We start from the raw sequence: 70580 nt of genomic DNA on the forward strand, positions 1-70580 counted from the left end.
CCGTATTTGTGCTGTGAGCTGTATATAGGGGCTGCCGGTGCAGCTTAGAGGGAGGGTTTCTCGCTGCTGGTGCCTCCTAACCAGTAATGACGTCTTCAAAATCCCTCACTGATATTAAACTGGACTAAAAGCGGCACTTGTGGCAATGGCAGCCCCATCGGGGATCTGCTCAGGGTGGCTCCCATGGGCTGCCTGGAGGGGTTGGTGGCTCCGGACCAGCCCCGAAGGTGGAGGATGCAGCTCGCTGCAGGCGCGTTGAGTCCCTGAGACCTCTCCGGTCTTGTGTCCGGGCTGCTTTGTCCTGGAGCTGGTGCTGTGCATGGTCCTGGGCAGCCCCAATGACCTTTGCAAACAAAGGGAGGAAGGGAAGGGACCGCAGCATCCCTGCAGCGTTAACCAGGGACCACAGCATCCCTGCAACGTTAACCAGGGACTGCAGCATCCCCACAACGTTAACTAGGGACCACAGCATCCCCGCAGCTCAACTGGGGACCGCAGCATTAACCAGGGACTGCAGCATCCCTGCAGCATTAACCGGGGACCGCAGCATTAACCAAGCTGCCTTTTCTGAGCTGATTTGGAGAGAGGCCCCTTGCTCAGACTCATCTTGGTCACCCCATCCCTGCATGGCTGATATGCTTCGCTGCTCGCATCTGTCCTGGACTGCTCACGGGATGGATGATCCTTGCGCTTGGCGCTGATGGATGATAGCGGATGAGGCTGGATGGTCTTCCCGGCTGCCCACGCACGTGGCGCGGTCTGATCCATCTCCTCTTAGCCTGGCGAGGATGCTTCCAGTGTGACGCTGTCCTTTGGTTAGAGACACCGTAAATTAAGCAGAGATTTAATGAAACAACAAGCTGTGAGGACTCTCAGATCCTGAAGTAGAAGGATGTAAGGTATTGACTTCACCTTGGCTTGAGATGGAGCATTGCGTTGGGTGATCCTTTGGCCACGGAGAAATCAAGCATCCCATACGCCTCTGGTGCCTGCTGTCTCCTTGGGGTCACATCCAGGATGGCTTGTGTCCTGCTGTGCACCAGAAGGGGCTTGGTGGGGCGCCGTGTTCCCCCATGACGGGTTAAGGAGCTTCCAGGGAGTGAGGGGTGCTCTTGCGAGCAGGGTTTAGGCGATGCTTTGCTCCTTGCCCCCCTGATGGGGGGCTGCAAGCTGGGACTGAACTAAATACTAAATTTAAACGTCACTATTTCTGGGGAAGGCAGGCAGACCTGGCACCAGCACAAACCCTGCGCTGCCTCGCCAGGCTGCTTGTTTTGGGGCAAAAAGGCAATTTCTGTCAAAAGCCGAGCCTGGCGTTCGGGAGGTGCGAATTGAACAAATGATGTTGATTCAAAGCAACTTGAGCATCGCCCAAAATCCTCCCGTTCAGAAAACAGTGACGAACTAAAAGGTTATTTGCCCTGATGGGAATCGAGGTATTTTTGGGGCAGTGACCCAGCACGAAGTTCATTGTCCCCAAACCACATGCTCACCCTCTTTACGTGCCCAGGGTGTGTTGTAGGAGAGCGGTGAACCAAATAAACCTGATTTGATTTAGCTGGATGGTAGCTTCTTGAGAGATAGCATCTCCCCAGGCTGCCTCGGGGTGAGGGGTTTCACCCCAGGGTTCGCACCTCTAAGGGACCTGGGGATATTTTCAATAAGGTGCACGAAAGGCAGCTGAGAAGAGCCCAGCCGCTGTTTTTTGCCTTGAAATCACTGCCCAGTGCCTTGTGGTTTTGGTTGAAAAGCAGCTGAAAACCATAAACACCCCTATCACCCTTCTGCAGCTCGAGGAGTCTTCCCTTCTCCCCTCTTTGGCTCTTCTGTAAATAAAAATGAACTTTATTGATTTTATTTCAGTAACGGAGAAATAATTTGCCTTTGGCCCGAGCTCGCAGGATGCTAAACTCCAGCCATGAGTGTGGTTTTGGTTTTTTTTTCCTCCTTTTATAGCGTTTCTGATCTGTGTTTATGATGCCAGCGCTGACACATCCTAAACTACAGCGTGGCTATAACCCCCGGAAAAAACTCCCGGTGGGATTGAAATAGTGGCTGCCAAATGTTCCCTCCTCACTGGAGCTTGTGAATCAAAAAACATCAACGGTTTAAGCAAAGGCTTGTGCCGGGGAGGGAGAACTTATGCCGGAGCCGATGCATATTTTATCACCGCGCTTATTCACTCACAGCCCTTCTCCCTTCGAACGCCGCACGGGTTTTAATTAAATAGTCATTGGCGAGGCTGTTATTCTAGCTTGGAAGGCCTCCAAATGGCCGTGTTTTTTCCCCAAAATGATCACAAGGGGATGTACTCCCATCCCCCCCGTCCTCGCCAAGGTTTGTCTTCTGCAAATACCGCTAATTACGTTTGTCTGGCCGGACGCCGGCTCTGCGATAGCATCTTTCATTAGCACTGATCTCTCTGTGTTCGCAAGGAGCTGGCTGGCGTTCCCGGAGCGGTGGCTTGTGGATGCCGCCAAGAAACGTCCCTTTGGCACCAGGCAAGCAGGTCTGGGTCTTGCAAGCGGTGGGGTCGTGTTGAGTCCTGGTTCGTTAGCATCTGCCTGTAAACGAGGTTCTGCAGCTTGGGTGCAGCTCCCTGTCTACACAACTGGGTTGTTCTTGGTTGCAAACCAGAGCAGAGAAAGGCTGAGGTTGGTGCCTCCAGGATCTGCTCTACCAAGGGGTTGCTGGTGGCCATGCGTGGGTGGTCAGCTTGGATTAGGTGCAGGAGGGGTGAAGAAATGAGTGGGAGAGGACAGGACATCTCTCCTCGGCTTTAAACATCTCACGGAGGCTCTCCTGATGGCAACACAACCCATAGCAGCGTAGATGTTGCCGTAGGCAAGTCTCCAGAGGGTCTAGGAGAAACCACGGCCAGGGGCTGAGAGGTGCCACCTCCCTTACTGGCACGTAGAGATGCTGCGATGAGTCTTTCCCTTCCCCTGGCTTTAAATTCCCACCCGGCTCCTCAACCACCGACACGAGTTTGCTCCCGCTTGTCAGGAACGAGATACTTAATTTGTCAGTTCGCTACGCTTAATATTTCTTTCATGCACAGCGTCGGTTTTAAATGCAAAACATGTCTGGATAAGCTCACTTTTTTGCTTTTTGAGTTTTTTTTTTCCACCCTGCTGTAGCCGACACATTGAAGGTAGCCGTGTTTAACTAATAAAAAAGATTTTAAAATGCTGGTTTTGCACTTCTTTAATTGACTTCCAATTTCCATTCGCATGCAGCTTGGCACGTTGCAAAGGAAAAAAGAGCGCCGAGCAAATAAGAAATGCGTCACTCCCTGGTTTTTTATCATAATCAAAAATGTAAAAATTAAGAATCTGAATCAATGTACATTAAACTACGTAATTGCCTAAATAAACGTGGCGGGGGTAGGTAATGGGTCTTCCTGATTAGAAAAAAATACCGAATTTAGCGCAAAGGTTATATTTGGTTGCAAAGCAGCGTGGTTTAGTGGTTGCACCCTTCTTTTGGGAGATAAAGCGGGGCTCAGAGGGCAGCGATGGGTCCAGGCACTGGTGATGAAGGAGCTCTTGGCTGGAGAGCATCCTTGGTGTCACCCTTGAGGGAATTATAGGGATGGAAGAATTGCTAGTGGATGGTGGAAACTGGTTTTCCCAGATCTCATGAGCCTGGTGGTGGTTGTGTTTTCTCTTCCAGCACCCAGCCCTGGTGGTCTCCGATCCAGCGAGGGTCCTGGTTTACAGCGACGGGTCTTGCAGCAAGGGAAGAGGCTCCCAAGAGCAGGACCTTCCAGGTAAACCCCCAGCCTGGACGGGTTTATTGCGACCTCTAAGTATTTATCGTTGCTTGAACCTGCTCAGGGTGGTTTGTAGCTCCACGGTGCATGCTGCGGAGTTTTATTAGGATGCACTGCCTGCTTCCCAACCCTTTTTCCCTGTAAATTGTGGCAGTTTTACCAACCTGATCAGCAAAAACAGATAACATCCTGATGCCACAAGCTGCACTGAAACTACTCGATGGTCTTAGGGTTATCCCGAGGGCTGCAAACCTGCGGTTTGAAGATGCTGCCCATCAGCAGAAACACAGAGGTGGGTGGCCGGCACTGTTGGAAATCAATGACCGGGATCTGGTGGTGGTGGCAGGAGTCAGCCGGTGACACCGCCATTGCCACTGTGCCTACCAGCCCTCCAAAGGCTCCTCCCTGCGCCGGTATTTGGGAGCAAAAAAAAAAAATCGTTCAGGTCTGAGTATCGGTTTGCATTTGTCCTTTCCCCTTTGTTTTCCCTTAACCGCAGCCAAAAGGCATTTCGCCATCAGCCACAGGATCGCTGCATGCTTTTTGCTCCGAACCTGGTTGTCCTTCCCTGCAGAACAAGCAGTGCTCCGGCACGGGGTGTCCCCAGCACTTTTAATCTCCAAAATGCCTCCCCAGGCGAATCATGTTAATATTGGAGAGTGCAGGAGAGGGGGGAGAGCTGCCCACCCGCGGTCGTTGTTATTCATCGCTCACCGTCAGGCTGGGGAAGGAGGAAAAGCTGCTGGGTTTTGAGGTTGCAACCTGGCAGCAAGGAGTTAAAGGAAAGGTGAAATATTAAACGGAAGCAAAGAGGCACCGTGAGAAGGACAGGATCCCAGGGAAGCTTTTCTGGGGATGAAAAAATAGGTTGTCACCTGGAAGGGCTCCAGCTGCCCAGCTCCCACCCAGGCAGTGCGTCCTCTGCTCCCCAGCGCCCAGCCTGCTGCGGCAGGGGTGCCGAAGGGCATGAAACTGGGATGCTGATGGGGACAAGAGGCTTTTGCAGGTTGCAAAGGGCCTGGGCTGTTCCCGTGAAGCAGCCAGGACCTGGGTTTTGCCAGGGGAGACGTAGAAATGTGTTGCAGCATGCGTGAGCCCATCTTGTTGAGCTTGCTGCTCTGAGCACCAGCTATGGAGGTAGCTAAATAGCAGAGTTAAATAATAATGTTAATAATAAGGAGCTTTTTTGATTGACAAGATTCACCAGCCCAGGCATCCCAGCAGAGAGGGATGCTGGGATGCAGGAGGCTGCAGCCCCCGCACATCGTTGGTGGGGTGGTCCTCCTGGCGTAGGAAGAGGTGGCCCCAAGGGTGGTGAAAGAGGCTGGACCATCGCAGCTTTTAGCACGAGGAGAGGATGCATCACCATCCTCCATCAGCAGAAGCAACGTGCTACAGCTAACGAGCAAACCTCAGAGGCAGGGTTAATTAATGCAGCTCCCCAAGGTCTCCAACATGGATGGATGCCACTGACCTTTGTAGGAAGCCCTTGAAGGCAGAAACGTGAGGCCTCCAGGCGGTGACTGAGAGAAGTAATAAATAGTTTTGGGAGCACCTTGAGAGAACATTAACCTAAGCTCTCCTAAACCACCATGAGCAGCAAGGCGCAAACGGTGATACCATGGGCTGCTCCAGCACCATCTCTTATCTCCAAGCACTTCAGGTGCATCCCTGACTTGGTGCTCATGACCTGCTGCCACCAAGCAGGCAGGTAGAGGAGGGTTTTGTCCATCTGGGAGCTGTTTTTGTCCGTCTGGGGCTGACGGATGACGAGCCGTTTCTCTAATGGCTAGAGGGGAAGAAAACGCAATTACCCAAAGTAGGCTTTTGGCAGGACATGGAGGCAGCGGAGTGAGGTCGGTGAAACCTGGGGAAAAGGGGATGAAAGACTGGCTGCTCACATCCAGGGCCCTGCTTTGCGTTTGGTTTGCTCCTCAGAGATGATGTCTGTGCAGTAATTAGCGATGTAAAACATGCACCGGTCTCTTTGTTCCCATTAGGCTTGGCTACGGCTTGAAATGATGCGCAACAGTAGCCCGTGGTTAATTTTACCAAATGTTCACTTTAATTTCATTTAAGACCAGCTGTCTATAAATCTATAGTGCCTATTTACATCACGTGCATATAAATATATATATATTATTCTGTGCTGAGAATAAGGTGACAGATAACAAGGCACTGGTAGGAGCAGTGCACCCTCTGGCCCCCACCCTCCAGCCCTGGGGTGATGCGTGCGGTCAAGCCTGAAGGCTCAATGTTGGCTTGATGCCAATGGGGCTGACCTTAAAGTGCTCCCTCCTTAGGGCTCAAACCTCCCTGCTGTGTTCCTCCACCCTCAAATCTCCTGTGCTTGCGTGTCCAGATCAATATTAAACACCCGGTGTGTAAAGCAGCTACTTATTGGGCAGTGCACAGCTGGGAGCCTGCAGTGAACCGCGGTTTATTTGCATCCGAGCAAGCACGCCTATGTTTAAATACCTCTAAGCAAACGAGTCCACCCAGCTCCTGCTTTCCTCTTCCTTGTGTCTTCAAGGCTGGGTTTACTGGCAGTATCCAAGGGCAATTTCTCTCCTTCCTTACTTATGGGGACTGGTGTGATGCCTGCTTGATGATAGGTATGGGTAACGTTGTCCTGCGAGTGTTGGTCCCATGCTACATGGTCCAATGTGGGCTGGTGGCTTCTTCTACCAGCTTTCAGCATCATGTCATGTCTGAGCCACCATCACTGTTGCACGAGACCCCAGCATGGATCCCTCAAACCTGCGTTTGCGTCATCCCTCCCTCTGGCAGCACCAGGACAGCTGGGAGGAGGTTGCCACGGGGAGATGGGAAGGGCTGCAGCTCCTTGGTCCCAAAGCGTGGTGAGATGTGGTCGGCCAAGAAGCGTATGTGGAAGTGCCGGCCAACACAGTGTACCAGGCTGCCCACCACGGCGCACTGGAACGTGGACAGATTGGGCATGGCGTAGGTGGCACACTCATACCATAGTTTGGCCTTGGCTCCGCAGCGGTAGACGCTGATGCTCGTGCTGCGGTGGAGGTCGAAGCGGTAGATGAAGCCATTGGCGCTCACCATCTCGGCCGTCTTATCCTTGCCACCGCCGACTGGGCTGACGCTCCAGCTGTTCGAGCGGGCGGCATAACGCAGCAGAACGTAGCGCAAGGTGCCCCCTGTCACGTAGATCTCCCCATCGCACACTGTGGCCATGTGGGCCACGGCAAAGGTGTCGTGGGGCAGGGGTGCGGTGAAGGTCCAGCAGTCCTTCCGGGGGTCATAGCGCTCCACCGTGTAGAGGCACTCGCCACCGATGGCATAGAGGTGGCCGTCCAAGGCCACGAGCTTGCAGTGCGGCCGTGCTTGGTTCAGGGGGCAGATCTCCCTCCAGATGTTGGTCAGGGGATCATAGCAGAAGACACGGTTGGAAGGTCTCTGCGTCCGGCCTGTGCCCTCACAGCCAGCCACCACGAAGAGGTAGTTGAACATGCTGCACATGGCGCACCCCTGGGAGACCACCTCTGGTGGCACGTGGCAGAGGTGATGCCAGCAGTCCCCTCTGTCATCGTAGTAGCAGAGGCGGCTGGTGTGAAGGCCGGGCTCCTGCGCATTGATGTCCGCCACAGCCACGTACATCTTCCCCTTCATCCTCCGCCGCAGGATGAGCTCCCGCTCGCCGGCATTGAGGCAGCCGTAGATGGAAGGTGTCCTCAACACCTGTAGGTAGTTGTCGCTCATCACCTTGTAGGCGGCCTCCTGGAGGTGGCTGAGCTTCTGCGCCTTGGCTGTGCAGAGGACCTCGTAGCAGTTCCCCAGGTCCAGGTGGGTGGGTGGTGGCATTTGGAAGAGGTCAGCACCGGCCACCAGCCCTGGCTGGGGGCTTGCAGGCAGCATGCTGGCTGGCACTGTGACCCCAAAACCCTCCATGGGCAGTTGGAGATGGGGGCTGTCGGCGATCTGGAGGATGCTGTCCTTGCGGCCAGGAGATGGTGGCTCAAGGGAGATTTCCAAGCTCCCTGTAGTTGATGGAGCTATGGAGGAGGTGGTGGGATCCTGTGTTGCTGAAGTTGGGTCCAGTTCCTGGGTTGCAAAGCTCTGCAGCTCTTCATTGACCCGCTCTGAGCTGCAGCGCCGGGATGTTCCCAGATGGATGTAGGAGAGAGACCTCTTCTTTGATACTGACTGGGAGATGGACTGGACATAGTAGTCATAGACTTTGCCTTTGAGGCCAGGGACTGGCTGCCCGGCCCCGTCCTTCGCCTGCCGCTCGGTGATGTAGTTCTCCTCCACCTGGATCTTTGCGACTGAGGAGAAAGAGTAGGAGGTGTCTGACCCTGTGTTGCTCGCCGTCATCGTTAGCCCCAGGTCTGAGGTGACACTGAGGGTCTGGATTGTCCCCCTGCACCCCTTGGACTCCCGGATCGTTCCTCCACTGGTCAAATTCTGCTCTGTGCTTTGGGTGCGTCCGTCCCGTGCCATCTGGGTATTAGCAATCCTGGTGCTTGGGGCAAGTGTGCCCTCCTCCCCGCAGCTTCTCAGTGTTTCGGCTGTGTCCCCAGGGCCATAAGAGCTCGACTCGCTTCCTGGCTTGCTTGCCAGATCACCTCCTAGCTCACTTCCCAGCTCGCTTCCCGGCTCGCTTCCTGGCTCGCTTCCCAACTTGCTTCCTGGCTTGTGTCCTGGCTTGCTTCCTGTCTCGCTTCCCGGATCACTTCCCAGCTCGATTCCTGGTTTGCTTCCCGACTTGCTTCCCAACTTGCTTCCTGGCTCGCTTCCTGGCTCGCCTCCCGAATCACTTCCCGGCTTGATTCCTGGCTTGTTTCCGGACTTACTTCCCAGCTTACTTCCCAGCTCGCTTCCCGGCTCGCTTCCCAGCTCACTTCCCCTCCTGGCCATCCCCGCTCTCCTGCAAGTCAGCCCAAGTTCAGAAACCATCTCCTCTCCTTCCTCCTCCTCCTCCTCACCCCTTGGCAGACTTCGATCCCCCCGGGGAAGCGTGTGCCGTGTCGCAGGAACGCTCGCTTGACCGCTCGCTTGTGCCTCCCCACCATCCTTCCTCGCCTCCTCACCAAACACCCTCCTCCGTCGCAGACCCGCTGCACCATCCCCATCCCCATCCCGGGCAGCGTTTTCCCTCCGCTCTCCTCCCACGTCAGCCAGCGGGATTTTGCCCCCGGCGAGCGAGCGGGACTTATAAAACCTGTACGCCAAAGTCAGGAAGAGCAGAGCGGCGGCGGAGAGGACCAGCTTGCCGGCCAGCTGCATGTCGGACTGCCAGGGCAGGGTTACCTGCTGGGGCATTTTTCCATGCCGGGAATGCGGAGAAGCCGATTAATGATTGTCAAGCAAGCCCGGAGCGTGGAGCTGAAGGTTTGGGGCAAGGTGACTTTGAGCGGGCAAAGCTGGCAGGAGGTTTCCGGACGAGCTTTGCATGTTTGGGCTGGGCTGGGCTCCGGGGAAAAGGTGCAGCCCAGAGCTGGCGGCACAGAGCCAGCTTTATTAGCCTGGTAAACAGAGAGGCTCAGAGAAAAGCAAAAGGAAGCACAAAGGGAGGAAAAGTATCTCCTCTGAGAACCCGATGGTGCTGCCTCCCCGTTTCTTTTGCTATTTAAAAGGGATTGTGCAATGGAAGGGGAAAGTAAGTTGTTTCATCCAGGGAAGGTCCTTCATCCCTGAGCGCAGGCACGGGGAAGGGAGGGAGAAGCAGCCCGGTGCCGGGCGGACCTTCGGTCCGACGCCAAGCAGCTGCTCCGTGGCAGAGGCGGGTGATTAATTCGGTGGCCTTCGTTTGCGGCATGCTGGCTAACGAAGGGTGATGGGAAATAGCCCGAAAGCTGCTGGGGCCTCTTTGAGGCCAGCTTGGAAGTGGCAAGGGAATTAAGAGTCGGCGGAAAAGGAGCTGGGGGCTTTGGGAGGGGGAAAACTGGACACCAAGGAGCAACTAAAGGCAGGAGTGAAACTGCAGCTGGTGGCAGCCACGTTCAGAGACCTGCATCCATATGCACAGCGAGAGGGATGAACTAAGGGAAATGAATAAAAGCATCAGGACCAGGAAGAAATTTGGGATGGGAGAGATGTGAGTCGTCGTTTCGAAGTGATGTGCTGCTGTCTGTGGGATGTCCGCAGGGACTGGAGTCGCTGTGGGGAAACTGAGGCACGGAGGATGCCAGACAGTGTCATGCTTGCTTCTTTCTTCCCCTGGAAAGATGTCGGGGATGTGTCTGATTCTGATCTGAATTTCAAAGATTTAGGGGAACTGTTGTCCCCGTCGTCCCCGAGGCAGCTGGGTCCCCACGCGTGGACCGCAGCAGGGGGGAGAGGAGGGGGCCTGGGGAATGGCAGCCCTCCGCAGCCGTCGCTAAGCGAGCTGAATTCAAAGAGATAAAATTAATTTCCTTTTCCCCGAGGGGAACGTCTCACATGCTGAGAAATGCATAAAGAAACGAGGCCCTACAAGGCAGCAAAGAAACAGCCAAAATGTTGGTGGGGGTGGGTGGCTGCTCCTGTTTGTACGCAGGGACTCGCTCCCCGCTAGCTTGGTCCTGATCCGGTGGGATTTGCTGGAGAAATGAGCCCAGGGAATGCTAAAACAGCTCCTTGTAGGAGGTGTGGGTGCGATGGGACCTGACTGCGTGGGTCAGTGTGGTGGGATGAGGTCTTGCTATGGGTCTTTAATGGGTGGTGGGTGCTCGTGAGCTCACGCCCAGTGTCCACAGCCTCCCAAACCACCTCCCGTGCAGAAGCTGATCTTCACCAGCCGTTGCATGATCTCGGGCACTGCCTTTTTGCGACAGGGAGGACCATCTGAACCTCCTTGGGCCACGTTCCCCACCTTCACCATCATCTGCAAGCACTGAGATGCCCTCCCTGCCAATGCTGAGATGCTGCTTTTTGCTGGATGGCTTCACACGGGGACCGCGGTGGTGCCGAGGGGTGGTTGTATATCTGCCACTAGACTTGCCATGGATGCTCGTTAGGTGGGGGACCGCGTGCTAAATAGTGTAATATTTATATATATGGAAGAAGAGGGGTAAATTCCCTGTGCTGGCTTGGCAGTTGGGGACCCCTGTGCACATCCCTGCTGTGAATGGGGAGAGCCCCCAGCAGTTTTTAGGGGGATGTTTGGAAGTTGTCACCTTGTATGGGTGCAGCATGGGGAAATACAGCAACAAAGAGGCTGGGGGAATAAGGTTATTTAGATTAAGAGCTGGACTGATGCAGCCTGCATGGTTGCGTCTTGGTCCAGGGGCCAAAACACCAGGCAAAACCCACCCAGCCACTCCCCTCCGCCCTGTTTGGCACGGGGACGCAAAATCCATCGTTGGGGCGCTTGGTCTGGCCAGAACCTCGGGGACGGCGTATCCCTCCTGCCTGCAAACCTGGAGGGTCCCAAAGCTGAGCTGGAGTCGGGGTAATGGGGATGTGCATTGAGGCTGGGCACGTGTTTTGGGGCTCGGCTAATTGGCAAAGGGTCTGGCCACCCATGCATGGCCACAACCCTGGGTTTCTTCATCTTTCACTGCCGCGGTTTTTAATGTGCAGGTAGAGCTGCAAAGATCCTTGCGTTCGTGAGCTGGGAAGTATGAATTATGCATGCCCTTGGTGGCCCTGTGGACCCGGCCACGGCAGTAACTGTGCCCAGTAATGAGGTAGGGGAGGCAGGGGCAGCACCAAGCAAAGCCCGCCATCGCTCCCACTGGCATTCCCAGCCCCATCGAGCCGGAGCATCCCTGGTTTTGTGTCCCCCACTCTAATATCCCAAAGGGCTGGGAGCTTGGATGTGCCGCATCCTTGAGAGATGCAGGGCTGGGCTGCCAAAACCCTGACTCTGAGCGTGGTTATCCTTGTCATCGGTGGGTTTTTATGGACCTTGCGATGGCGAAACACGGAGTGCAGGGGGAGGCGAGGGCATTTTCGGCAGGCAGCGTGCTCTGGGTGCTGTTGCCTTCACAAATGGCAGGATGGGGGGGACCAGAGCCTGACAGGCGAGCTCGAGCTACGGGGAATGAAGTCAGGAGGGCGGATCCTCGCGGTAAAAATGCAGGTCCGACATATAAATGTATATTTATCTATGCCTTGCGGGAAGGAGGATGAGCGGCAGTGTAAGGGAGCAGGGGATGCAGCCGTGGTGTCTCCGAGCAGTGGTGACGTCTCGGCACTTGTGACTCTAATTGAATGTAATTGCCACTTCCAAATTTTGCTAAAACCTTTTCAAAGTCCCCTGAAATTAGGGAACATCGATAACGCCGCTCCTTGGGGTTTTCAGCTCGCGTCATCCCTAAGAAGCACGATTAATTTTTTACAAGCTAATCATATCTCTTAGGCAGGTTGTCAGCCGTGGATCTGTCATCTCTCATCAATAATGAAACAACCTGAGCAGCTCTTTCCCCCTCCAGCCTCCTGCATTATTCACCGCCAGGTCCTCCAACAACGGGGTGTGTGGTAGGGGGAGCCAGGGATTTAATTGATGTCCTTTTTAATTACCTGTAGGAAGGTGGATGGGGACGGGGAGGCAGGGCTCGTAGGTGGAGGATGAGAGGGGCAGGAGGTGAAGGCAGGGTCCAGCATGGTATGGGAGGTTTTCTTTGGATCGCTGCTTTGGTGGGGGTGGCATCTCTCCATGTCCCTCGCCTTGGGGTCACTTTGGGAAAGCAGGTAGCACCTCTGCCCAAAACGAGGGGAGATGCCCATATCCCCTCGGTCATCGCTTTGGCTGTGCTGGTGCTGAGAGGGTCCCATCCTATACCCTGATCCGTCACCACGGGAAAGAGCTAAGCATCCCAAATGCACACAGAGGGGTGGATTTGGGATGCAGGACCTCTGAGCCCACTGGTCCTCTCCCAGCTGCTGGATGGGGAGGTCATGTCACTCTTGAGACGGCGCCAAGCAGAGCCGGTTGATGGTGGCACTGCCTCTCTAATGCTCCTCATTTCCATGGTTCCGGGCTAAAATCACCACATTTGCATTTAAATGGAGGTTTGGGCGTCTGTAAATCCCTGGTTTTGAAGTGAGAAGGCCTAATGGTTGTTTAATCACGTTGGGACGAGGCCCCTGGAGCATCTCCAGTCCAGCGAGGAGGGTAAGAAACATCCATGCCGTGGTGGGGGGCTCTCCTGCCTGCTCGGTAGCATGGGGGTAAACTGAGTCACACATTTCCCTAAAAAATGACAGTTCCCCTAAAAAATGAAGGTTCTCTTCGCACCCAGGGAGATGCAATGGGCTGGAGCAGTGAAAGTGGTTGGGGGGAGAGAGCAAGGGGGGATTCAGGCAGCTGGTCCGAAGGGATCCGGGTGCTCGGATGCTGTTGCTTTGGGATGAAAGCGGAGCCGCCGATCCTCCTACATCCCAGCCAGCCCCAGTCTGTCCCTGCATTGCTGCCAGCCCAAATTATTGAGTATGGGAAAAAACTCCTGAGCCGCCGCGTGTTTGTTTGGCTCCTTTGAGGCTGGGAAATCGCTCGCAGCGAGGCTGGCAACGGAGCATGGTAGGGACTGAATCTGCTTAATAATAATTAATCATAATAGCAATAATAATGCTTAGCACTCGTACAGGGCTTTGGAAAGATGAAGCGCTGCATGGCTGCTGGCTAATCCTCTAGGATTAAGAGTTCCTGGAGGAGAAGGCAGGGGAGCGCCCCGTCCTTGGGCTCCTCTTCCCCACCACCGTGTCCGCTCCCCAGGGATCCTGACCTGGGGCTGGATGCTCTTGGGGCGCTTTGGGGAGGGAAAGCAGCCGGGCAAACCACCAGCATCCTCCAGCACTGGGCAGGATTGGGGCAAAAACCACCTGGTTTTTGCAGAGAGCCATCCCGCAGCAGGATTAACGCTGGACTGGGATGTGCCCGGCGGCACGGGGTACCGTAGGAATGACCAGGATCTGGCTGCACTGCACCGTTATCTGTTTCCACGGCGACAATTAGCCAAGAGGGATGGGGAGGATGGGATGGACCAAACGTGGGCACAGCGCTTTAAACTCGGCTGGTGCCTCCGCGCCAGCGCTGCCCGACGGGATGCGTGCTGCCTGCTCATGTGTGAGCGCTGACATTTTGGGTTGGGAGCCGTCTGTCACTAGAGATTGACCGTCCAGCCCGGGACAAGCGTTGTGCACGGCTCCCGTCTTCCAGCAAAGCCGATTTGCCCCAACCAAGGTCCCAGGGTGTAAGGCCAGTGATCCGCGGCTTTCGGGCTCCCAGCGCCACCGTCCGCGTGTAGGACTTGTCCCCAACGTCCCGCATGCTGGGGACACGTGCAGTCCCTACCCCGGGGAGCTGAGACCTGGAGCAGCTCGGTGCAGTGGGAATGGTGTAAATGGATTTTTCCAGGGGAAATCTGACCCTTGCATAATAGACGACCCCCCCCACAAGACCCTGCAAAGCCTTTGGGTACCCCAAAATGGTTCTGGGTACCCTAGCACAAGGCAAAACATTAAGCACAGCCTTCTACCGGGGAGATTTTTCTTTTTCCTTTTAATTAAATTGTCTGAGGAAGCCAAGACACAGACAGAAAGAGACCGAGACTGTAAATAGTATAGAAAAAAAAAAAAGAGAGCGAGAGAACCGATTGACGGAGGTGTAAATGCCAGGTGGAGCCGTATGGAGGAAGAGGAGGAGGAAGAGGCAGGCAAAGCTTCACGTTAGCTCCAGGATCACTGTTAGGGTGAGTGCCAAAACTAGTCTGAAGCCGCAGTGGCTGGTAAGTGAACCTAGGCAGGAGGAGAAAAGGGATGGGGAGTTTAGGGAGCCGTGTCTTGCTCCTTGGCTTCAGAGCAGGATGGGGTCACCACCTTTTTTTGGGGGGGATCCCCCTCTTAAACTTGCTATGGAGCATGTGCGGGGCGGGCAGCAGGTCAGGGATGCTGCGGGGAGCATCCACGGGGCCCCTTTTGGTGCAAGGACATCCCTGCTGCTGAGGGCAAGGGCTTGGGGCGATGCAAGGATGGACGCGCTCTGCACGGTCCTTCCCTCCCTGCGGGGGGGTTCAGGTCGAAATACCAGTCCCACCACTCACCGTTGGAGTCCTCTGTTCCTCTGGGAATATTTGGGTTTTCTAATGGGAAAGAAATCGTAGAGAGACAGTTTTATTAGGGGGAGATGAGTGAGGATTTGTGGAGGGAGGGGTGACCCCCGCAGTGCTGCCATACCGAAAACGATGAGCCGGGTGTGGGTGTCGGTGGAGCCCAGGGGGTTCTGGGCGGTGCAGCGGTACATGGAGCCGTTGAGCTCGGCTGGCACCCTCTCCAGCACCAGCTCCTTTCCGTCATGTTCGGCGCTGCCGTCGAGGAGCCGGCTCCCCACCCGCGTCCAGGTGAAGAGGGGCTCGGGGAAGACTTCATTCTGTGGGGAGATGGGGGGCTGTGAGATGGGTGTAGGGGGGTAAGCCCTGCCTCATGCCTGGAGCAGGGACGGGGTACAGCTGAAACGCCCAGGGGTGCACCAATGTAGGGACCATGATGCAACCCAAGGCCACCAGGCCAAACCCATAAAGTGCTGGTGTGGATGCAAGGTTGTCTGTTGGCATGGCATCGCCCCATGGCGACGGGGATGGATGGGGATGCTGACCTGGAAGCCCTGCACCAAGATCCGCACAGTATCTCCAACACGGGCTCTTGTCGGTGTCATCGTGATCTTCGGGCCCTTGGGAGCAACTGCAAGGGAAGGGGACAAGAAGGGACATCAGCCGAGCGAGGCGTTCCCAGTGCTGGTGGGTGCGCTTGGCTGGGGTTAATAATGGTTTGATGAATGATTATGGTGAGGGGGGCACGGTGTGCGCCAGCCGGAGGGGAGCTGATGGCTGGGTGATTGATGGACAGGCTGATGGACGTCCAAATGATTGATAGACAGGTAGGCAAGGACCCCACAGGCAAATGAACGGGAAGACTGCGAGACTGATAGATGACTGTAATGGGATGCATTGATGGTGAAGGACATATTTCCTCATCAAGCCCCGCTCTGCTCAGAAACAGGGGTCAAGAGGGGTCAGGCTGGTTTGAAGCCATGGAGATGGGCACCTCAGAAAAGCATCCCCAGGACAAGGTGGCCTCAGTGAGTCATGCACAAGTGCTGTTAGCATGGGAGACAGCACAAAGCCTTGCTGGCACAAAAGGCCAAGGAGGCCTGTAAAGAGGAGGGGATCCCTTTTCCCACACCAGTCTTGGGGTGCCTTTGCCTGGTGCATTGAGGGGAGAAGCAGTGATGCAGCCAGCCATGGTGGGGTGACACCACGCTGGGTCTGCTCTTTGCTCCCAACTGGGTCAGGGTTGTGTGGATGTCCTTCGTGGGCCATGGGTGGGATGGGACAGCCCCAGGAGCTGCCTGCGCTTTGCACGGAAGGAGGCTTTTGCAGGCTTGAAGGGGAAAACGGGCAGGAGGGAGGCTGTGCTTTGCCAAAAGTGGGGGCGTCACCCTTCATATATTCAAGCGCTGCCATGGATGGGACAGGATGAGCCTTGCCATCATCCTAGCACGACACAAAGGGACAAACAGCCACCAGAAAGCACCTTGGTCTGCGGTGGTGGACACTGGCCCTCGGAAGGGGCATCCGCGCCCCAGGATGCTCTGCACGGACATGCCCCAGAGACCACGGTTGTGCTCCTGGACTGCAATACCCATGCAAGACCCAGCCCTCTGGTGTTAAAGCAGGGGTGATGGGCTGCAGATGATTACACCATGCTATGGTCTGTACCGAAAGACAGCTTTCTGTACCGAAGCAAGTGGTTTGTCTTGGTTTCAATGCAGCTTTTATTGAGAGTATATATAGTGTATATATACTATTTATATATAGGGAGGAGGTTAATGGGGGAGCTGCTGTGGTGGTGCCAAAAGCCTGCGTGTGGATGGTGGTGGTGGAGCACCCAGTGAGGTCCATAGGCTGGAGGCACCTTAAGGGATGAGGAGGGCTGTGGATTTGGGGGAGCAGTGGCGGGGGGGGGGGGGGGGTGAGCTTTGCTTTTCCATGTATTGGAGCTACTGGGGACTCATCAAAGTCTTGGCCTCATGGGCAGACCCAGAGACCGGACACCTAAAGTGTGAAAAATGCAGGACTTTTGGCTGGTTGTATGCTGGGAGAGAGCTTTAATGCTTGGTGGGAAGGACCAGATAATGGAGGGCCATCTATTAGCAGGAGAGCTGCTGCCCTCCTTGTTGACTGCCAACCTCCCATTGACCTCCTCATTGCCACCAACCTCCCACTAATTGAGGTGGTTGATGAGCTGAGAAGCTTGTGCACACTGAAGCCTGTGCCAAAGATGGGTGGAAAGCCAACGAGGTGAAGCTCTCCAGGAGATGGAGCATCATTGCCGATGCAGTGAGCCAAGTGCCCTACTTGGCCAGGAGCAAAGCCCAGTCTTCTCCACCGGGCTCGAGGGGAGGAAGGCTGAAGCAGCCTACCCCAGGAGGGTGCCCCGAAGCTGGGAGGGTGCCCACCGGCTGAGCTGGTGGAGAGCTCAGCCTCTTCTGACGGGGAACCAGGAGAACGCAGGGGAGCCCCAGCCTCACCTAGGGGCTAGCTGACCCGCCAAGGTGGGGGAGAAGTGAGGGGCCCCACTAACTACTCTGTTCACCAGCTCCCATGGTCACTTGGGGAGCTTTTGCTCTTCTAGGGTCCTGGGCATGCTGGGAGCCAATGGGGCGGCCCTGGCCTCAATCTCACCACCCTATCACTGCTGGGGCCTCATCAGCCCCACAGGCTGCCCCTGTGCAGCAAGCCCCACTGGGCTGAGTTGGGTGGTGATGGCCAACAAGGGTCATGGCATGTCCTCAGGTCTCCTGGGACTGGGTATAGATGGATGGAGGCAATGTCACTATGGGATGAAGATGTCCCCCCCTGCCCCAACATGACCCCAGTCCAGAGGAGCTCCTCCATCCCATCCCCTCCCAGAGTTACACCCCATAGGAGGTAACATTAAGGGGCTACCAAGTTCCTCACCTGCCCTGCAGGCAACCAAGGCAAAGACCCACTAAACACCAGGTCTCCGAACAGAGCCCCACCCTCGGCTTTAACACCCCCTCCCTGCTCACCCCTGCACCCAGCACAGCCCTGGCTCCCCCCCAGACCAGCTCCTCGTTGTCCCCCCCAGTCCTATGCCTCCCCCCATATGCCAACATCCATCCCCTTCTCACTGAGGGGGTTTCTCCCAGCACAGCCCCCCCCCCCCCCAAATCTAGGGCTGTGTCCACATTACCCCCTGCCACTGACATCGCTGCCGTGCTCTGATACCCCAGTAACCTCAATTCCCCCCTTACCAGCCCACCACATCACCCCAACCCCCCCCGCCAGATTCAACAGCCCCCTCCCAGCCCTCTATCAACCCAGCAAACCCCATGGGGGGGGCCCTCAGCACCCCCCTCCGCAGGGCCAGGCCTTGCTCCCCTTCATGGGGCACCCTGAGGCTATGAGGACTTGGGGCACAGTAGCCCCACAGCCTCTTTCCTTACCTCCCCCATGCACAAGGGGCTCTGCACCCCATAGACCCCAGGACTCCCCCCCCAAGCACCCCTATTTCTAGCACCTAACCCCAGCTCGCCTTCCCCGAAACTGCCTTTGCCCTCCTGCTCCCTACAGCCCCGCCATGCTCTGTCTCCCCTATAACATGCAGCAAACCCCTTCTCTTGCCTGATGGATCCCCCCCCAAAACCCGCTGCCCTCACCTCTACTTTTGTGGAGACCCGGCATTGCCGCCTCCTATTATCGTGCAGCCCTATGTGGCACCCTGCTTTGGCTCGTGGGTGCCTGAAAACCCCCAAAAGAAAGAAATGCAACAAGTGCAAAAAAAGAAAAGGGAAAAAAATGGAAAAAAGCAAAAAAAAAATTTCAAAAAAAATTTGCAAAAAAAAAAAAAGCAAAAAAAAATTACCAAAAAATGCAAAAAAAATTGCAAAAAGAAAGGCAAGAAGTGCAAAAAAAGCCAAGAAACCGCCCTCCCCCCCCACCCCAGCCGCTGTGGCTGCGCTTACCGAGCGTCACCTCGGACTGCATGGGCATGGAGAGCGCCGGGTGCTTCACCTCGCAGCTGAAGAGCGCCTCGTTGTCGATTTGGGGGTTCAGGGTCCAGGTGAGGGTGGCCCGCGCCTCCACCGTCCCGTCGCTGACGGGCGCGTGCGTGTGGCGGAAATAGTAGATGGGCTCCGCCACGTGCACCCATCGCGGGAACTCCCGGCTCACCACTGTTTCGGGGATAGTTTCGGTGACAGGACCCCGCTCGGCTGCCAGCCCCCGGGGGGGGTCCGCCGTGGCCAGGGGTCGCCCGCCTCCCATCTCCCCTTCGGCCGCCAGCGATTTCGGCACCTTGGTGTCATCCAGGTCGCGGTGAAGGAGGTTACGGGGTGCCCAGCTCCCGGCACCGGCCGGCAGCTCCGGCAGCGGGGTGGCCTCGATGGGTTCCCCGTCCCGCTTGAAGTACACCTGCGTGGGGAGAAAAGGGACAGTGAGCTTGGTGGGGACAGCCACCACCCCGGCCATCCCCAGCATCCCACCCCCTTGGGTAGCACTGGATGAAGCTCCTTCCCGAGGTCCCTATGGAAAGATGCTGCAGGGCAAGATCTGGGTAGCAGGCAGCTATTTATTTGCCTTATTTTGCCTCCAAAAGCAGCACATATATATAATATATTTTAATATATATATTTTTTTAATGTTTGCCTCATGTATACGAAAGATAAACCCCCTCCGGGGGCTCACCAGCGGGGCGGGCTTGCCACCGGAGACCACACACACCAGGGTGAAGTTCTGCGCCTGGTAGCGGCTGAAGGGTGCTGGTGTGTCGGCAGCGAGCACCGAGATGGACGTCGGAGGAGCTGCCGGGGAGCAGAGCCGGGGCGTTAGCACGGTGTCCTCCACACCTAACCATCTCCATCCCCATCCTTGTCCCCGTCCCCATCCCTATCCCTGTCCTCGTCCCCATCCTCATCCCCATGCCCATCCTCATCTCCATCCCCATCCTTGTCCCCATCCCTGTCCTCATTCTCATCCCTGTCCTCGTCCCCATCCCCACCGCCATCTCCATCCCCATCCTCATCCCCATCCTTGTCCCCATCCCCATCCCCGTCCCCGGGGATGGGAAAATGAGCCCAACCCCTGCTGACCTGAGACCCTGCAGCCCTTTCCCCTCCGGTCCCACGCAGCCGGGGGCTGCACTCACCCATCACATTGAGGAATATGTTCCCGGAGGCCAGGACCACTTTCTCCCGCGTGGCTCGGTCATAAATCCCCACGTGACACTCGTAGGGACCGTTGTCTGAAATGCGAACTTCGGGGAGGCTGGGGAGGAGAAACAGGGCTCACCACTTGCTCCCCGCTCCAGCCTGACCCCATTTTCCCGGGGGATGCAGCGGTCGGCATCTGGATATCAAGGCGTTGGATGGGGTTGCTTTTCGCCAGCGACGGGGATCAATAAACTATTAATAACTGCAAAGGCTGCAGGAGAGCTGTGTAATGCGGTTTAGCAGCTGGAGTTTACTGGCACTGACAGTTCCTCGGGAGGGTAAGTAATTGCATTATTGAAAGGAGAAGCGTACGGGAGGTAAAGGCACCACCGAGAGCAAAAACCCACGAAGCGTGGACATTAAACGCCTGCGAAATGCTGCTGTTAAAGGCTCAGCACTGGACGTTACAGACCGCTGGGCAATGAAACGGCTGTAGCAAAGTGTGGCAGATAGAAAACATCAAAAGCCCAAGCTCCAAGCAAACCCAGAGCATGCTTCGATTGATATATTATCTAGATTCTTTATATATATATATATACATATATAAAAAAAACAGGAGAGGAATTGATGTGCAAAAAAGATTGGTGCCGCTGGAGGTGGAAACGCTCATGCTGCCTGCAAAGGAGCCGCTTTGCTGGCTGGCAGCATCGTCCCGCCTCACCGGCCGGCATCATCCCACCTTGCCGGCTGGCAGCATCATCCCGCCTTGCCAGCCAGCATCATCCCACCTTGCCGGCTGGCAGCATCATCCCGCCTTGCTGGCCGGCATCATCCCACCTTGCCGGCTGGCAGCATCATCCCGCCTCGCCGGCCGGCATCATCCCACCTCTCCGCCTGGCAGCATCATCCAACCTCACGGGCAACATCATCCCACCTTGCCGGCTGGCAGCATCATCCCGCCTCACCGACAGCCTCATCCTGCCTCCCCAGCTGGAAACATCCCATCACAGCAACAAGGATGGGGGCAATTCCCGCACGGAGCACCCGGCAAGCCACCTCCAGCTTAAAAACTCCCTCACTTTTCCAGGCAAACCCAGGCGTGTGCCTCGCGGGGCATCCCCAGCGGGGGAGACCACGGCGCTGGCTTGCTGGATCCTTTCCGAAAGCCCCTGGCTGCCTTCCCGTGCCTCCTCCTCGCCGTGCGAGCCCCCTGCCAGCACAAACGAGCCCCCGTCGAAGTGAACAGTTGCTTGGCAGCTCCTTTTAATGGTCGCGATGCTTTCAACTAAGCCTCCGCCATCTGTTCCAGCCTCTAATTACCCACGCACGGAGCGGGAAATCATCCACGCCCTTCGTTAGCGGCACGCAGGAGCGGTGCTGGCGGTTTCGGTCCCCATCAAGCTGGGGAGCCTCTCCATCGCTGCCCCTCGCTGTGAGGGACAAGCCCTTTGGGTTTGTGCATGGATTTGGGTGTAAAATCATCCTAATTGGGGCACTTTGAGGCTTCTGCAATCGGTAGGGACCAGAAACAGGGGACCCCCAGCCCTGCAAAGCCAAAACGCTGCCTGTCGTGTCCTTTGCGTCCTCTAAGCATGCTGGAAATAAAGAAAAAATTATATAGATATTCATAAAGCAGTGCCTTACTCGACGAGGGTGGGTTTTTAATCAGAGGAGGGGAAAAAAAAGCCAGGGTTGGATATCTCCCGGCTTTGCTCTTCACATCTGAACGGGCAGCGTTCAAAGCCGGTATGAAAAGAGGCAGCCCCGGCAGCCCTCTGCGCCGCGCAGATAAGAGCCGCGCTGCCCGGGATAACGCTCCGTGGGACGGCCCTGACGTGACCGTGCCATTACAAAGATTACAAAAAAGCTGAAAAGCCAGAAGGATAAAATGAAAGGGCGAGAAAACCTGAGTGGAAACAGCTGGAAAGCGACTGACCCATCACCAAACCCTTCCCAATATTGCTCCTCTTCTTCACCAGAGCCCAAAATAAGGCAGGACCCCCCCCTTGCCCCCCCAAAAAAAGCATCAAGCCAATGATTCAGAAAACAAGCTCTTTTCATACCCTCTTAGAAACATCTCCTTTCTCCCCAGGCGTGTTGTTGTTTTCCTCTGAAAACAACCGCGTGAAAAGACTTTTACCGCCAACATCCCCAGCTCCATGGATGATTTGCCGGCGCCGTGCTGACGATTACCGATGCTTTTAAGTGCTTGGTCCTAGGGCGGCGAAATTTTCTGCTCGCAAATTCTATTAGTTCTACAATACGTGGTGAAAGGGAGAAAAAAGGAGGTTTCTGAGCCAAAAAAAAGCACCTGCTTTGCCTCGCCAGGATGGTGCCATGTCCTTGTCCCTTGCTCAAGGGATGCTCGTGGTTGGGATGTCTCGTTCCATGCATGGGGGGATATTTTATTCTGGTTTAATTCCCCGACTTTCCCGGTGCTCTGTGCTAGAGGAGAGCAATGGCTAAATCCAGCGCCGAGCAAAACTGCTGGGTTTATGGCAGGAAAGCAAGGTTGCTGAGTTAGGGAATGTGTAATCCGTTTGTGAAGCCGCCAAAACGTCTTCTAAACAATAATTAGTCGTGTCAGAAATTTGTACAACATCCGAGGGAGCGGCTGAGCGGAACCTGTGCTACATGGGAAAATAGAACTCCAGGAGTAGAGCAGTCCCTGAGCATCTCCTGAACATCCATCCCCCTGAGCAACCTCTGATCACTGCCTGAGCATCCTCCGAGCATCCTCCGACCCTCCTGAGCATCCTCCGACCCTCCTGAGCATCCTCCAAGCATCCTCCAAGCATCCTCCGACCCTCCTGAGCATCCTCTGAGCAACCCCTGAGCATCCTCCTGAGCAGCCTCTGATCATCGCCTGAGCAACCTGAGCAGCTCCTGATCTTCCTGAGCATCATCTGAGCATCCTTTGAGCAACCCCTGAGCATCTCCTGCGCCTCCCCTGAGCAACCCCTGAGCATCTCCCGAGCCTCCCCTGAGCAAGATCTGTGCATCCTCCTGAGAAACCCTTGAGCATCCCCTGAGCATCCCCTGAGCAGCCCCTGAGCAGCCCCTGAGCAGCCCCTGAGCAGCCCCTGAGCAGCTCCTCTCCAGCCCTGCTTTCCTCCTTCATCTCCACCCTGTATTCACATTTATTCCCATGCAGCCATCCAACACCATTGCTCTTGCTTGTAAAAAAAAAAAAAATAGCTCTGAGCGTAGCAGAAAAACCTGCAAAAACACCCCCAAAATTCAAATTCCAAAGAATTAGAAAGAATTTCACACTTGCACACACGCTCATCTGACGGGACGAGCCATGCCGAGCCCTTTTCAACCCGTACGCGGACATTCGCAGGTGCAAAGCATCGCATCACCTTGAGGCAACAACTGTATTCTCCCCACCATGCACAGAATTTTTATTACCCCACGCTGGAAAAAAGGAGCTTCGAAATCCCATTAACAAATTCTAATTTAAAAAGGAAACAGAGAAAAAAAAAATGTGAAAAATAAATACATCACCCCAGCCTTTTTGCCTTGAATTAAGTCTCCCCCTGACATTTTTTTCAGGCTCCAGTTTTGTTTTTATAACACCAGCAATAAAGCAAGTGTGTAATTAGTAATAAAGCTGACACTCCTGCAAGTGATTTCGCACTTGGAAGAAAAGCAAAGACAAGCTTCCACACCGCCTGTTTTTTATATATATATATACACCTTTTATTTTTTTCTCCCCAAGCCTTGTTTTTCTCTGCCCGTTTTCACCCCTGGAAATCGCCATCGATGTCACCTTTTCCCTAGGGACAAGCAGGACCATAGGGACAGACCTCGGATATTTGGTGACAGCGCATTAAGAGACGACAATTTCTTTGCAACGCAACACAACCCCACCGACAGCCAAAGAGGACACACAGAGTGTTGCTATAATACCCTCAACCGCCCCAAAATGGGGACCAAATCCTAAAAACAGGCATTAAAAAGCAGCCAACATGTCAAAGGAGGTGACATCGGGGTGACTTACCGCACGGTGGACTGGTAGACCAGATCCTCCCTCTTCCGATAATTCTCCATGTGCGAGAAATTGGTGGAGAACATGGCATCGAAGGTGAAGATCTTCTGCTTGATGGTGCCACCGTCGGTGACCTGCAAAAAAAATAAACCTCTATGAGATGCCCGCAGCCACTTTTGCAAATGCATGAGCAGCTTTGCACCTGCTTTTTAATTTTTTTAAAAGATGTTTAATGTTTTTAACATTTTAACGTAAATATTTTTATTTTTAATATAATACTATAATTTAATATATTTTTTACTATTCTTATTTTTAATAGTCTTATTAAGATTCAATAAATATTATTTATTTATTATGAGCCCGCCGAGATTAAAAGCAAAACCCGCACGTTTCTGTCCGGTTATCACATCGCCAACTCCTACCTCCAGCCGCTCGCTGGGGTTGTAATTTTTAAGTGGAAAAAGGCTCTTTTTAGGACCGGGGAGGACTCGGTTCTTCCCTGCCTTTAGATTTATCTCCCCCTCTTGCGAGGAGCAAGGTTTAGTACAAAATTAAGGAGAAAAAGGCAGAGGAAAGCAACGCAGATGGGAGATGGGCGTTTTGGGACTCAGATGGATCCATCAGAGGGTTAGAATAGTCTTTTTTTTAAAAGGCCAGGCACAGGAGAAGGGGATTTTGGGGATTAACCCCCCAAAACCAGCATCTCTCGGGAGGAGACCCCACTCTCCCCACCCAGCACTTCTCTCCCCGCTTGGGTAAAACTCAACTTTGACTCCAAATTTTCTCTTTTCCCCCCTTTTTTATCACAAAAAGAAAGGGGGGGGTGGGAAAAGCTGTCACTAAAACCACCTCTTCAAATTTATTCGCTGAGGCTGAGGCTTTTATTGCAAAGAAAATACACGCTGGCACGGACGCGGGATAAAGAACCGCAAGAAGAATTATCGGAGTTGTAAATCTCCGGCCTTGGGAACGAGGGGAAGTTTTCAAGGACGCGTCTGATTTTTCCCGACTTTTATTTACGCCCTGGGGTGGGTTTAGGGAGAAACCTTGGAGCTGCTCCCGGATCGAGAAGCTCTTCGTGTATCATCTCACAGGGTTTTCTAGGGATTATGTTGGGGATGCAGCAGAGCGGTTGCTGCGGGGCGGGATGCTCAGGGGAAGGGGATGGGGAGCGGTGGAGGTGATGCCCATGGACCGGGAGTTTTGCAGCCGCGGGTTGCCCAGCACATCTGGACAGATGTGGGCAAAGCCTCGAGCCAGATCCGAAGAAGGGAATGGGAAAAATGCAGCTCAAAGCATCGCTCACGTTGCCGCTCACCCCCCCGGGACCCCTCGCATCCCCCCGAGGATGCACGGCAGGGAAGATGCTGCAGCCCGGTCGCATCCTCGGGGGATTACAGGCAGTTAATAGGCTCCTATGAAAAGCCGCATAGAAAATAGTCTCTCTCCAGGGATTAGACCTACTTTCAACCTTTTATCTGCACCCTGGGGTCAATTTTTTTGGAGAGGAGCTACATATTAAGTTGTTGGTGAACCCCATGGGGGTGCAGCAACGGCCAAGCTCAGTGCTGGAGAAAAAAAGGATGATAATTCAGCAGCATCCGATGGCAATTGCCCCTAATTATGTGCCCACACCAAAGGGTGGGAGGAAAAAGGGCACGGGGAGAGGAAAAGGCACATTTAAAGCATCGGAGTCGAGCTCAGGCAGCCTGAGGCTGCCTGCTGCATTATTTATAAACTCCAGTAAAAATCTTATTCCTGACAAAAACCCGGCGATTGCCACTGCGCAGGGAGACATTAACCTGCTGCTCCTTCCCGCCGTCGCGGAGGCAGCCCCCTCCTGCCTCTCCCCCGTCGCTCTCACCTCGCCGGCGACCCGGCGGTTTGCTGTCCCCAAAATACGCTGGCACCATTAATATTGCTGGAGCTTCTCGCTAGGATGCTCGGTGGGTTAGATAAGCATCCGGGAGTGATGGATGAGGGCCCAAGGGGATGGGGAGGAGGGATTTTGGAGGACAAAGTGGGTTGTAAAAGGACAGGAGGTCTCCATAGCACCCTGGGGCATCGCTGGGCTCTGGTCCGGACTCTTTCAGCCATCCTCATCCTGGGGCTGAATTTCCACCCTTTCCCCAAGCAAATGCAACAAGCACTTGCTGTGGCAAGAGGGAAAATACCCTAAAGGGGCTGCAAGGGGTGGCTGCAATGCTTAGCGTGCTCATGGGGTAGCACCGGGGTTTGCAGCGTCCCACATCGCAGCCGCGGGGAGAAACGCGTCATGCCGGAAAACCCTGTTTAGCTTTTTTTCTGCCTCCCACCCCAGCTCATTCGAGCATCTGCATTTAGCTCAGCTGGCTGAAATCCCTCCTCCTGCCCTGAGCTTGCTGGACCACTCGGTCCTACCTTGCTCAGAGCCACCCAAAACACTACCGGCATTAAATCTGGCTTCCAAAAATACAAAGTAGTTGATTTATTTGCCTAAATCCGGATGGTTTGATCCCAGAATGAGCACCATGACCCATCTCCATCCCCCAAAGGACAGCACCCATGGTGGTACCCGCTCTCCAGCATCGCTAAACCACATGCACGATTGAATCAATCCTGCAAGGGGGGTCGTGCAATTTTGGGAGGCGCAGCCTGGGCTCCCCGCTACCTCCCCGGAGCCGGAGCGCTGCCCTCGCCCAGCGGTAATAGAGAGCTCAATAAACTGTGCTGATGCTTGTGACCTTCTCTCCCTGCCTGAGCATGAGGAATTAAAAGACTTCCCCATGCTGACATTTAAATTATCATCTCAGAGGCACAGAGACGACCCAGCCGGCGTGTAGATGAATGGCACGAGCCAGACCTCTCGCAGTTACCGGCCCGAGATCTCTCCATCAGCAGCTTTGCTCAGATTTTAGAGAATTTCTCCACAGGTGTAAAACTCCAGAGCTTTTCCCTAAAGGGGAGCGGCTTTATAAATCAGAGGCACAACCTGCTGTGAATTGGGTCAGCGTGAAAATTTGGAGAGGGCTGCAAATTTCTGGGACATGCTTTCCAGGAGTGAGAGGTAAAAAGTAGCATCCCAGCGCCTCCAGCCCGCGCATCCCCAAATTTGCCAAGGCTCTGGGCTTTCCCAGCAGCATCGTACGGCGTAGGAAGGGGATTGCAACCGCTTCAGTACGTCGGGTGCCTTTTGCTTGGCTCCTTCACCCCGTCTTCCCCCTCCCCTGGAGCCGGTGCTGCTACGAGCAGTGACTTTATCACTGTCACCAGCAACATTTCCCGCTTGGAGCCACGGCGGGAGCTGCCGGCCGGGGCTGTAACGTCTCATTTCTCCTAATGGGCCATGGCAGAGGAAGCCCCCGCGGGGACCGCGCTTTGTCACCATCGATCAGGCGGCTCCGAGCGGTGCCGCCAACATCTGTAATGCATCGGCCCCTGCTTGCCATGGCTGCGGGTTTTGGAGCCCCAGGGCATTTGCCGGGCAGGGACCAGCCCGACGATCCCCTCGATGGAGCAAAACGCTCTGGAATTCCCGTGCACCGAGCCAGGAAGCTGAAAAACAAGAGGTGTTGCACAAAGGATGGGGAGAACGGCAGATGGGATGAGGGGGACCCATGGGGTCATGGTGTACGTCCCCCCACCTGCAAAGGCCATGTTAATGGGTGCAACAGAGAGAAACACTCATGCATGGGTGCTACAATAAGCAATACCCGTGCACCATGGGTGCTAGGGGGAGCAATGCCCATGCATCACGGAGAGCAATGCCTGTGCACCATGGGTGCTACGGAGAGCAATGCCTGTGCACCGTGGGTGCTGTGGAGAGCAATGCCTGTGCACCATGGGTGCTACAGAGAGCAATGCCTGTGCAACGTGCGTGCTACGGAGAGCAATACCTGAGCACCACGGGTGCTATGGAAAGCAATGCCTGTGCACCATGGGTGCTACAGAGAGCAATGCCTGTGCAACGTGGGTGCTACAGAGAGCAATGCCTGTGCACGACGGGTGCTATGGAAAGCAATGCCTGTGCACCATGGGTGCTACAGAAAGCAATGCCTGTGCACAGGCGCTGCAGACAGCAACACCAGCCCCGGCTCTGAGTTATTCTCCTTCTTGCTAATTAGACTGAGCACCAAACTCTAATTAACTGAGGCAGAGCAACTCCCCCCGGAGCCGAGGGCTCCCCTCCGTCCCCAGCGCTCGCTGCTGTACCTCCCCAGGCCAAGCCCCCGGTCCCCACCGGGCAGAGGGACGGTGAGCGTGGGAGCGCTGCTCTCTGCCGGGGAATCATGCCCGGCCCTCGCCTGCCACCAAAAATCTGCAAAACACTTTTTTGCAATTACCATCATCTCATCCGAGCCCCCGGCTGTGTGTACAGGCTGGCTGCTGCCGGCTGCCTGCTTCCCCCGCCGCTGCCAGATGTCTGTACAGAGCCAGAACAGAGACTCGGAGGATTTTCCCTCCCTCGCCTGCTTCTGTATTATTTTTTTTTTAGAGCTCTGCACTGCTGCAAAAAGTAATTTTCTCCCTCCCCATCCCTTGCCGCGGCGTGGCAGTGACCATACTAATCAGGTCTCGAGTGCGACCCCCGAGACGCCTGCGACGGAGGCAGCTAACAGCCTGACAGCTCCGCGTCTTCCCGGCCTCATTACAACCTCGTTTGCAAGGATACCACCACTCTCGTCCCCTGCAAGGGTTTTTGGGCACTCGCCTAATGTGCAAGGGGTTCGGACCGATGCTTGCACATGTTCTCGGGCAAATCGCACCTTCTGGAGATGAATTTACCGAGGAGGGGGGCGGTTGGATGTTAATTAACACCTCTGCAGATGGTGCGTGTTGCTGTTTATGCTGTGAAAAAGCCCCTTTGCTCATCCCAGATCTCCTCGAGTCTTCTACATTTCAAGCGACCCGGAGCGGTGGCTCATGCTGAGGGATCTTCTGACCCGAGAAAAACATTGTTCCTTGCTGCCACCCCTGCTCGTGTCCCTCGGGCACGGGGCTCCCACGGGAGTTGCCGGAGAAGGGGTCTGGGGGGTGCCCGTTTGCAGCACGGCGCTTCTCGGTGGGGTTTTACCTGCCTTACCCGTGGTAAGAAGTTCCTTTGCACCTCACAGCCTTCAGCCTCGGTGTGCATGCACCCCAACGGGTTATGCACCCACCCCATGGGTTGTGCACACTCTCGCCAAGTTATGCACGTGCACTGATGCGTTATGCATGCAACTTGATGGGTTATGCATGCACGCCATGGGTTATGCACGCACCCGACGAGTTATGCACCCACTCCATGGGTTATATGCACGCTCTTGACAAGTTATGCATGCACACCAATGGGTCATGCATTCACCTCGACGGGTTATGCATGTATCCCACGCGTTATCCACCCACCCCATGAATCACGCATGCACCTCGATGGGTTATGCACGCTCCTGACAGGTTATGCATGCACCTTGATGGGTTATGCATGCTCCCAATGAATTACACATGCACCCCAGAGGTTATGCACCCACCCTGCACCCCGACAGGTTATGCACACACCGTGATGGGTTATGCATGCTCCCAATGAGTCATGCATGCACCCTATGGGTTACGGGTGCACCGTGATGGGTTATGCATGCTCCCAATGAGTCATGCATGCACCCTATGGGTTACGGGTGCACCCTGATGGATTATGCACACACCCCATGGGTTATGCATGCTCCTGAAGGGTTATGCACCCACCCTGTGGGTTATGCACCCACCCTATGGGTTATGTACCTACCCTGTGAGTTACGCATGCACCCTGATGGGTCATGCGCCCACCCCATGCCCTACACCAAACTGCTGCTAAGTTTGCTGCCGCAGTCCCCTCCTTTTGCCTTCCCCCCCTGCAACTCGATGTGCGTCCCTGGTGTAGCTCTGCATCCTTAAATTCAACGAGCTCACTCTGCTCGCTATAAAATAAACCGAGGAAAACGGGAGCCCCAGTGAGTCCCAGCAACCACCCCGCTCCGCTGCTCCGGTGCCGCACACAAAGGTGCTGTCAGGCTGATTTACAAATGGTATAAATATAACTCCGCGGCCCCAGCATCTCCACCCCGGCTCGCCCGAGACAATGCATCACCTCCTGCACCGGGGGAGCCGCAAAAGTCTGTGAGTGAGACAAGATGGGGGGAAAAAGGGGGAAAAAAACCCTAAAATCAGGAGGGAATTTGGGAAATCCCGAGATGCTCTATGAAAATCCCAACTTTCTGAATGCGGGAAGCTCCCTGGGCAAGGAGAAAAAGGGAAGGGGGGGTAAAAAAACTGGAAGAAAGGGGGATTTGCAGTGATAAAAATAAAAGCTGAGTTATTTTTTCCCCTCCTGCTCTCTCCGTGGTTTTTCGGAGCGTAATTTGCTCGGCCGCCCCGGCGCGTCATCCTCTCACCGAGGGCTCCAGCATCCCTCCGCGAAGGGGGGGATTATGCAAATCCAGCCCCAGCTCACGAGAAAGTGGGTTAATCCAATATTACCGAGTGGAAAAGCGAAGGAAAAACCTGGTGGAGATGGCAGCACTGGTGGAAGGAGCACCGTGCAAAGAGCCTCCTCCCCAAAATAAAGGGGAGACAAAGCCAATTGCAACCTGCAGTTTAGGTTTCGGGCAAGTTTTTGGTTTATATTTTGATATTTCTCTGCTTGCATCCCCTACACACCTAAATACCCATATTTATAGCAAACAACAGCCAGGACTTGATGGAAATACTCCTGTGCATGCACCACGCTCTGGCAACTGAATACATATCAGTCCAGAGAGCACCTTTTCCTATTTATAAACCCGCCTGGATGTGAAGAAGAGCTTTAAGGCAGAGATGCTCCTTGTTCAGGGAGCAGAAACAAGACAGTAAAACCAAGAAAAAAATATCCTCTGGCAAAGGGCTGATGCCACCAGCCCAATGAGCTCTTTCTTTGCCTCCTCCCGAGGAAACGTGCAAGCAAAGAGCTGAGTTTTTCCCATTCTGGAAAACTTCAAGTTTTCTCTGATCAAACCAACGCGGGGGCTTTATTTGTGTTTGGCAGCTTATCCTGAAATTCCCTGGAGAAAGCCAAAAGTACTGCTCCGCACCGTTATACCTGAGGCTTGACCCAGGCTCGGTGCAGGTGGGAGTGATGCTGGCAGGGGGGAAAGCTACAGCCTCCAAATCCCCCCTCCCCAAATCAGCCCAGATGCTACAAATCTTGCGTTGCTCCAGGTCAGCATCCCACACCCCTGGATGTTTTGGGGACAGGGACGGGAAGGGGAAAGGTTTTTGGGGGAGGCTCAGTGCTGAGCTCTCCCGTGACGAGCCCAGCCCTGCTCCCCAAGCCCCCAGCATCCGCAATTTTGCATAATTTCCCCCACAGCACGAAAACCACCCTCTTTTTTGCATCATTTCACACCCAACATGCAAATCCTCTTTGCACAGCGGTGCTGACCCAAGCCCCCGCCTCCCAAACCCCGACCGGCACCAACCCTCGGTGCAAAACCCCCAGCACCGCACCGAGCCTGCCAACCCCAAATCCACCCGGAAAACATAACAAAACGCCTGAAGAAAGCCTTATAAAGCCCTCAGGATGATTGCAAAGCTATTTTACACCTCTCCCCCCTCCAGGTTTTCAAAGGCCAGCCTGCCTGCCTGCTTGGCTGAATCGATATTCCCATCAGCGAGAGCACCGTCTGCCTCGCTCCGCCATCCAGCCTTGACCTTCTGTTGTACAGGAGCAAAGTAGCCAAGTGGCTTCGTATCCCCGTCCCCAAGGGCAGGGAGGAGGCACCGGCGCCGCTTACCCGGTACCAGACGATCTCCCGCATCTTCCCATCTGTCTTGAAGTTGCATTTCAGGGTGACGGCATCTCCCACCACCACGGGCGGCAGCGGCTCGATGCTGACCGTCAGGTAGGCTGGAAAAGTTAAAAAAGGGAGAAAAAGAGATGTGAGCTGCTGAAGAAGGATGGGGCAGGGGGTTAAAATACTGTTCTCAAATGGTTTTATGGTATTCATAGCTCTGCTATGGGGAGCAAACACCAGCTCCATCCCACATAGGGATAACCCATGGGCAAGCCCATCAGCGTGGCATCTTGCCCCCTTGCAGCGAAGAATTTTGGCTGCTCCCAACGCACCAAAAAAGCACCAGCTGGGGAAAATCCTTCTGACCTTATTCACCAGCTTACGGCACCAAAATGCAAGGACCGACCATTTCGCTGCTCCTCTCTCCAGCTTTGCAAAACTGACCGTGTTTGCCCAAATACACACTGGGTGCCCAGATTTTGCGGCTCGCCTTGATCCCCGCACAAAGCCCTGATCCCACCAGCCACCTTTCCCACCTGCAAACTCAAGCCCATCCTTTCCACCGAGATACTGGTTTTGACTTTGTCTCCACCATTATTTGCCCCACACGCGTTCTCTCCCCATTGCAGATGAAGTTCCTCCACTCAGGCTTGCTTTAAAACCCTCTGAATTACTCATTTCTCACAGGAACGGGTCCAACAGATTAATCAGAGGACATGCAATGCCCAGCCTGAGGTTTTACAGCCCAGCCTTGGCCGACAGCCTGCTTCCTCCCCATCTCCCCCATAGCTGGATGCAGGATTTGTCCTCGTAGCAGAGGGAAAAGCAGAGCACGGGCGGCTCCATCTGGCCGTTTTCTCCCCGTTTCCCCTCGATTTGCTGCAAAACTATTGCAGGAGCATGGAGCAGCCAGGGTCAGGAGGGCAGGCAATTGCATTTCTATTTTAATTTCCTCTATTTCCTCCTACTGCTGGAAGATACCGGACTGACAGCCCGGAAGATCCAAGCCTTTCTTTAGCATCCTTGCCCTGACCGCACTGTTTGACACCATCTGCAACCAGGGCACCCCAAAACAGCCCTTAACCCACTGCAAAAATCCTTTTTTTTTTAATTACTGCTTGCATCAGGTGGAAAAGCAATGCTGAAAAACCCCAGAGCACCTGGAAAATGGGAGCAGGTTTGGAAATGGGGCTACAGAAACTGAGGCTCCTGAAGATCCCCCAAAAGAGGGAAAGGTGATTTTCTGTGTCCCGCAGCCAGCGATTCGAGGCTCGCATCACTTGTAAAACAAGTTGCCGGTGTTTTTGCAATAAATCTCAACCACAACCTGCAGGAGAGCACGCTGCACGCACACGTGCCTGCTGCAACAGCAAGGCAGCGTGGCCCGGAATATTGAGCACGGGGCTGTAAAATTCAAGAAACCCTCTTTGCGCTGCTTTTTTGGAGGGGCTGCAAAAGCGGGTTTGCTGCTGCAATCAGCTGGATGCAAGGAAATTTGGAAAAAAGTGCATTTTTTTTGGTGGCGGTGAGTGCTGGAGAGTGCTTTGCAGCACTGCACAGCGGGTGCATGGGAGCTAGCAATGCCAAGCAGGGATGGGGGCTAAATTAAAGGCTGTTTTCAGCCCTGAAATGGTGCACAGAAAGATGGGGTTTAATATTGCACCTTTGCAACCCCAGCGCGACGCCTCTCTCCTTGCTGACAGTGACCCAAATCCCCGCCAGCAGCCACGCTCATTCGGGGCCGGCTTCTTTCCAGCCTCTCTCCTCGCCTGGACAAGGTTTATTTTAGCACGCTAAAGCGGGGATTAATTCCTTGCGGCTGCCAACGCAGCACGCGGTCCCCTCGAATTCGGGGCTTTGCAGATGTAGAGAGGCAATGGGAGAGGGAGAAGGAGGGATGCGAGGAAGGTCAGGCGAGGTCTCGCAGCGGGTGCCCCGATTCCCCTCGCTTTGCTTTTGACATTTCCAAAAGCAAGATGAGCAACAGGCACGAAAGCAAAGGGAGGGGGATGAGCAAACGTTTTGCAGCACAGTGGCATCTGCCCAGAGGAAATTGGGGATGGATCCGCGCCGGGGACGGAGGCTCCATATGTGTGGAAAAGCTCTGTCTGTTCATCAACCAGCGTTGGGAGCCGCCGGGCGAGATTACATCTCCCTCCTGCCCCCGGCACAGATCAACAGGGCGATTAAATAAAGCCGGCGGCAGAACCAACGGGTGACAAAGACAGAGCTAAGATTGCATTTTCCCTCGCGCCCGCGAATTATTGAGATACAGGAGTTCCCGGCTTGTAACCGCAGCATCTCCGGATGGCTTGCCATCCCTCTGCCCGTAACGTTGCGTTTCAGACCCTGTGCATGGCAATGGGAAGCTGAAGCATCCCCATCCCAGTCCAGCCAGGCATTTTGGTGGTGCTTAGACCATCTCCGGATGGTTGGTGGCTTTTTAAAGTCAAAACCAGCCAAGCTTGGGCTGGCCCCAGCCACCCACCTCCGCTCACGTGCAGCAAATGCATTGGCACAAGCATTTACCTGAGCAAATCCCCCTGCAAACACATCCCCAACCTGCCTCTTCCAGACAGCTCAAAAAAGCCAAATTAGGGGTTTTATTTTTGCTCTGTTCCCTCCACTGTGCTGCAAAACCACTTTGAGATGGCAACAGGGCTGCAGCCCACCAGCTCCCACCTCTACACCTGGTAATTCGGGCTGGGCTGTGCTGGGAGGACATCTGGTCCTTAGAAATAGTGGAGTATAACCACGGGATGCTTCTGCTCTTCTCCTCCAGAGCAGTTCCTGCACAGCAAAGTCGAAACTCTGGAGCTCTGTGATTTATTGCACCGGTGCCGGGGGGAACGGGGACCCGGCAGAGGGCTGATGCCGGAGCCCCAACGGTGCCTGGAAGGGGAGGGAAAGCAAAACCCCACTCGCTTGAAGAGCATCAGCTGCCCAAATTCAGAGCAAAATCACCCCAGAAGATGGGGAAGAGGAAGAGGGAAAGAGCACGAGCGAGAAGAAGAGCAGAGAGAAGCAGATGCGTGGTTCCCGGAGGAGCCAGCCCCCCAAATGCTAAGGATGTGTGTAGGGGAGGGGGAAAAGCAAGGAAAATACAGCCAGGCACCGAAAATAAAGCAGGAATCCAGATGGAGCCGTCCAAAACCTGCTGTTTTGCTGTGGTTGACATGCAACTCTCCTCCCTCATCTCCCTCTTCCCTTTGCTTTCCGACAGCGGAGGACGGCGAAGTGTCACCAGTCCTCAAAATCCCCAGTTTGGTCCCTTTTTTGGATTTACTGGGGAGAAGAAACCAGCGGTGACAGGTATTGCTGAATTTTAAGGACTATTTAAACAGGGTTGAGCATCAGATTTGCATCTCCAGAGGAGGAGCCCAACCCAACATCTCCATCATCCTCCACGTTAGCAGCATCCCAAAGGCAGCTCTGAATCCCACGGCTCCTCTCCTTCCCCTTTGCTCTTTTTAAATAAGACATATTTCATAGCGAAAGCTGTGCCGGGCCACCCTCTGATTAGATTCTGACCTATGGAAATTCAGCCCTCTGATTAGATCGCATCCCTGGAGAGAAAAGAATATTTTTGCTAGCGAGCGGTGGGAATTCTTGTGACATCCAGTTTAAGGAAGAAGAAAAAAAAAAAAAAGGAGGGGGAAGGGAGAGAGAAATGAAATGTCCTTTTAAATCAGGAGTGACACATTAATAAAAGGAGCACATTGTAACATGCTCAGCGCTTTCAATTACAAAATAGCTGCGAGGGAGGAGGCAGGTTTCACCCCGGCGGTGCAGGCGGAGGATGCGGCCGGATGCTTCCACCGAGGTGCTGGCAGAAAGCCCCGTTTCTGCCCCGTTTGAGCATCCCATCGGGGATTTTCGCACGTGAGAGCAGCGAATCACTCCATGGAAATCTCTCGGGATGCAGCATGTGTGACTGAACCCTCCAGAAAGGCTGAGGTCCCCCCGTCCTGTTGAGGAGAGGAAGCGAGAGAGCAGCTGGGTGGGCAGCTGGCAGACACCCAAAGGCAACCCACCGCAGCACCCCGGGTGCCCTTGAAAACCTCAGGGTGATGGAGCCTTTCAGCGTGTCCCAGCACTGCAAAGCAACCCCTCCATGTCTTCCCTGCATGCCTAGATTTAAGCTAAATCTAAATTAAATATTAATCTATTAATATCGACCGGTGCTGCTGTTCCCTGATTTCTCACCTCCCACCGCTTTTCAAAAAGCTAACCTCAAGCTGAGGCTGGGCTTTGCCCCTTCGGCACACGTCCCCAAGGCTCAACCTGTCCCCACCCTTGCATTAGGGGACGGTCAAGCGGCATTTCCAGGGATCAGAGCCGAGCGATGCCTCGGGATGGAGCCAGAGGAGAGGACACGTGGGGACGCAGCTGCCCCATCTGCTCCCGCCACATCCTCCCCATCCTTCAGGTGCCGACACGTCCCTCTCGGCAGAGGCGACGGGGAGAGATAATATTAACACATCATCATTTTAATCAGCCCATGATTAGCGGGGCTCATACATAATTCACACCAATTCCTCCACCGCCTTCCGGAACTCACTTTTCCAAGCAGGGGCCAGGATGGTATTTCGGGGTGCAAATACAAGGAGGAGGGGGGGAAAAGGGACCAGCCCCCTCCCCCCCCCCCCAATCAGCACAAAGCTGATTTTGATCATTTTGCAGGATTTAAGGCATTTGCTGCTTGAGGAGGCACTTTGCCCCTTGCAGAAGAGCCAGCTGGGAAGCTAAAGGATTGCAAATCACCCCCCCCCAAAAGTGGGGACTGATCCTGCTCCCTGTTCTCCACTGGAGGAAGATGATGGTTGGCACAAGGGGAGATCACCGGTGTACAAGGGTTCACGGCCATGCGTGAAGCCCCGGGGACACGGATGTCACCCGCTGTGCACCAGGGCTGAGGAGCATTAAGCAAACACGCTTTGACTTGCAGCACTTTGCAACATCTTGTTCATTAAAGATTAAACGCCAGCAGTTGCTCCCATTCCTGTAAGCACAGCAAATACCTTCTCCCTCCCTCCCTCCCTCCCTCCCCAGCTCCGGCGATGCCTTATTTATGATATTCCAGGACGATTTACAATTATAATGTGTTGCTGCCTCTCCTTGCTAACCCGGGAGGGCTGCAAGGGGCAAGAACTGGCAAAGGATTCGCATCTGTCCCAATTCAGAGTGGCCAAATTTTGCTGAATCTTGAGCTTTTCCTCCTGGAAAATTGCTGCACTGATTTTTTTTTTTTTTTAACTGGAGGAATAAGTGTTTTAACACAGGTTTAACAACAGCGAGTGGAATGGGATGTGACAGATGGAGTCAGCATCGTACTTCCAAAGGAGACAGTCCTTTTGCAAGGGAAAAAATGGGTTGGGGGGAGCCCATTTGTGTTTTTAAAGGCATGAACTGCTTGACTTCTGCTTGAATTTCCAGCCTTTCCTTCCAGAAAACCAAAAGCTGAGCGCCAGCAGGGCTGAGCATCCCCAAATCCACCACTGCCCACCCAAAAATTGGACTGGCTTTTGCAAAATGGGTCTGTTTTGTGAAATAAAGACACGAAACCCAGCACCACCCGCCGCGAGGAAGAGCCCTGCTGGCAGAGAGCAAATTGTATTAATACTGTGTAAATAGGATATTAACAGGCCGACCAAACAATTAAGAGCTGGTAATTAAAATTCATCTTCCTTCACATCGCAGTGTATTAAAGTACAAACATTTAATTAGATGCCTCTTACCTCACCCATTTGCATAAGTGGGAGGAAACACTTTGCAGCTGTACCTCTAATTATTCTTCATGGGGGTTGCTGGACCAAACCGGCCCCTAAATCCTTAGGTATTGCAAAGCCAGGGAGCAGACGTATAGAATATATATGGGATTTGTATAGAATATGCTTTGGTACGCTTTTCTCTAACTAAATAGGATGCAATGGGGATGTTGAACCTGAGAGCGCCTGTGGACGTGTCTTGTGTCTTGTTAGCTCTTTGTAATGTAAATCAATAATTTTAATCAATACATTGATTGAGCGCGGCCGGTTTGGCCTTTTGACCCCTTTTAAATCAAGATTAACTGAGAAAACCACTTCATCGGGTCTGCTGGGAACAGAGAGACCCTAAAGGGTCTGCTGCAGTTAGGATTTAATGATCAAAATCTGTCAAAACTCTACAAAATGATGAGGTTTTTAAGCTTAAGTGGTCAAAATTTATCACCATGTCCCAATCCAAAGCTCTCTGCTTTGTTTCAGGGTGTATAATGAGAAAACCAGAACCAGCTTCCAACAATTTCAATGCTGGTGACAAAATCCAGTTGCGATGGGACTTCTGAACACTGTCCACAGCTTTCCTTTTTTTCCTTAAATCCTGGATTTCTCCTGGAAAAAAAATACCCTAGCCAAAAAGAAATAAAGCCTAATTTTGTGCCATGCCATGGTACCCAACATCACTTGTGTGCAGCCGTCTTAGCATCATGGAGAGCATCTTCAACACTGTGCAATCACGTAAGGGCTGCCCAAAGAGTTATGTCAATATGTCTTAAGAAAAATCAATTTTTAGATCAGTTTTGTCCTCATTATGAACACTACAGCCATTTTTACATTGTTAAGGGCAGAGATTGGATCTTATATAGCAGCGCCTATAGCTAAGCCCTGGTATGGTGCAGCACCACCACAGGCTGCAGAGAAACGAAAACCGAGGCTCAAAATGGATCACGCTGGGCTAAAAACACGTTACAAATGCTTTGGCTCAGTGGGGTTTTCATGCACAACAGCACAACCTTGGCACAGTAAATAACCTCGGCCACAGAACGGGAGAGTTTGGGCCACTTTGGGCATGCAAATGCAATGGGTGATTTGGGTCATGGGAGCCTTGTGATGCTGCGTCGTCTCCTTCTCCCTCTCCAACATCCGTCTCCTGCCCCTTCTCCATCTCTTCCTTCCAGCGTTTTCACCCTTCCCTCTCCCATTTCCTTCTATCAGCTATTCAAGCACCAGCTCTATCCATCACCAAGCACCAGCTAATAAGAGAGATGTAAACACCAGCTTTATACAAGCCTGTTGCCACCTTTGGTGCGTGTCTCCCGACAAACAAATCCGTGGCAGATAGAGCCATTCATATCAGCTACGCGGCTTGGGCACGGACCGAAACAAAACCCGCTTTAACGTCTTCATCACGCCTTTTCTAAGCGAAGGCTCATCGGCAAGGCTGTTCCAGCTCATCGGAGCACAAGATGAGAAAGCCCATTTCTAGCTCAGCTCCTTTTACTCACGGCGCCAAGTTAGTGCTTGTACTACATCTCCGTCAAGGCGTTTGCCTGAAATCCTCAGGAAATCGGTCGTTCCAGTAAAAAGATGGAAGTTTAGAGGCAAAACGGCCGGAGCGTTCGGCTGGAGCAAGCTCATGCTCTGCTACAAACACCCAGGATGACCTTGGATGCATCATTTGGATGCTCAATGGATCCCTCAACGTAAAAATCAAGCGATTTCTCAGAGAGAAACTCAGAGACGCAACGCTGGTGGCATAAATCCTGAAGTCACGAAGCCAAGGTCCGCATCCTGCCCACCCCGAGAGATGTGAGCCACTGGGAAGCCAAACCCACCAACTACAAAACAAGAGATGCTCCAGGTGGTGGTGAAGTGCCAATTTGAGGGTGAATGCAAGAAAAAGGAGGTTTGGAGGGAAGCAACAGTCACTGGACAACTGGGAGCAGTAGGATTTTGGGGATACCTTACTGGGATGAATGGGAATTATCTTCCATTTGGGTAATATTTCAACACCCCGACGGCTGAAGACTGACGTTACCTCTAGATGAGCATTTCTCTACATGCACACACATGGAGAAAGACCAGACACCCAACCAAAACCAACAGCCACTTAAGAAACACCCACCGAACCCCAAAACCCCATAAATCAACCCCCAAAAAGAGCAGTCAACATGAAGAAGATGGGTCTCAGCACCTCACGCAGATTATCAGTAGGGCTGTGCTTGCTGCATTGATAAGTCTTCTTGATATATCGTATTTCATTAGCTGCTACCAGGCCCCCCTGCACAGCCTGGGGAGCCACGTACATAAATTATAGATTGAATATTTATCTCCCGCTGCCGCGCAGACGTGAAGTATGTTTAGCAGCATTTACTCTAGCGCAGTAAAGTTTTATTTATAATTTCTCCCCCCTAGACTGCCGGCGTGCTCAGCGCATCACCGTAAAGCCAACGGCTTACGACGCATGCCTCCATCTCCTAACGATGCTGGGGGGGAGGAAGGAGTATATTTTACTACTGCATCTTCACAGTACTGATATTGCCATTAAAATATAATGCTTTAGCGCAGCGCTGAAGCACCCAGCTGCGGTTTATAGCTGCTAAAATTGGTGGCCATGACCTGTGATGGGTCGTTGGGTTTGGTTTTTTGGAAGGGAAGGATGTTTGTCATCATTACGTTGCTCATCAGTCTTGTTCCTTTATCCCCATTTAGGGGTTATTTAAGGATTTGGCCATTCTGGGTGGGTATTTTGGGGGTTTTCAGAGTCCTAAATGATGGCTTGTGCCAGAGGAGGAGGGAACTGAGTCCGGCAGAGCCAAATTCCCCCAAAAACCCAGTGGCATCACTGATTCGGAGCAATGGCTTTGCCAGCACCTCTTGGCCTCTCCCCAGCTGTGCAAGCAGCTGCTGGTGCCAAAACGAAGCCCAGAACACACCTGGGTCAACCAGGTCAACCTCAGATGCTCTGTTTTTTAAATGGAGATCGTGCTCTTCATTTGCACGTATGCATATATGCAAATAGGGGCTGATTGCCTGCAGCACAACCTGCCATTCGTGCTGCTCGAAAACCCCCGCACCACCTATTTAAGGCAGATTCCTCTAAACCCAGGCTTGCTTGCACCCCAATTTTATTCCCATCCCATGAGCTAACACCAACAGATTTTGGCAAAAACGAGGTGTAATGTGTGGGAGATGCCACCCATCTCCATGCACATGGTGTTGCACCAGCTCTAAGTACTCAGCCCTCCCCTGTTGCCCCAAATTTTCCCTTCCCCAATTAAGCAAACCCAGTTCCCGCAGGATTTCTCGCTCTCCTGCAGATTTCCTCCATGGCAGCTGGATTTTCCTTAAAGCTTTCCACCCAAAACTGCTGCCACCCTCCAGCCTCAACTGCAGAGGAATAATTCCCTCCTGCACACCACTTCTGCTAATAACTCCCAGGAGAGATTTGCTTTCTCCTTTTCCTAATAGCTCCTCATTGCAGGTCCTAATTAACCTCAAGACCTGCTAAAACCCCCCAATTCTTTCTTATTTTACCCTGTTATCGCTTTACCAGCTCTCCCCCATGCTGCACTGTGGACCACTCCTCCAAGCACAGTAATTGCAGGTATTTCCATGGAGAGTTGCAGCAGGGTCTTGTCTTTCCCCAGCAAATCCCAAGCTCGCCGGATGAGAAATTTTCCTACAATCCCACCGTTGCAGAGCAGGAGTGATCGCCAGCCATCGAATTCAATTCAACGGACGGTGCAGCATCCCCCCAAAAACCTTGCAATAGAGCATGATACGTCCCCAACGCCTGGGCACGATGTGGGTTAATGCTTGGGGCCAGGATGCCCAGGTACCCTGCAACCTTAGCAGCCACCCCAGGGCTTGTGCATGCTAAAAATTCACACCTACTCTGCTTTTTCATTATTTTTAATCAAGCGGCATCATGGCGAGGGCAGCGGGATCTGCTAATCTCCAGCAACACCCCCCCTCCAGTGCAGATGTGGGGTTTAATCTGGAATTAAGTGTGGCAGGAGAAGGAGATACCATATTGTAATCCTGTGCTGCAAAGGATTGGAAACGGGTTTTTTTCCCCATCAGCAAATGCCCAGACCCTCTTTTCCATCAACAGGCTCGGCTTTCCATCCTGACACAGAAGAGATTCATAGAATCGCTTAGGCTGGAAAAGACCTTTAAGACCATCAAGTCCAACCGTTAACCCAGCACTGCCAAGTCCACCACTAAACCATCTACCTGTCTTTTAAATCCCTCCAGGGATGGGGACTCAGCCCCTGCCCTGGGCAGCCTGGGCCAGGGCCTGACAGCCCTTTCCGTGAAGGAGTTTTTCCTAATACCCAACCCAACCCTGCCCTGGCGCAGCTTGAGGCCGTTCCCTCTCGTCCCATTGCTTGTTACTGGGGAGAAGAGCCCAACCCCCCCGGCTCCAGCCTCCTCTTCTCCAGGCTGAGCCCCCCCAGCTCCCCCAGCCGCTCCTCCCCAGCCTTGTGCTCCAGCCCCTGCCCCAGCGTGAATGCATGCGTGACGGCGCTCAGGATCATCTGCTCCATGACCTTCCCCGGCACCGAGGTCAGGCTGACAGGCCTGTAGCTCCCCGGATTCTCCTTCCGACCCTTCTTGTAGATGGGTGTCACATTTGCTAACCTCCAGTTGACTGGGACCTCCCCGGTCGGCCAGGACTGCTGATAGGTGATGGAGAGCGGCTTGGTGAGCACCTCCGCCAGCTCCCTCCGTGCCCTTGGGTGGATCCCATCTGGCCCCGTAGACCTGTGGGTGTCTACGTGGTGCAGCAGGTCGCTGACCATTTCCCCCTGGATTATGGGGTCTTCATTCTGCTCCCTGTCCGTCTTCCAGCTCAGGGGGCTGGGTACCCCCAGAACAACTGGTCTGACTATTAAAGACTGAGGCAAAGAAGGCATTAAGTACCTCAGCCTTTTCCTCATCCTTTGTCACTGTGTTTCCCCCCGCATCCCAGAAAGGATGAAGATTCTCCTTAGCCCTCCTTTTGTTGCTAAGGTATTTATAAAAAACATTTTTTCTTGTCTTTTATGGCAGTAGCCAGATTAACTTCTAGCTGGGCTTTGGCCCTTCTAATTTTCTCCCTGCATCACCTCACAACATCCTTGTAGTCCTCCTGAGTTGCCTGCCCTTTCTTCCAAAGATCATAAACTCTCCTTTTTTTCCTGAGTTCCAGCCAAAACTCTCTGTTCAGCCAGGCCGGTCTTCTCCCCCACTGGCTCGTCTTTCGGCACATGGGGATGGCCTGCACCTGCAAGATTTCCTTCTTGAGGGACGCCCAACCTTCCTGGACCCCTCTGCCCTTCAGGGCTGCCTCCCAAGGGACTCTGTCAACCAGGCTCCTGAACAGGCCAAAGTCTGCCCTCCAGAAGTCCAGGGTAGCAGTTCTGCTGACCCTGCTCCTTACTTCTCCAAGAATCAAAAACTCTATCATTTCATGATCGCTATGCCCAAGACAGCCTCCAACCATCACATCACCCACCAGGCCTTCTCTGTTCGCAAACAACAGGTCCAGCGGGCGCCTTCCCTCGTTGGCTTCCTCACCAGCTGTGTCAACAAGGTCTCTTCCACACGCTCCAGGGACCTCCTGGACTGCTTCCTCTCCACCGTGTTGTATTTCCAGCAGACATCTGGTAAGTTGAAGTCCCCCACGAGAACAAGGGTTGGTGATCGCGAGACTTCTCCCAGCTGCTTACAGAATATTTCTTCTGCCTCTTCATCCTGGTTGGGTGGTCTATAACAGACTCGCACCATGATGGCAACTATATCATAGTTTTCCAGCTGCACAATGGCTTCCAGCTCCTCCTGTTTGTTGCCCATGCTGTGTGCATTGGTGTAGATGCACTTCAGTTGGGCTGTTGATCCCGCCGCCTTTTTGGGGGGAGAAACATTGATTCCTACGTGACCATTCTCAGGTGCTTCCGTGGTTTCCAACACATCCATAACCCTTGCGTCTTTGCTGCCGCATGGATCTCCATCCCCTACCTCCACTGAGACGGCAGACCGAAGGACCTTGCTAGCATGCCATCCCTCAAACATCAGCATGCTGTCCACAGGCTTATCTCTAGTAAGCCTGGTTTTATCCCTTTCCCCCTTCAAATCTAGTTTAAAGCTCTTTCAGTGAGCCCTGCTAACTCCTGTGCAAAGATCCTTTTCCCACTTTGAGATAGGTGTACCCCGTCTGTCACCAGCAGGCCTGGTGTCATGTAGACTGACCCATGATCAAAAAACCCAAAATTCTGCCGGTGACACCAGGCTTGGAGCCAGGTATTGATCTGCTGGCTCTCCCTGTGCCTTCCCTCATCGTTCCCTGCGACGAGGATAGAAGAGAACCCTACTTGTGCTCCCGATCCCTTAACCAGTCGTCCCAAGGCCCTGAAGTCTCTCTTGATTGCCCTCAGACTTCTTGTTGCAACTTCATTGCTGCCTACCTGAAAAATCAATAAAGGACAGTAATCCGAGGGCGGTACCAGGGTAGGAAGTTTTCTCTGTGCGTCCTGTTCTCCATCAGCCAGATCCCTTCTGGCATCTCTCCCTGTGTTGGCATCAGGAAGATGCAACATCTGGATGCTGCCCCCGAGCACGAGGGATTATGGAAAACCTCACCTGGGATCAAGGGTCTCATTTCCACCAAGCGCCGAAAGCGCCGCGGAGCAAAAACCATCCCGGACATGCAATTCAGGGGTAAGCAAGCAAATTATTTGTACCCAGCCTTGTTTGTTAGAGCCCCAAACCAAAGCTGATGGATTAGATACAGATGTTGAAACCTGGGAAAAAAGATGCTGAGGTCCTGGCAGAGCCCGATCCACTTCTTGGGCGAACTGGGGAGGGACCTGCCGGCAGCAGCCGATGGCTTTGCCGCTGCTCCATCGGGGTGAGGATTACGACACCGGGAATTAATTATTTGAAACCACGGCTCATGGCGTTAATCTAGGCTGGAGCATAATCCCAGCCAGAGCTAATAAGCAGAGCTGGAAGCAGCAGGAGGCTGCTTGAAGGATGCCTTTTGGAGCGAGTCCCGCTCCGTGCCTCAGTTTCCCCACTTGTAAAGGGTCTTGCTTTCCCCCTTGCAAACCCATCTGAGATCCAGCAAAACTCCCATTACGGAGTAACAGTGAGGGGTTATTAGAGATGCTACTCCTTGGAAAAATAAGCGCAGTTTTGAGTTTTCCCATTTGAAATTCCACAATCCTCCCCTAAACCGTGTCTTCTTCCAGCTTTAGTGGGAGATACATAGGCTTGGGGTGGGCAGAAGGGGGAAAAATAATTAATCTCACCAAAGAACAAGTATAAGGACTTAGGTTTAGATGCTGCCGTCGAGTTTCCCACCAAGTTAAGAGTCCCAGCAAGGCGCCGGTGGGGTTTTGCTGTGCCAAGGTGGCCAAAGTAGCCCAGGAGAAGTAGGTGACCATGACCCAGATGATGAATTTGCTTATTTATTTCTCTATTTGCAGGAAATCCAATTAGTCCATATTTCTGATTGGTGACAAACAGGCAGCCATCGATTCTCCCCCTCCCTCCCTGGGTGTCTGCCGTGAGCGATCTCTGCCTGTGCCATCGATTCCTGCACCAAGTAACTGGAAAGGGATTATTATTATTATTATTAATTTTTTTTTTTGCCATTTTCCTTCTGAACAACTTCTCCAAAGGCACAACCTCAGGCAGAGGAAGGGGGAAAATAAAGCCTGGTGCTAGACAGAAGTCCCAAGTGCTACAAAATCCACTTTTTTTTTTTTTTTGCAACTTAGGGAGTGATGTGCAGCTTTTTACCCCCAAAATGACCTTGGGGGAGCCTGGGGCAGCCAGGTCAGCCCTGTCGTTAGCTGAGTTGGGTGCTAAAAGCAGTCAAAGCCACCTGCTCCTTTCCTCCACTGCTGCAAAACCCTCTGGGCTCGCACGGGGAGCGCTCCGGAGGCAGCCAGTGTCTTCTACTGGTTGTATGTGGGGGAAAGGGATGGAGAGAGGGATGGAGAGATGGAGGAAGGGACAGAGGAAGGGATGGAGGAAGGGACGGAGGAAGGGACGGAGGAAGGGACGGAGAGATGAAGGAAGGGATGGAGGATTAGAGGGATAGAGGGAGGGATGAAGGAAGGGATAGACCGAAGAATAGAGGGATAGAGGGATGAAGGAAGGGATGAATGAAGGGATGATGGAAGGGATGGAGGGAAGAATACAAGGATGGAGGGAGGGAGGGAGGGAGGGAGAGAGCAACAGAGGGATGGAGGGAGGGAGAGACAGAGGGTTCGGTTGATGGGACAGACACCTGCATACCCTACATTATAACAGACACAACCTACAGGGATTTCCAGCTACAGGCTTTGGCACTGGCCCAGAGACACCTCTCCCAGGCACCAATTTGGCCAAGGTGAGGGGCGGCCACATCCCAACCTCCCCCTCACCCCCTGGCACGGGCTTTTTGCCCTTTCCCTCGGTGCCTCCCCCCAGACGCAGCCTCCAGCCACTGCCTTTTCTCCTCCATCTCCACTATCCCCCTCAGCGCTTGCTCTACAAAGCAAGATTGCTAATTTGAAGCTACCCTCTTCTCCCCGATTTACGCTCCGTGATTAATAATCCCTTTGCTCTCTCAGTAATGCTGTGCCGCTAATAAGATTAAAACATATCTCCCTCTTACAGCACCGATTCATAACGCTGATTTACCGTTACTTCTCCGCTCTCACGGAGAGGATGCACATGGCTGTTACCTTAATCCCTATCCATCTCCACACCATTGAGAAATAACCGCTAATTAATACCTTTCTGTCTCCCAAATGCTTCCAGATATGCCCAGCTATCAATATTTGTCTGGCTTTTTGCTGCTGATCTCAAAGGCTGACATAGCAAACTCCCAGCCCTGCTCGCTACTTTACTTCTGCAGAGGGGATGTTGGCATTTTTTTGGGTCTTTTCCCCCAAAATGGTGACATCCCGGAGGTCCTCCCAGCCTGGGCTTGATCGCCCTGCGATGGAGCAAAGATGAAAAACAGGGGAAGGCTTTTCCAAGCATCTGTTCATACAGATGTGCTCATCTCCATCCATGACTCAAATCCCTCCATGGGGTGACATCTGCCTGTGACTCCTTTCCCACATCCAACCCTATTCCTGCATCGTGACTTCACATCCCCAAGCCTGTTTGGGTATGAAGCATCCTCAGATAAACCAAACAGCTCCATTTTTCACCCCGTTGCATATTTTCCTCCTCTGCCAGGAGACCCTGGCCTGGCCCTACAGCCAAGCCAAGCAGTCGGATGCTTTGGGAACAACAGCGACGGCAGCAAGAGCTTGGGAGGGAGGGAAAAAAAAACCCAGCAGAGCCTCTGATCTGATGAATGTGGCAGGGGAGGCTGATGCTCTGCTTTTAATAAAACATAACGAAGCGTAGGATCATAAAATATTTCCTTTAATTCAGTGCTCCCGCGAGGGTGGGTAATAGAGGCTGGGTAATGCGGTAGGCTTTCCTCGCAGCTTGCCGGGGTGGAGAGCACTGCTGGGGTGGTTAAACAGCCCATTTGCAAGCCTGTAAGTGTTCTCCTTTCCATCCTTACCCCATTTTGGGGGACAGAAAGGTGGGGGGCTGTACACACCCCCATACAGCCAAAGCGCATCCCTCCTGCTGTGTATTTTGGGGGATCCCAGAGCCGCACTGCTTCGCCCCACCGCCATGGGCTTTCCGGGGTGGAGAAAGGTCAAAAAGCAAATCGAGGGATGTTCAACTCCCATCCTCATCCTCAGTGAGTACACAGGTGTCTGAGCACGTGTGTTGCGTATATATAAAAATATATATATGTATATACGTCTCCGAGGCGGTGTGGCGTAAGTGATTAACATTCTCGCGTTAAAAATCTCTCTGCATCTGCTTTGTCCTACACCCGGCACTAAATATAACCATTCAATATGCTCTCTCCCTTCGCCAGAGAGATAACATTGTTTAAATAAGCCCTTTCAATTTTAAAGAGCCGGGTTGTTTTCTCGTGGCAGCGAGCTTTTAGCAGATCAGAGGCAGAGGAGGGTGGTCCATGCAAACAAACCCAGAGGCACGAGCATCCCTCACATCCAAGTGCCCAAATCCTCTCCCCTCCAAATCATTTCCCACCGTGAAGTCACCCAGATGTGGTTTCCCGCTCTAAAATAAAATATTAAAGACACAGTTCTAGGAGTAGAAGGGTTTAATTTGGAAACTAGGCTCGCCTGCGCTCCCACGCCGCTGCTATAATTACAGCGGCGTAAATTCACTCTCCGTCAGGAGGAAACCCAACTATCTCCAGCCAGTTTGCATACATCAACTGCTTGCAAAGAACTTCCTTAGAGAAGCAAAAAAAAAAAAAAAAAAAAAGCCAGAATAACGCAACAAGATGCAAATATAGCTTAAAAAGAGCCACCTCGGCCAGCACTTATGGAAAATATCTCATTATCAAATTGCAAGGGGAAGATGGTCCAAGCGGAGACAAAGCGCTGGAGATTTTTCTCCATGAATGATGGTCTGTCTGGAAGCCGAACCAGCAGCGTTATCACCCAGCCTTATTCCTGCTGGTGATACATCTTTTGCATCCCGTCTGGAGCAATATCTACCCATTATGTAGTGCTTCTCCATCAGCACATCTAGCCTGTTATTCATCCTACATGGAAAAAACCCCGCTCCTCAGCAGCTTGCTGTATATATTTTGGGGTGCTGGGCAAGGCAAAGTTGCCCAAATCCTCCCACCCCACTCTGAGTCACCACATCTTTCTGCGATGCAAGGTATATCTTTAGGAGAAAAGCAAGAAAACCAGCCAAATTCAACCCCCGGCTCTTGGGATGCTCTCGGTGCGGCAAGCGGGGCATGGGGGTAAGATGGCAAAGCCTGTACGTGTGGTCCCCTTCTTCTAACAGCTTGTGCAGAAGCTAAATCTGCAGGGAATGAGGCTTTTATGGAATTACAATACGAGAAAGATACTTGATGGAGCAGAAAAAGTATCTTAGATCATGGTACATCAAGGAACTGCCTGAATTCAGGCTGGAAATCTTCCTGAGTGCGCCTTAGAGCCAAGCTTTGAACCCTGCTCTCTGGAGACGCGAAGCTGGGATGGAAACCTAAATCACTTGGCCATTAAAATCCCCTTCCAGACCATTTCCAACCAAACCAAGGATTATTATTTTTTTTTTTTGCAGAAGGAAAGACGCAGCCAACAGACAACTTGTGATGAAGAAGGTGCTCATCTCTACAAGAGGGCTCACCAGGGTACAGGGAGCTCAGCTCACCCATATCCCCCCCACCTCAAAACTGGGGTGATCCTGGTGCTTTTGGTGATACCTGCTCAGCTGGAGCCTTTTTCCCCCCCTCCTGCTGTTATGGTCCATCTCAGCCCTGCTGCGAGGAGCCAGTGGCTGCCAAAGCCATCGCTTAGCACCTGTGACGATGACAACTGCCAGCCAAAATCACCCCTTTCATCATCTTCCTCTTTTCAAGTATTACCAGCACCAGGAGCAAAACACACCGTGGGGACCAGCCGGGCATCCTCCCCAGCAGGAGCACCATCAAAAGCAGCATTGCTACCAGCAAATCCAGGGTTATCCATGAAACCCATCCCCGAAAAAAGCATTTCCACGGATAGCAGACCACCTAGGAGTGAACCCGCGTGCCACTCACCACGTTCCCCCCATCACCCTGCCTCCCACCCATCACTTTGCTCCCTTGGGGAGAACCAAACCCCCATCACGGAGCATCTCTGCGTCGCTCCAGCCCATCCCCGTCGCTGCAGATCCCTTTGCAAGGGAACAAATAGGTAGAAATACCCGTGCAAAGCAGGCGCATCCCGGCAGAGGGGTCTCCAGCTCCCATTTTCCCTGTCCTGCGTAGATAGGATGCAGCACCAGGATTTATCTACAAGCACAGGGAGGAGGAGCAGGGCTGGAATAACTGCTGCTAATCCCCTTCGCCCTCCCCTCCGAAGAACATTGTTGAAGGCATTATATAAATGGGAAATTATACAGAGGTTTGGGCAGGAGAGGAATTAAATCCCTGCCTCCCCTGCTCTGTTTTGCAATGCCTCCAAGACACCCAGTCTTTCAGCCAAGAAGGGTTTTACAGATGGAGATGCGCTCCTGGCACCAGAAGAGATGAAATGTGTGGTCTGGAGGTGGGGAAGGGCTTGGCAATGCTACGTTTCCACCACCACGTCGCCTTTCCATTGGGTTGCACCGCCCCTCCGCTGGGAAATGTGGTTTTTCCTGATGTTCCCCAAACCTCCTTGGAGTCAAAGGCTAAAACCCCTGCGAAGCCAGCAGCCAAACTCCCCTCCGGGCAGGCTCCAGCAATCAGGGCTTTGCTGTGGATTCAGCCCAGTGCTGGAAAAACCTCCTTCCCTGCTACAAACCTCCCTCGCTGGGGCTGTCAGGACCCTATTAATGATAGTTTTGCCTCTAGCTAATACAAGCACTAATTGCATTTCAAAGGACCAGCTCCAGCACTGGTTTCTGCTGCAAACACACGCGTACCCCAGGTGTTAACCCTGCGAGATCGCAGGGACGCAGCAAGCCGGGTCACCCCAAAAGGGCTCGGGGTCACCCCACTAGATGAGAACGTCGGAGAGGGCTCTGATGCAGTGTTTAGGGGGATGAACCCCATTTCTCAGCCAGCTGAGAGTGAAAACAAGCCGGGCACGCACCTTTCCCCGGTCCAAATGGCTCTGCAGACCCTAAAATCCTAATTTTATATAATAAATCCATAGAGGGAACCACAGCGGTGGGTTATCGTGCCTGCACTTTGCTATGAGCCCTCCTGCCCTTGGCCCTCGCGCAGCAAATCCCATCCCCAACAGCGCTGAAAACAAGCCCGTGATTGACGGTTTATTTTAGGAAGGAGACGGAAAAGTGGGAAGGAGATAATGTGGGGGAGAGATAATGTGAGCGCCAGTCATTAGTTAAAAACAAGCCCATCAGTACTCCAAGTGCCTCAGCAGAAAGCAAACAAAAGGGCAAAGAGAGCAGCTTGGCAAGGGAACAAACCCAACCACATCAGCTGCATCCTTCCGCTCGGCTCTTTGCAGCGGGATTTACGAGCCGGGAAGTTTGGAAGGCGAGAGCTGCACCTCCTGCCTCCAAAAAATAGGGATTTGAGGGCTCCTTCCCTTGATTTTCCTCTCCGCCAATGTCTGACTGACTCCGCAACCTGAAATTAAGGTTTTCTCTTTGAAAATAAGGAAAAAAACCAAAGCACCGAGGATATCCCATCACCAGCAGGTCCCAAGGGGGTGATGCTTCGTCCTCCCTGTATGTGGTCCCAGGCAGGTCCTGGCCACCTCCATCCTTGCTGGGGAGAGGTTTCGGCTCCATCCCCACCTCCCTGGAAGGCTTTTTCCTTAGCAAGTGCTGCAGGAGCCTTAGCATAATCCTTGCCCCTGTCTCAGCCTAATTCCCAAGCCATTAGCACATCTGGATTAAATAAAACCTGCTCTTGTCCCGACGCTGTGGAGAGCTTTTCATCAGCAGATCTTAAAGCACTTGGCAAAAGGAGCCAGGCGAGCACCGGTCAAGCATTGCCAGTCAAGGATTTTCTGACAGAAAAGACTATTTCTGCAATGACAACTGGAAAAAAAATCAAAGGCAGGCGGGGCACGTGAAGCCCTGAAACGCCTCCATGGGAAGGGGAGGCTTGCGAGAGCGTGGTTAAGGCCACGTCCGGACGCTCCATAAAAACCCATCGATGCAGGAGCTGAGCTGCTTTTCCACGTCGCTCAAGCCTGGATGCAACCAACGCCAGGGCAGACCTTGCCTGGAAGCGCTTGCAGGCACCAGGCCGCAGGGCATACGCGAGGGCTGCGACGCATACAGCATTTAGCCCGTTGCATAGAGCATTTAGCATATAGTATGGAGCATCTTGCGTTTAGCACATCGCATTTAGCACGTAGCACCTTGCATTTAGGACGCAGCATATAGCACCTTGCGTTTAGTGGGGGCTGCTTAGCTCCAGGCTCTTAGAAGCCAAACCAGGACCTGTAACCCAAGTCCTTATTTCAGCAGAGAAGGGACCAACATCCCCAACGCAAACCCTACAGCATCCCTAGGCTTTTTTTAGGGGTGCTACTAATATCAAGGGAATTTGGGAGGTAAATACCCCCAAAACTGAGCTCTGACTTATGGAGGAGCTTCAGAAACGCTCAGGGGCAGGCAGGGACCAGCCACGATTTAATGCATGAGGGTTTCTGCAGAGAAATGAAGCCTGGAATATCTCCGCACCCCGAAGATGCTTATTAGCTGGGAAAGGTACAAGGCGAAGGGAAGATCCTTGCCTGTGTTAAAGCTTTTGAAAGAGCTCTGGATTCAAACTGGCAGCTCTAAACTGCTACAAAACGCAGCTGGTGGGAAGAGAAAAATTGGGCTAATTGGGGAAGGGCAATTAGCATGGTTAGGAGGATTTTCAGAAGGGGCTTCGGCCGCCTGCGTGGCCTGGATTTACCCAGAGAGCAAAGCACAGGCTTCGTGGAAACGCAGACTTCATAGAAATAGCAGGAAAGGATTTAAAAAGAGATGACCCTGAGCTGAATGCAAGATTTGCCGGGGAAAAGCATGAGTAGAAAAGGACGGAGGGAGAGTGGGACGGCTTTCCAGGTCAGTGCCGTGCATTTGCAGGTGCATTAGAGCAGGTTTTGGTCCCACGTGGCGCAGAGGATGCTCCTCCTTTCCCCTCGCCCCCCCAGCACGCAAACTCCCACCCAACACCTCTTTTCTTTAAATAAGCTCGGCAGAGACGCGAGCAGGTGGCTCCCATCGCCCCGGCAAAAGCCGCACGCTGTTATTTTCCTACGGAAAGGAGCAAAATGAGCTTTTCCAGGCTTGCAAGGAGGAGCTGCCCCAGAGGTTGCATGCAAGCTGGGAAAATCCCTGCGAGGAAAAGCCTCGGCGGGTCCCTGGGAAAGGAGAGGGGGGAGAAATTCAGCTTGCTGATAAAAATGGTAACTGTAAAGAGATTTTTCCAAGCGGGTTTTTGGCTTGGAGAAGCAGCATAGGCATATCCCTAAGGACAGGTCCCTGCAAACCCCAGCCCCAGCAAACCTGCCCTTTTGGGGCAAAGCCCAGAAAACCCATAAGCAGATTCAAATAAGGAGCTACACTTGAATTTTCCCCTTTTTCCCATCGCAGGAGGTGCCACGAGAGAGAATACAGAAGCTAAAGCAAGCCACTCAGATAAGGACTATATAAATATCTCACCGAGATCAAAACTCGACATATTTAGCCCTCCCTTTCATGTTTGCAAAACACAGCTCTGATTTTACACGGCTGTAAAACAAACCCCGATGAACATTTTACGGGAACATATTTCAGGCGACAAGCTGAGCGCGGGCTAATCAGCCAGCTCGGATTTTGGTGATGCCAAGAAGCCATCGCCCTGCTTGCAGATGGGGCTTTCCAAAACCGGAGGGGCCCTGGGGCTACGGCTCCATCATTATCCGTGGTCCAGCCGCTCGCCTCCTCCGCGTGCCCTCGTTTTTTCATCTTGACGGCTCCTTAACCCACTTAGCCCGGCCCTAGGCAGCTTTTTTTGGCCAAGGGGAGAGATTGAGCTTGTTATAAGGAAAAAAGCCGTATTACAAGGGGTGATGCTCCCCGGAGGGATGTATAACGCATCGGGAAGGATCCAGCCGACCTACCGCGCAGCGAGGAAGCAAGCAAGCAGCTTCGTTCGGGTGAATAAAAGGGCATTTCATTACGAGGTGATGGATGGAAACCCCCAAAATGCTCCCACAAAGGCACAGATGTTTTGCAGGATGGGAAGCGCTTCTGATGGATCCCCGGCGCTCTCCTCCGTGCCGGCAGCGGGACCTTGTTGCTCCTCCTGGATGCGGCAGCGATGGGGGCAGCTGCCCGCCAAGCCAGCACCGTGTGATATATAAGGCGACAATAAAAATAGGCGAGATTCCCCCAAAAAATGGCTTCGGCGGCATATGGCAGACGCTGAGGGCAAATATGCTTGTAGGGAAGAGCAGTGGGAGTTTGCGTCTTGGGCACGTGCCCCCCTGCATCTTCCCGGGCGACGGGGCCGGATCCTGCTCGACCCCTTGCAAGCGAAGCGCCGGGATGGGGAGGGGACGGACCTCTGCGGGCACGTCCTCCCTCGCCGCCACAACGCCGGCAGCTCCAGCCAAGGATGCCGTCAGCCACGGCAAAGCCATCTGCCCGCCGAATTTCGGGAGCAGCGCCTGGCCTCCGCAGCATCCCGCTGCCCGGAGCAAAGGGAGGCGTCAGGCTGGGCGCACCCATCCCAAACCCAGGCTTTTTGCAACCATTTTTAGCCGTTTGCTGAAAACGCAGAGCGCAAACTGGCTTTTTTGGGACAGCATTTCTCCACCGAGGGCTAGGAGATACTTAACGCAGCTGATCCTCAGGATATAGGAAAGCAGCAAAGTCTCAGCGTGGTTTTAAGAGCCAAAACCCAGCTTGTGGATGTCCAAACCCAAGCGCTGCCCGTCGAACCTGCCCGCGAGACCCTGCCGAACGCCGGGATCCTCCTCCTGCCACCGCCTTATAACCCACAACCCCTCCGGCGCCGCCGGCTTCCTCTAGACCCACCGCAAACCAACTTTTACCTCTTTTTCTTTTCTCCTTCTAAAATACACATTTTAAACGCAGATTTCTCCATACCGCTCGCCCACTCTCACAAATCAGCAGCGGAAGAGCAATCGTCCAATTTGCAGCGATAAAAAATAAGAGAAAGGAAGGAAAAATGATTCATTGGCCGGTGACGGACAGCTTGCCGCTGGGGAAAAGCCGGGGGGATGCATTGTTCCTTGAAAATTATCTACCCGTGACCTTAAAACCACAGTAGAGGTGGAGAGGAGATCCAGGTGGGAGGCAGGACTGGATTTGGCACAAGTTTCCCCCCTGCCCTGAGCAGCACAGATTTTGTTATCGACCGCATGCTGTTCGGCGGCACGATGCCGGCGGGATGCTCGGGATGCACGGAGCAAACCGGGGAAGGGGGAAAGGAGCAGCAGCCGCAGCCTGGCAGCACATAAAACCCATCGGGGGCCAGCAAAGAGGGACGCAGGAGATGCACGATGCCTTCCCACCCCCGGTTCAGCCAAATCCAAGCCGGGCTCTGGCTAACCTCAGCGGTCCCCGCTCCCCAAGGGATGATTTTGGAGCTGCTCACGATGCCGGGGAAGAATCGACTCCTTTGTGTCAACCTCTCCCCGCTCAACCCCGCAGAGCGCGGCCGCCGCTCCCCCTCCCCGCACCCTGCAGCAGCTGACGGCGGCTTTCCGGCGAGGAAAAAGTACATTATAAATAAATAAAAAAAAAAGGAGATATCGAGCAAGCTCTGCTCGTTCCTCCGTCACCCAGCGCTCGGCAAAGCCTCTCGGCCCCCGGAGAGCAGCTGGGTCTGGCTGTGCTCATTAAAGAGCGGCCACCTGAGACCCCGCAGCGGGTGATTTGGGGGGGTGCGGGGAGGGGGACGCGCGGGGAAAAGGGGGAAAGAAGAGGGAGATTGCCTTCAAATGCACGAGAAATTAAACTGCACGGCTACCCCTCAGCCTCCGGGATGCGAGGAGGGGAAAGTTTCCTGCCCCGTTAATTTGCACCCCCTGAGAGCCCCGCTTTTGGGGACGGGGTTGGGGGGGGCTCTTATTAAAACGGCTGCAGAGCGAAGTGGGGAGTCAAGATGTTCATTTAGGAGCTCAGCCAGCTGCAAACCCCTGGGACGGCAGGGATTGGGGGGGCTGCTTCTCTCTACTGGGTACCCCTCCCTCCACCTAGGGGGTTTGGGGCACCCCCTGCATGCCCAAGGTGCCCCTTGGGTGCTGTGACCCCCCCAAAAAAAGCTGTAGCTCATGGAGCGAGCTGTAGGGAGTGAGCAGGGCTGGGACTCGCAGCCGGAGCCCCGGTACGGAGCAGCAGGGAAGGGGGCCTCGGGTGCCCCCCAGTGATGCTGGCTCAGGGGTGAGGGACGAGCATCCCCCCGCTTCTCGCTCTGTCCCCCAACACCGGTACCCAATTACCGGGTCCTGTTACGGCTGCCATATTAACGGGTCCCCCGTTAACGGCTGCCCCATTAACACCAGCACCCTCTTAACGGGTTCAAAACCAGCACCCTGTTAGGGGGTGCCCCATTAACGGGTCCAAACCGGGTGCTCCATTAGCAAGTACCCTATTACCGGCTCCAAAACCAGTATCCTCTTAACGGGTGCCCTATTACCGGGTCCAAACTGGGTGCCTGCACCCTCCGGAGCACCCCCATCACCCCCTGAGCGTTGGCGGGTGCGGAAGCCAGAGCCTCTGCATGCTGAGCGGGGTGCAGGTGGGCACCCCATTATTTTAGCGGCCGTGGGGGGGTCCCTTGTCCCTCGGGGGGGTCCCTTGTCCCCGGGGGGGGGATGCCACTCACCCAGCGCCAGGTCGAGGAGGTCCCAGAGCAGCAGGCAGAGGAGCAGGGATCTCATCGTCCGCATGATGCCCGCGGGGGGGGCAGCCCCATGGGGCTCACCGGTGCCCCAGCCCCCTGCCCGGGGGGCAGGCGGGCATGGCGGTGGGGGGGCTCAACCCGGCTCCCTGACCCCCCCCCCGCAGCCCCTCAGCCCTCACCCAGCGCTGAGCCCTCCGCGCTGCCGCCCTAAGCCGATTTATGGCAGCGGGAGCGAAGCGAAGCTGGCGGCCGCCCGCCCCCGGTCCCCCCCTCCCCGCGGCTGAGCCCGCCCCGGCCCGGCCCCCGGGAGGCGCTGGAAGGGGCGGGGGCGCTGGAGGGGGGGCGCGGTATGGGGGGGGGCGGGAGGGGGGGAGAAGGGGATGGGGGGGGCAGGAGGAGGGGGGAGAAGGGGATGGGGGGGGCAGGAGGGGTTGCGCGGTGGATGGGGGGGGGGGCCGAAGCGGTGTATGGAGGGGGTGCGCGGTGTATGGGGGGCGTTGTATGGGGGGCGCGGGGGGATGCAGAAAGGGATGCGAGGGGTGTTGGAGGGTGCAGGGGGGGAAGGGCGATGTGGGGAGGGGGCACGGTCCGGGGGGGGCCGTAGGAAGGGTGCTGGGTGCAGGCAGGGATGTGGGGTGCAGGCAGGGGAGAGGGAGGCAGGCAAAGATGTGGGGTGCAGGCAGCGGGGCGGGATGCAGGCAGGGATGTGGAATGCAGGTAGGGATGGGGGTGCAGGCAGGGGGAGGGATGCAGGCAGGGATGGGGGATGCAGACAGGGATGTGGGGCACAGAGAGGAATGGGGGATGCAGGCAGAGATGTGGGGTGCAGGCAGGGGGGCCGGGTGCAGGCAGGGATGGGGGTGCAGGCAGGGATGGGGGACTCAGGCAGGGATGGGGGCGCAGGCAGGGATGGGGGGCGCAGGCAGGGATGGGGGTGCAGGCAGGGATGGGGGTGCAGGCAGGGATGGGGGGCTCAGGCAGGGATGGAGGGCGCAGGCAGGGATGGGGGACTCAGGCAGGGATGGGGGCGCAGGCAGGGGGAAGGATGCACGCAGGGATGGGGGGTGCAGGCAGGGATGGGGGGCACAGGCAGGGATGGGGGCGCAGGCAGGGGGAAGGATGCACGCAGGGATGGGGGGTGCAGGCAGGGATGGGGGCGCAGGCAGGGGTGGGGGCGCAGGCAGGGATGGGGGCGCAGGCAGGGATGGGGGCGCAGGCAGGGATGGGGGCGCAGGCACAGGTAGCCAGAGGGAGCCCCGGGGCAGCAGTTTCCATCTCCCCGCTCCTTCCGCAGTTCCCCTCTCCCGCAGCCCCCAGCAGCAGGATGCGGCCCCGGAGCCGCCCGGTGCCCCCGAATCACGCACCGGCGGGGTGCGCACCCCTCCACGGCCCTGCTCCGCGGGCGGCCTGGCTTTCCTCCAGCTCCCAGATTTAATTAGCGCCTGGACGCAGGGAAGAGGCGAGTGTTATTTAGGAAGAGCCCGGGCAGGGAGCGGGATGGCCTGGGGCTGGCAGCCAGCCGCGGCCAGCGAAGAGCTTAGGGGGCTGGAGGAAGCTTTTCCTTGAGGTTGGAGGCCTCTTTCTGTGTTGCTATTCCACCCTAGAAGCAGCACTTGCCCAAAACACACCTCTTTTCTTTGCAAAATCAACTTTTTTTTGCAATGGCTTTTGATTTTTTTTCCCGCTCCCGTGTGGTCGCCCTGTCTCCCCAACACCTTTTCTTACAGCCCGCAAGCCCAGCTTAACCCTACCGCTTCCCAAAAATCACACCAACGCCCCTCAACGCTGCACAAAGCCAGCCCCATGCGAAAAAAACCAACCCAGCATCCTCTTTTGGGGCTTATATTTGCAAAAAAAGCACCCGGGCAAAAGGTTTCTCTGGGATGGGGATGGGGAACAGCCCCCGTGCTGGGACTTCAGCACAACCAGTGACACCAGTTTGATGGAAACCAGCGGGTTACGGCTCGTTTCTTAAATAACCCTCCTGAAAGCAATCAGGCTCTGCGTAGATCAGCGCAGGAAAAAATGTTAAATAAAATCAATTAGTTGCTGAAATTCCTTTGAGTGAGCTGGATTTTCTCTCCCTTCTCCCTCTGCCTTTCATCCGCCGGGAAAAGCCATGGTTCGTTCTTGCATGGAGATGTCTGGAAATCAAATCGCGCTTTATTTGATCATGGATTTGATAGACCCTCGAGAGACATCGCCTTTTCTTTACTCTCCCAGGGATATAATAGCCAGGGTAGGAAGAACCGGCGCTCGCGGGGCCGTATCCCAGCAAACTCAGCAGACCCTAAAAAAGCTTCAGCCTAACTAGCCGGCCCCGAGGTAAAACCGAGTTCAGCCAAGCCAAGCACGCTGCCGTTGTTTTAAAGCCGCTCTGCCGGGTTAACAGCCCGGCTTTGACCCAAATGCTGCTGTCAGCTTCTGTAAGAGCCGCTGCTCCCAGATGCCTCCACCGAGATGTGGTTTTTTCCCCCTTCTTGCTTTGTCGTGCTGAGCCGCAAACCCCTGGCTCCCTCCCTCCCCATCCCCTTTTGCACTCCCGTCCCAAGCCTATTACTTGGAATATTACTGTTTTTCTTTGGAGGTGCACGGAGCAATTTTTTCCACCCTCAGACGCAGTAACCCATAGGTGAGGCGCATAAAAAGGTGAAGATTTTAGGCTGGGAAGTGGCGAAAGGTTGTCCAGAGAAAAGGGAGGTTTAATAGCTGCACTCCATCTCCTTGCAAAATAAAAATTAAAAAAAAAAAAAAAATCCCATGCCTTTTCAACCTGAATTTTAGCCCCTTGCAGCTCCAGCTCTGCGTCTTCGCTGCAAAACCTTCCCGCAGAGCAAAAGCGACGACCCAGGGGGAGAAGCACAAACTAAATATCCTGAAACATTTAGAGCAGGACTTGTTTTCCCGTGGCAAAGCATCTTTGGCAGCCTCCAGATTTAGTATTTGAGCGCAGGGAAACCCAGAGAGAAGCATGCGGGCCATCAGCTGGATCCCAGGACATTGAAGGAGACAGTAAGCGATGTAAATTGGTGGATAAAAATATTGCCATTTGTATTGGGTGTCTGGCTCGGTTGGGTTTTGCCTGGGTTTTAATTTTGTGTGAATATAGCGGCTGGTAAAAGCTACTCGGTTGACAGCCCTGGGGGCTTCGGTCCCCTGGAAAGGCATAAAATGAGCCGAGCCGATGGGGAGTGATGCTCTTTTCCCGGCCAAACGCAGCCATCTGGACCGTAAAGGCGGTTCTTCCGTATTTTTTTAATAAGCCAGTGCTTCTTCGCAGCCCCATCCCATTGCAAAAGGCTGGATTGCTTCCTCCAGGCTTCACACCCTAAAAAAAAAAATCGCTATTTTGGGATGGAGCTGTTTTTCTCCTGTCCTTCCCATCCTCACGAGGGACAGATCCAGCCTGGAAAACTAGGTCCAAAGCCTCATCCCCGACATCCTTCGGGAGCAGCTTAAATCCAGGGCAGAGTATTGTGGGCGAGTCTCCTCTGTCTGTCCTCGGTGACCCCGATTCGGCACAAAAAAAGGCTCCAAAAGGCGAAATTTCTCAGCTCCTCTTTCCTGACCTTTCCAGAAGAAGCCCGTGTACTAATTAGCCGAGTAATAACATGGCGAGGATGTGATTCCTCATTAGCTTTTGAGAGATTCCCAGCTACGTGACTGATATGCATCTACAAGAAAATTAACTTGGGCGCGAGGGCTCCGTAATCAAGATTAATGAGGAACCAGGCAAAGAGCAGCAGGCGGCTCCCCCCTGCCCTTCGCGGGGAGCTGAGCGCCTCCCAAAACGGGGCGAATCCCCAACTGGGGGGATGCTCCTGGGCAGAGCGAGTTGGTGGGGAAGGTCCCCATCGAGCCTGGAATAACCCAAATTTTCCCCGTCGGTGGGAAATCTCAATGTAACGCAGTCAGGATCTCAGCCGGTCCCTAACGCCCGGACCCTGCACCATCCCTAGTGCTGGAAAATACTGGCTCAGAGCTGAAATAAGAACTTGTGTGATAGAGTGGCACAGAGACTGCTCATCTCTGGTCCTCGATCTCCAACGCTCTGTTGCTTACGAGCTAAAGCGACACCGATTCACCCCGAGAACATCAGCATCCCTTGGCAGCCCCGCGCCCGGTCTCAGCCGCATCCCGCGGTCCCTATTGCGAAGCCATCGCGAGGGAGAGGAGAGATTTCCCACGTTGCCCGAAGAGCAAAACCTCTCCTTCTCCCATCCGCTTTCCCGTTAGCGAGGCCGCGGCACAAAGGGGTAATTAGCCGCAGATCATTCCCATTAGCGTTATCCTTGGCTAATTACCCCATGGAAAAGCGTACCCTGCTACAGCGTTCCCAAACCCCGGTTCATCCCTCTCTGCATCCCTCCATCGCTTGAAACCTGGGGCAAAATTAAATCAAGTCACAGGTGCCTGACTTCAAATCATCCATTTTTCTCCTCGCAAGCAGTTTTCCATCAAAAATAGAAACGCCAGCAGTCAAAAAGCAAAAAACCGTCACCATGGGATGACCCACCACGTCGCGTTTAACCCAAAACATTTTCCTTCGCCACAGTAGCCCAAGCTCTGGCTTTTCCCACCCGCAACATCCCTTTTTCCACAATAAAAACCCATTGTTAAATGAAACAACCATGTTTCCAAAACGCAGTTTTTCTGGCATTCCTGCCAAAAGTTTTTCTTAGCAAAGCAGCTGGAGCCAAAGCGCCGTTTCCCTGGTTAAAAAATCTCATTGCATTTATTTTTAGCGTATCATTGAGTGCTGAATGCCCTCGACCGAGCCCGCTCCGGCCAGGTAACGTGAAGCATCCAAGCGCTGCGATGCAGGAGGGAATTAAAGTGATTTTTTCAATGCTTTTCTCCTCCCTTGACAAGCCAAGCGGTGGAAAACCATGAGGAGCAAAAGAGCATCATCGTGTTAGCAAGGGGCTTTTCATAGCATGCACGCCGTAATTAATAAACTATAATTAATATGTTCTGGCATCGACACAGAAGGGCAGGAGTAAACCCCAGAGCCCCCGAACCCACAGCCTAAATGTGCATAAATGTGCTTTTATCCCCAAATCTCTCAAAATTAAGCTATTATTCAACCCAGCCTCTTGCTTCAGCTCCTCCATGCGTTGACTAATTCCCAGGGCTAGTGTTTGGGGCCATAATTATTCCATTATTATTTAGAATAATAATTATAAATCCATGCCAGTGGCTAATACATTTAAAAAGTCCTTATTTCCTTTATCTATGCACCAAAACGGGATCCTATAGCTAAATATATGGTCACACGAGAGGGAGAAACATCCCTTCCACATGGGCAAAATTCAGAATGTAAGTCCCCATATGTTCAGCCCTGTCCTTCCCCCAAGCCCATGAGTCAATATTAAAGCTGGATTTGCTGTTTTGTACCAAAATGAAGATCTGAGGGAGTGAAAAATCCCTCATTTTTAAAAAACACTGCAGTATTTCATCCCTGCAAGTCACTCAGGGAGGGTTTTTGGGCTTGAATGTCATGTTTTTAGAAAATTTGGGAGTATTTTGAAAGGATTAGCGTGGCCTTTCTCTTCCTCCCCGCAAATGGAGGGTTTCAGTTTTTCAGCTGGAAAGAACATTTTGTAACAGAAATCCCTTCACTTCTGCCTTAAAAAAAACCTGAAATTGAAACATTTCAGCTGCTTTTGAGACCAAACATCTCAGCTGCTCGCATTTTTCCCCCCAAACCCATGATTTGCCAGAAACCCTAATATTTTCTTTCCATCCTAGAATAACCTTTCTCCCCCAAATTTGGCCCTAAAATTTGTACCTGGGGGCTGTGCTTTACCCAGCGTACCCGATGCTCCTGCAGCATCTCCAAGTTGGAAGGTGAAAAAAATTGCTTTAACGCCAACCACCGTCAGAAATTTTGCTTTTTTTAATAGGATGTTCGTCCCAAAAACACCTCGATCAGCCCACAACCCTAAATCCCCTCCAAACAACATCTCCCATCGCTAAATGAAGCCTCCTAGGAGCTATATAAATATAAAAATGCACATGCATAGATATATATACATATAAGACGTTTGAGAGGACGTCTTTGCAGCTGTATAAATAGGCTGATGACAGCCACGGGGTGGATATAAATAAGATTAAAAGTTGCAGGCACCCTTTCCAAGGCGTTTTTCCCAGCTCTGTCCCCACACATCTTGCAGAGAGGATGGAAAACAGCATTCTCCAGCCTCCCAAAAAACCATTTTTGCTCTAAAACGATGCTGTTTGCAAATAGATGGGTTAAACGGCCTCAAAACCTGCTCAGGACCAGCCTCACAGCTTTTTTTTTTGCTTAGGCTTCTGGGGATTACATCCATCCCCATCTTCACCAAACTAATTGCCATCGAACAATGCTAGACACAGACAAAAATGCTCCTTTTTTCCCCTTTTCCCCCAATAAACCCAGTTCCGAAAACCCCCACTAATGCCCAATCAGGACCCCTCAGCCTTGAAAATGGGTTAAAAAAATATTAAGGAACAATTTTAGGGTCTTTTTCTGATGCTGGCAGCCACGCTGAACGCTCGCTTCAGTTTTTTCCCCTCATGGGATGGGTAAAAAAAAAGAAAATTGTTCTAAAAATGAGCAAGTGGAGAAATAAGAGCAGAGCGTGGCCGTCACCCACCTCCCCCATCGTCTCTCCGTGTTGGGGACGAGGGGACAGGGGACCACGCCATGGGGTGATGCCCAAAACCCTGCTGGCTTTTGGAGCATCTCAGGCCCGTGGTGGCCAATGGATGGGGCACTGCACAGATGTCACCGTGTCCGTCCCATTGGCTCCAGCCCCCTTCGCAGTCCTTGCAAATTTGGGGCGAGCCCTCTCCCGACACAAGCTGGGTTTCCCTTGTGGGGACCAAAATGAGAGCAGCACGCTCTGCTCCATCAGCAGGTTGCAAGAAAAGCACCCCAAAACCTCAGAGTTTTGCAAAAAGAGCTGGCGTGCATCCCTGCCGCCTTCTTCCTGAGCATCCCTCCTTGAACAAACAACGGGGCGTTTGCAAAGGAGCATCCCGCCAGTGAACAAACAACGGGGGGTTTGCAAAGGAGCATCCCGCCAGTGAACAAACAACGGGGGGTTTGCAAAGGAGCATCCCGCCAGTGAACAAATAACGGGGGGTTTGCAATGAAGCATTGTCCCAGCAAACAAATAACAGGGGTTTGCAACGGAGCATCCCTCTACTGAACAAATAACGGGGGGTTTGCAAAGGAGCATCACCTTGGTGAACAAATAATGGGGAGTTTGCAACAGAGAATCCCCCTGGAGAACAAATAACGGGGGGGTTTGCAAGCAATATCCAACACAAGGAGTGAGGAGAGGGAGGGAATATCCCCCCGAGCCGAGCTTGTCGCCGTCTTTAGCGCCTGGAACAAATCCGAGGCGTCGACCGAGACCGTGTTAAGCATTCAGGGAGACAAATGCCAGGCCCGGGAATAAAGATCGGCTGCTCCTGTTTATTTCCATAAGGCAATAATAACCTGCGCCTTCGCTTTATGAAGTCAAATTTGTTACGGCGGATGAGCTGTAAAAAAGAGTGGAGTTGGGGGGAGGAGGAAAAAATAGAGGCTATAAATAAATTTGTAATTTTAACATGCATTACCATGTAATTGAGAGGGTAAAGGATGGAGCCGGCGCTGGGTCGGAGCTACCTATAGGCTCCCATGGGGTTTTTTGGCCGAGCCATGAGCCCCTGGAGATGGATCCTGTTCGAGTCTGATGGGGGTTTGGCAGGGCATGGAGGAGCCCAGAAAAGAGCAGGAAAAGGGGTAAATAATATTTCCCAGTCGCGACAAGGCACGGTGAGCGATTAGCAAGAAAGCAGAGCCAAGCAGCCGAGCCCCAAAGCTCCTGTACTGATGCGAAGGCGGATTTGGGATTTAAACATAAATATCTATAATTTGGGGGCTGAGGAATAATTGCGAATTTATCCTTGATATGCATTAGGGGCTGCAGGAGAGCAGGCCGCCCTCGGATGGGCACCGGGGGATTGATTTCTGCCTGGGGAGAAGGGCTTGAAGCGCTGGCGTGGGGATGTTGGGGACAAAATGGGACGGGTGGATGGATGCAGCATCCTTTGGGATGGAGGCATCGTGGGGAGGAGGGAATGCAGGTCCCAAGCACTTGCCTTCTTCTGCAGAGCTGGCACTTGGCAGCTGTTAAACAAAAATAAATCTCCTATCTTAATGGTCAGGGCCACTTTCATGGGGGAAATTTTCAACACAAAGCCAGGAAAAACCCAGCTGCTGCTCCATACAACGGGAAAAAAACCCTCAAAGCATCTTGCCAGCCCAAGTCCAACCTGTGCAATGTGTTTCCAACCTCGAGCAGCGGCAGAAGACAGACAAACACGCGGACAGAGGGACAACCGCCTTTTAGAAGCAGAAGGCAGCTCCCCGCTGGCTCAGGGCTGCTGCAGGTGACCATAAGCCATTGGGATTTTAATGTATTTTGCTAAAATATATTTTGGGATCATCTCCCCCATTGCGGCTTCGCTGGCACGGCCGCACTTCAGGGCTGCTCGCTCTGCAAACGGAGCGAGCGGCGACTTGGGAAGCGTGCAGACCTCCCTCCCATCACGCCGTCCACCTTCTTATTACTTATTTTTTCCAATATTTTATAGAGCTTTTTTCCCTTCAGGTAACAAAGATGGCAGGGTCAGCAGAACCCAGCCCTGCTGCCATCTCGGGCGTAGAGATCTCTGTTATTTATTTACGGATGCCCGTCGTCATCGCTCGCTTGCAAAAGGCTGTCAGGTCTTCTTTGCGTCTGGTGCCTTGCTCTGCCGTGCCCGAGCTTGCTTGCATTTCGGGGGGCTGATCTGGGACTTATCCAACACAGGTTGGGGGTTTATGGGATGTTAATAGAGCAATATATATATTTTTGCATGGAAAAGTCACTTAATAAAAGGGCTGTGTCTTGGAGAATAAGGTGGGTTCATGCCCTGAGCGGTGTTTCCTCCCCTAACAGGGACCGAGGAGGGATGCTGATGGTAGCGGGAGCCTTTCCAGCCCTGCCTGCATCCCCTTTCGACCTCAGCTCCTCCGCAGATGCCCTAAACCTTGGGAAAAGCCAAGGCTGGGAAGGCAGAGCTCACCGGGACCCAGCCAAATGCAACGAGACAGGTCCCCTCCAGCCCTCGCCCGTCTCCCTGGCACGGCAGCAGCAGGGGGGGCGGCTGGCTCCTACCTCCCCGCTCCCCATTTCCCCGCCCGTGGCAAGGCAAACACATCCCCGATACATTTGCAGATGGATTTCCACGGCGGAGGGGCTCGTCCGGGGGTAATCCCAGCTGGCACCGGGGCGAGCGGCTTTTCGACGCTTCTCATCGCCCAGCTCCACGGGAGCAAACAGCAGCCGACGTCTGTTTAAACACAGATGCCGTCGGGCGCATCGCCTGGCTGTTTACACTCCTGCAAAAGTAATATCACCCAAGCCTCTCTCAGCTGTCATCTCCTTTCATATCTCATCCCTGCCTCCCTAAATTCTCATTGCATCCCAGATTATGAGGTTTGCTTCCCTTCGCGGCACACCTCCTGGTATCCATAGCCTGAAGGGACTGCCCCGGCTGCCCAGCCTGACCATCGCCAGGGGGAAAATTGTATTTTTCCCCAGCAAATTCACTGCAATTCCTACACACCTCTGCTCCAAGTCACCCTCTGTATTAACACCACCAGGACAGACCTACACCAGCTGCATCGTCCAGACCTTCCTCCTCCTCACTCGCTCCCAGCATCCCTATACCAGCGTTGCTTTCACACCGCTTTACCTCCCCAGCCCATAAATCTGCAGGTTTGAAGCAACCATAAATTTTTTACATATTGTCAGGGGAGCTCTTACAATATCTGTATCACCTTGGGCACATAAGATGTTTCGTGGAGCGGGGAACATCCATCCATCTCAGAAGAGAGCTGTGTTTTCTGCTTTAGATGCTGACTTTAAGCACTGTCCATCACCCAGCGAGAAATACCGATAACAAGTAACACACGCCGACGCAAACAGGTGAAATTCGGGCACTGGGCAAGTTTTCAACCAAGTTTTCCATTTATTTCCACACATTTGAAGCTCCTTCCCAAAGGTGTAAATGGGATTTGCTTGTTTGCGTGCTTTTTCCCCCCCCCAGCAGCAATGTATTTACTTTCTGCCTTGGAAGCAAGGTGAATTATGCAAGCTCTCCTGGCAGCCGGGTTAGCAAGCACTGCTGCAAGCAGGAGAGCAAAAAAAGCTTGGTTTTGACCCAAATTAAAGACATGTAAGTCAACTCCTTGATATCTGGGCAAGGAAGATGAGCCCATGATGGGATCTGTAGCATCTTTTTAGTGCATGCCATCCTGGTGGCAAGGGATGGATGAAGGAAAGGGAAAGGATGCTTTTTGGCTCAAAAGCTTCAAAAGGGGGGTTTTTGAGATGAACGACCAAGCCAGCCCCAAATTTCAGCTTTTGGGCACAAGGAGGGACAAGGAGCAGCCACACAAGATGGGTTTCCTTAGGGAAAACCAGTTAAAACAAGCTGTCCAGCAGCCCTGCACTGGACCCGCTAAATACGTTATGGGACGGCTCATCGCTTACCGAGACCAAAGCAAAAATGAAAATAAAAGCAAGTTTTTTTGGGGCAAGTCCGAGAGGACTCAGTGGTTCATTGCTGCTGCACCAGAATATAGGAACTGCTGCCAAATTTAGGATAAACCCCCCATCCTCCCACCCTGCCATCGCCTTCGCCCACGGCAGATGCAAAAGCAGCCGGAGGATGAGCTCAGATGCAAAGCATCCGCGTGGCAGGCGTCAAAAATTCAGGGAGATGAATCACGCTCTGATCTCCGAGAGCATCCCATCACCGCAGGTGCTCTCCTTCTTCATTAAGGCCACGTTAAGCAACGCATTTCGAGCACAGCATAGGTCTTCCGAGCTTAAAAACCCGACCCCGAGCGCTTGCCGCACCGCCCGTCTATGCCCGCTCCGACTCCAGACGACTGCTTTGGGAGCACTGGGATGGTTTCGCCGCTCCGGGTTTAGCGGAAAGGGGGAAATAATGGAGAAAAAGCAAGATCCTGACTCCTCGAGCACCCCTGCCTGTTTTACCTTCAATATTTTTTTAACGTGCTCTTCTGCAGCGGGTTTCCCCCCCCTCCCATTGCTGCTTCAGCTCCCAGCATCGTGAGCGAGATGTAGCAATGCGGCTTGTGTATCCTACTAAAAGATATTTAATAAATATGCAAATCACTCCCCGCATCTCCTCGGGCAGGTGAGGTGCGCGAATAGGCTGTAGTTAAGTATTAAATCCATCTACCGCCAAGTACCTGGAGAAGAGCAGAATAAACCGGAGCTGAAGTTTGCATGGAAACAGGGTAAAGAAATGCATCTGACGGCGGCAGGGAAGCTTTTCTCATTGAAAAACAAATCCAATACACCGTACCGTAGCACCCACCGGTCCGAATTTAAGTAAGCTGGAAGAGAAAACAGCTAAAACCACAGCATATAGTCTCATTACGGACCAGACGCATGAAATTTCCCTTTTATCAAGTCAAGTTTTCCCCGGTGGGTTTCTGCAGCATTTCTCAGCCCCCGACTGCTCTTCCCAGACCGCTGGTGCCTAATTTCTCATCTTTATCCTATTCTGTATTTTCCAGACCCAGAATACCCTTCCTACCAGGCTCTCGGATAAATAAGTCCAATCTTTGCAATCGCTCTTCACAGATTATTTTTTCCAAGGCAGGCAGACTTTATAAATGCTTCCCCCAAGGAATAAATCACTATTTTCCCCCCCAGGATAGCTGAAATAAATACAGCACTGAAGAAACCTTGATGTGGGAACAGGCAGGCAATTGCATGTAGGTGTCTTATCACTCCATGCTCTTGAGCATGCTGAGGTTTTCCCCTATTTTTTGCCCAAAAAACTCCCAAACCGAAGGAAAGTTGTCATCCGTATAGAGGGCTTGAACAGGAGCACAGCTTGGATTTGAAGCCAAGCCATCAATTTACAGGATGATCCCATACAACGTTGAAACCTGTTACTGCGCGCTCGGTATTTTTGCCCTCTAAATCACTAGATTTGGGCAAGGGTTGTATGAAAATGCTTCCACCAACCCAGCGCAAACAACTGGACTTTCCAGCCTGCAAACTTTGCAAGCGTGATCCAAATGCCTTTTTATTCCCCCTTTCCTTGAAAGCACCAAGCGTTCCCCTTGCCAGCTACCTGCCTGCATGCAAAACCCTGCCAGATGGCCCATCGCTGCCTCCAGCCAGCTCCTGCCCGTCCCTGCCCGTGCTGGAGAGCAGACCTGTGCAGCCGTGCTCCTGCCAGATTGCTCCTACGGGAGCAAACCCTAAAAACCCCCAAATCCTCTAGAAAATAAGAGAGGCAGCGATGCTTTGCATGCGGATGGAAACACACCCACGCATTGGAGCCAGCAGCAATTTGGGAGAAGCCACATCAGGCTTCACATGGGGCAAGAAGCCTAAAAATGACCTCGAAAAAGCGCCAGAGCTTTCCAGAGAGAAACAACGGGGCCGTCAAGACAGGAGGGGTTTGGTCGATTGGATGCACAACTCGGCATCAGCTCAAGCCGTGGTGCTGGCAGCCAAATATTGCAAGTGAAAAAGTATAGAGCTGACCTTAAACGATGCAGAAGGGCAGCCAGGTGCCATGCATCTCCCCCACCAACCAGAGGAACAAGCAGTATTTTTTCTTGCAGAGCAAAAGAAAAAAAAGTATTTTCCATAAAGATTGTTTCAAAAAAATATAATAAATAATAATTTTGGTGCTGCGTGGAGCTTTCACTCCTCCGCTGGCCCTGGAGAAATGGGAGCCAGAGCACCACGTTCCCCAGTGCTTTTCAGCAAACCCAGCAATAATAAATCAAAGCCAACCGCCGCAACCTGCTGTGAAGCAGCGAGGAGGCCAAAGGGAAAGAGCATGACCCAGCTCCCGCGGGGAAAAAGCCAAGAGGCGATGGGAGCCAGTTGCTTTGCACGAGTGCGAGCCCTCACCTCGAGCTCAGAGAGAAAATTCTGCTTTTTAAGGATTTTTTTTTTTGAGCCTTTCAGAGGAGACCTTGCCCTCCTCGAGCAGTTTTATAGCGAGCATCGCGCTCAGCGTCTGGCTCAATTCTGGGCACATCCACAACCCTGCTCAGCACACGACTATTTTCTTCGGAGACCTGACCTTGGTCCGTAACGGGCAATTTTACAAGGAGGAAAAGCACCTTGAGGAATTTGCAGAAAAACTCACTTTTAGCAAGGAAGTATCTTGCTTTCCTTTTGCTTTCTCTATTTATGAGCTCTTTGGAGATTTGGTTAGACATCTGCTTGCAAAGGGGCAGCTTTCGGGGATGTTGCAACAAGACGGCAAGCAAAAAGTCACTGGCAATGTCTGACCTGGATCCTTTCTGCTCCTTTACACCAGCAATGGGATCCCTTCAAAATAAACCTTCTCCCAAGAGGATTTCCAGCCAAAGAAGTAGCGGGGGGGAATGTTACTACGGCTGGAAGAGGCGAGGATGAAAGATGGAGCAAAAAGCAAGAGAGAAGCAGTTGAATTTTAATGATATCTACTTTATTTAAAAGGAAAAAAAAAAAAAAAGAAACCAAACCCAAAACCTTGGGCATTTGCATGAAAGTGGCAGGCTGTAACACTGCCAGGAGAAAGCGGTTGGAAAAAGGCCACGAAAGGAGCTGCCCCTTTGCATTTCGGCTCTGTGCATGAGTTACGGTGCGATTCCCGAGGACGCTGGGCTTATCGCTCCTGATAAGCCTCTTTTTATAGGTCTGGCAGCGAGATGCGAGAAAGCAGTAATTAAATTTTCACGCGGAAGAAGGCTTCTGCTTTGCACCCGTGTTGGGAGAAGTCAGCATAAAACATAGGGGTGGGCCAACGACAGGGGGATTTCAATTGTATTTAGGGCAAGGCAAAAATACTAGAAAAATATAACACTTTTCAGCTCAAAAAGCAAGCGCAAACCTGGGAGCACCTTCTAACCCCAATATTAATCCAACTGCCTCCTTTTTACCCACTAAACATGCACGGAAACCCCAAGAAGTTCACAAGTGGTGCAAAGTCAACCTACATAAGCCAAGCAGAGAGACTTGTAGCTAGGTAATAAAGCCACTGCATGCCTGGAAATTGGCTTGGAGTCATGGGTAGACCCAAAACAACCTTGAAAATGGGTCTGTTTAAGATTTCCAGCCCCTCCAGAGAAGCTCAAGTCCATCAAGGACATGGGCAAGCAACGGGAGGTGGTGACCTAGATGCTCCAAGAAGCTCTCCCTGTAGTCAAGCCACCAAAGCCACTACTTGTGTGAGCTTGCAGTTTTATGGGTGACCTCCACCGAGCTGCTGTCCTGGTTGGTCCAGGTCCAGCCACCCCACATCCTGGGGGAAACCTCTTTTCTCAAGGCATGAAGATGAAAAAGAAGTTGCCAAACACGAGAAGGCCAACATGAGAAGAGAAGCACCTCTGCCCAGAATGAAACCCATCCCTGACAAATGACCATTAGCTCCAAAGAGATGAAAAGCAGGGGAGGAAAAGGGGTGATAAGCTATTTTCAGGTGGAAGACGCAATGTGATGCCCTACTTAGGCAGGTGCTTCATCAGCCAGAGGAAAGGACTTGACTCATGTCTATTTTATGAGGTCTTTTTCTCCATTCTGCTGAGTGCTTGGCTGTCTTGAGACTCCAGACTTCCAGTCGTTAGAGGCAGTTATCTCGATGCAATTTAATTAAAGTCTAGTGTTTAATGACACAATGTGCTGCTAATTATTTTTC

The 70580-nt window shown here is 53.2% G+C and overlaps 2 protein-coding genes across 2 annotated transcripts; both read right to left on the reverse strand.

Annotated features, from left to right (window-relative positions):
- Positions 1–5357: 5357 nt before the first annotated feature.
- KLHDC7A (kelch domain containing 7A) lies at positions 5358–9070 on the reverse strand (the record flags this gene model as incomplete). Its single annotated transcript, XM_082329219.1, has 2 exons — positions 5358–5564; positions 6536–9070. The coding sequence occupies 2 exons, from the start codon at positions 9068–9070 to the stop codon at positions 5358–5360; spliced, it is 2742 nt and encodes a 913-aa protein (XP_082185345.1).
- A 5326-nt stretch (positions 9071–14396) lies between these two features.
- Positions 14397–55893, reverse strand: IGSF21 (immunoglobin superfamily member 21; the record flags this gene model as incomplete). Its single annotated transcript, XM_082328747.1, has 10 exons — positions 55794–55893; positions 31656–31768; positions 23908–24029; positions 19901–20019; positions 19441–19556; positions 18720–19167; positions 15327–15412; positions 14909–15101; positions 14776–14814; positions 14397–14470 (listed from the first exon to the last, which is right to left on the reverse strand). Exons 1-10 carry the CDS (start codon positions 55855–55857, stop codon positions 14397–14399), a joined length of 1374 nt encoding a protein of 457 aa, XP_082184873.1. The 5' UTR covers positions 55858–55893.
- Positions 55894–70580: the final 14687 nt, after the last annotated feature.

Source organism: Platalea leucorodia, assembly GCF_965183815.1.
Source record: "Platalea leucorodia genome assembly, chromosome: 17".
Taxonomy (NCBI): Eukaryota; Metazoa; Chordata; class Aves; order Pelecaniformes; family Threskiornithidae; genus Platalea; species Platalea leucorodia.